A 72089-nucleotide genomic window follows, 5' to 3' on the forward strand; every position below is an offset into this window, starting at 1 on the left:
AACTGTTGGAACAACTTGTATTGATTCTGGAATTTCTTTGACTTTCTCAATTGTCTCAGTTGGAGGAAATTCAGGAGGAGAGTTATCATGACGGGAATTGCTCAGATCTTCAATGATAATATTTGCTAATTCCATCATAACATGGGTCCTGATTGTATACTCGAAAACCGCAACCGCCAGATGTGTAGCCAATAAAAATACCTTTATCGCTTTTCGAATCAAACTTCCCTTCCTGTTTACGATCCTTTAGAATGTAGCACTTACTTTCAAACACTCTGAGATAATTTAAGTTGGGCTTCTTACCGTACCACAAATCATAAGAAGTATTTAGGGTCTTTGACCGCAAATAGACACGGTTGATCAAATATCATGTTGTAAATACAGCTTCTCCCCAAAACTTTAACGATAAGTTTTTGTTATGGAGCATTACCCTTGCCATTTCCTGAATGTTCCTATTCTTTATTTCTGCAACTCCATTAGATTGTGGAGTAATAGGTGGTGAATATTGTTGAATAATCCCCAGTTTATCACAAAATTCAAACACTCTAATGTCCTTGAATTCAGTTCCACAGTCACTTCTAATTTTTTTTAGTTTGCGACCCTGTTCATTCTGGATTCTATTAACAATAATCTTAAATTCATCAAGGGTTTCATGCTTGTGAGCTAAAAATGCTACCCAAGTGAAATATATTTACCGTCATAGGAATTGTTGCATAAAGTGAGCACTTGTTTTGATAGATAGAGAGGTAGAGTAAATAAGAGAATTTAGAGTTCGTTACTAACCTTTAATGAAGTTCTCTGAGATGTTTTCATATAGTCTTCAATCTCCATTCTTTAAGGATATCTTGATTCTATATTCTACCTTCTAAACCTAGTCTAGTCCGAAACTGACTTTAGTGACTAAATCAAGAATGTGTTTTTTCATCTAAATTTGACAACTAACTTGACATACCAATGCCAGTGGGTTCAACCGAGCAATGGTCTAACACTATATCCATCTGGGTTCTCGAGCCGAGTAGGGTTTGGCGAACTCGGTTCACAAACCATAGAACTCTGACTCGTGAACTAGCCTTACAATTTGCAAACCGTTTCAACAACTGTCTTAGTAAATTTAGCCGATGCTCAAAGACTTATTTTTTTAAATATGTTTAACATTTCTATGACTCTCTTAAACACTTCTAAGAATTCATTGATCACTTAAACACTCACGTGTGTGAATCATGATTAAATTCTTAAGTGTTTTATGAACATCAAATTGTTTATTGTTCACATGGCATATTTTCCAAACCGAACAATCATTATACATTGTTATGTAACTGAACCATAGTGTATATTCTTCTATTGTATTTTCAAGACCTAAAATGTTTGCTTGAAACCCAAGTTATCTTAGCTTGAATTATAAGCAACCCTCTGTCTTGAAAATCTATAAATAGAGATGCTCTTTTAACCGGATATTTAATCCCCGACAATGCGTGTTCTAGTTGATATAGAGTCGTCCTCTATGAACCTAGATTACCTTTGAGAAACATAATTAGGTTTACGAATAAAAGAATTCGCTTTGGATTCGTGAAGTCAAGTCCGACTATCTTTACCTTGATAGTTCATGTATCCTGATATTGCTTTTATGTTATCGAGATTTTCATATTCTCTTTCAGGTAAGAAAGATAAAAATCACAAAGTTATCTTTGTCTCAGAATTTGTGATCCTCAAGATAGATATCTGAAAATTGATCTAAGTGATTTATTGAAGATTTTTCTTGAGAGGTGGTAAAAGATCCAGGCTTCTCATCTAAGTGAATATAAGTGTTCCGGATTTGTGAGGTTTGCTAGCTTGTCTATTGCAAACATATCACACCTTGATCTATCGATCTAAACATAATCAAATATGTTTATATGTTAGAGGCATATTGGTATCAAAAATATTCACCGAGGTTGAAGCAACTCTTAAGATGTAAATGACGTTAGCTAAGGGGGGGATAAAGTGCGTAGAACCTTGCGAGGATCAATAGGTGTTAGGAGCACGGTTGTAACTGAATTGCTCGGAGGTTTGATTTGGTCTCATCTACATTCCATTCCAAAATATGCAGTAGGCTAGTGTCTGTAGTTGGTTAATACATATCGGTGTTCAAATATGGACGAGGTCCCTGGGTTTTTCTACAGTTGCGGTTTCCTCGTTAACAAAATTCTTGTGCGTTTTTTTTTTTACTTTTCTGCATCTTTGATTGTTAAAATTACTACACATGTTAATATTCCTATCGTACAAATGAAATTTGGTGATGTACTTGGTACCCCACGTTTTCACAAACTGTGCTAAACAAGATGAACCAATCTATGAAAGGCTTGATAGGGTTGTAGTCAGCTGCTCATGGAGATCGCTTTTTCAAGATGCAACAGTTCACCACCTTCCAAAAATCTCAAGTAATCATGCTCAGATACTTATGAGAACTATGAGAACAAGTAAGAAAAAATATGGGCAGTTTTAGGTGGAATATTTTTGGACTAACCACCTACAATTTCTAAAGGAAACTCAAGCCAGTTGGGATATAAATGATGGCAGCACTGTTAACAAATTGATCTCTCTGGGGAAGGATCTGCACAAAAGGGGAAAAAGATCTTTTGGTCACACAACTAGAGAACTTGATATGGAAGGACAAAATCTTGTAGATTTGCAAAACAAAGAACATCTGAGAGATATAAGAGAAGAATAAAATGAGATACTGAAAAAGAGTGAAGTTTTGTCAAAGAGAGAAAGGATAATCCGGGAGCATAGAAATCACTCCAATTGGATACCCAATTCTGACAAAAATACCAAGTCTGTTCACTTGTTTGTGGTTCATATAAGGAGCAAGAATCTCTTTTGTCACTCAAAACTAAAGACGACAATTGGTCTTCTGATGCTACTATCAAGAAATACTCCTCAACCATTTTCATCAGATCTTCACCAAGGATACTAGTATGTGTCCTCCTTGTTTCTCTTCTTTGAATTCTAATATGATCTTACCCATATAAAATAACTTTATTGTTGTTATCCCATCTGAAAATAAGATTTTGCAAAACCTGAAGAAAAGCCTTAAGTGCCCTTTGGCCTGATGGTCCCTGTCCTCTTTTATAAAAAAATATTGGCACATTGTTGGGGTTTTGAAATTACAAGTCTTTGTCAATACTGTTTTAGATATGGTTCAGTTTCCCCTGGTCTCAACCACATCATCCTAACTCTAATACGTAATGTTAAAGGTCAGGCTTATCATACAGACTTTCGACCTATAGTCTTATGTAATGTATTTTGTAAGGTTATCACTAAAATTATAACATGTAGATCGAGTCCACTTCTTGATAAGCTTATTGCTAAGAATCAGTCTGCCTTTATCCCATGCAGACATATCCTTGTTAATATAGTGGCTTCCAAAGAATTTGTGCATTTTATGAATCATTTGAACTCCATTATAGGCTCATTTTCTATCAAACTCCCATGCAGACATATCCTTGTTTCTCTAATAATTTTTGAGACGAATAACTTCGTCGGAATTTTTTTTTTGGAGACATCTGTATTTGCAGGTAAAGTTGTTTTGGACACGATGATATTCGTTATTGGAATGACCATATATACTTTTAGAGATGACTAAAATTTGTTATTGATTTTTTATTTTGAGATAAAAGTTAGTTCGCTGCTAAACAATTATTTTTCCTGAGATGGAAAAATTTCGTGACTAAAATTATTTAGGTGACAAATTTATTTCTTCACCATAAGTATATTTTGAGATGAACAAATTTCGCGGCTAAAACTATTTTATGTGACGAATTTATTTCTTCACTAACTAAGTTATAAATCTTGTGTCATTCTTTTTATAGTTATGACTGTGCAACTTGTTCACATATCTCGTTTATTTGTTTCCGGATTATATGAGATAAACTTCGATCTTGTTTACCTTCTTTTGGTCGGTCAGAGAGACCGGACCTACAAATCCAGTCTCTACGAATAGAGCGCCTCCTTCCAGAGGGTTTTCATTAACTAAGTTTCACCCTCATATTTGGCTTATCTTTTTTTTTAAATGATTTTATGACTTTTTCATTTAGCAGATTTCTTATCTAAACTTTTGGGTTGCTTTATCAAAGAATCATACGAAGATGATGGTGATTTGACATCTTTACAGTTCTTCCACAACACCTAATATCACATCACAGCCATGAACTCTCACTATTTATCTGCTTCCCTCTCTGAGATCAACCTTATTTAGGGAGGGAAGCAGAGAAAGAGTGAGAGATCAACCATATACATTTCCGATACACATTGGACTATAATATTTTTTTTCCCCCTTGGCTAATCTGAAAAGTAAGGAATGGTGTGGTGTTTCATAACATCTATTTCCAACCTAACATAATTTTGGCAAAAACTATCCGTTATACCAGGGAATATATTGAGTGTTGTTGGACTTCATGTTAATAACTAAAGGGTTTTTTAAACTAGAATCTATGTTGTATGGGAACGTCCTGATACATGTTATTATAAACTTTGTTAGAACACTTCTCGGTTGAACCCACCAAGCGTTGGTATGTCAAGATTGGTTGTCATATTTAGTTCCAAAACTCGAGTCACTATTATGTAAACTACAGTCAACTTCGATAGGTTAGACTAGAAATGATAGAAGTATTGTGCTCTAGTTACTCACAAAGATCTGAAGATGGATTGAAGACAACAAAGACATCTCCCTTCAGCTTGAGGTTAGTAACTATGACTTGACTTGTTCCATATCTATCTTGTGTCTTTCAAATCTTTTAGATCGAAAATATAACATGCAAAATTATATTCTTATGAGAAAATTGTCAAGGAATTTATCAACATAATCCATTGAATGCTATTGTGATTATGTATGGGTATGAGGTGAGGATTTCATCCTAGGGAACAATGTTTACATGTGTTCTAAGGAAGTAAGTTCATAAACTTGTTTGTGAACCGAAAAGGAAATTGCCAGGTGTTATTGGTTTTGTTATTCATTGCATATCTTATGAACAACCAATATGTGTGATTGAGTATAACCGCTCACAACTTGTTTGTGTTATTTGTAGAACTATTCACAAAGGCCTGACTTATGTATTGGTATGACTTTTATTAGTGAAACCGATCTTAAGTAATCCGATCTTAAGTAATCACTTGAGATGGTATGATCGAGTTTGTGTTGTGTCTGATCAAATCCGGGTAAAGGGGAACCGATCCTAGTAAGAGGTGTAGCACATCACAAAGGGTAATTGATCCTTGTAAGAGGTGCAAAAGGGGAACCGATCCTATGAACATGTGCAACAAGTTTTCTTATTGGGGGAACGGATCCTATGCACATGTGCAACATGTTTTCTTATCGAGGGGAACAGATCCTATGCACATGTGCAACAAGTTTTGTTATTGGGGGAAGAGATCCCATGCACATGTGCAACACAGTTTTAACTATAGGGAACCGATCCTCTAGACATGTGCACCAAATTACAAGTTAGATACCATATACATATATATAAACCTATTTTGGAAATATGTTGCATATCTTGAGAATATTTTTTGTTTTGGAAATTCTTTGGTGTCCAAACTTCCTTGACTATAAATACTTGAAGTTTGCATTTCTAGCAAACTAATCCTTCGTGACAGCAAACTTCCTCGGTTGTGTTGTTACTGGTGTAGTCGCCTATTCGGAGAGGAGAGTGACCTAATTAGGTGAAATCTCTTACGACCGCTCAGTTTAAAGTCTTCTTTGGGATTGAGAAACCCTAGCGTGTACCGTTGGTGGGAAACTAGAAAGATTGCATTGTTAATTCCGTTTTTCGATTATTGATTTGTTTGACTAACGGTTGTTGAATATTTGATTGCACCTAGTTTATTTATTCTTGAGAACCTTCTCTTCTGATATAAGGCTTACTCAAACTAGATCAAAGATCAACATTTCTACGGACCTAAGTCTTTCTAGATCCGTAAGATATATTCATTGATTTGCCATTGTTAACAGATTCCGTTCTGTGCGACAAATCAATAAGGAATCAAGTTTTTTTTTGCAGGTTGTTACTTTGAAGATTAAACCGAAGATTGAAGACTTTGAAGATTTGAAGACTTCTGTTCTTGTGTTTTGATTTTTAGTGTAACTTTCTGTGACTTGATTTTTGGGGATTAAAGAGGTTGTTTATTTTCAATAAACATAACCCTTTTTAAGATCAACAAGTAGTTTGTGATTCTATCATAAACCTTGTAATCAAGACTTATTATTTCGGTGATCATTGTCTTGTTTGATCTTGTAATAGAGGAACTTCGGATCTGGTAACAGGTCTTCAAAATTGGAGAATCCTTAACTACGCTTATATCATATATTTCGGTATTGTGATTAAAAAGTGACTTTTGTTACCAAACAGTTTATCCTTTACTGTTTGGAATACGATCCAAAGGAATCCTGTCTTGAGAGATTGAACCATTAAGAAGATAGATTAGATTTAAGTCCTAAAGAGAACGCCTGTTCTGCTAGGATATCTAACATCAAATTCTATTGAGAACTTCGGTTCTGCTAGATATTATCAAAACAAATATCTATAGAGAACTTCGGTTCTGCTAGATATTGTCAAAACAAGAATACTGCTGAAGCTGAGCAAATAGGATTTAAGTTTACTTAGTAGTGTCTACACGAAGTTGCAGGTTTACTTTTTTAGCGTCTTAATTCATTGAGTATTCAAATCTGGACTCGGTCCCGGAGTTTTTCTACAAGCTTGTAGTTTTCCTCGTTAACAAAATTCTGGTGTGTGTGCTTTACTTTATTTCCACATTATAATTATTTTTATATTATAATTAAAGTAATTACACTTGTACGTTAACTAGGCACTTGATATTTATCTTATAAGGTTTCGGTTATCAAGTGAACACTTTGTTGTAGTATTGTCTCGATTTCATATCCATAGACGATCACACAAAGTGTATTGGATTTCTCCACTTGTCTGATATAATTATTCACATGTTAGGCCAGTCCGGACTAACCCTATTTCAAGTGGACACTGTGTTGAAATATTCCTTGAGTGATTATTGCTCCAAGAGGTTTATACACGGTAGAGATTGAATAGATTGTGATCAAACGAAAAGATTGTGGTGTATTTGGGTACCCTCGCCTTTTCAAACTTGTTTGTAACGGAGCATATAACCATCTTAACATTGTAGGAGTTGGTGGAGTCATTCGTGAAGATGGTAAACAGTTTAAAGCATGTTTTGCCGAACACATATTCAAGAATGAAAGTAACACAACTGAAATCTGGGCTATCTGAGATGGACTTATTTTGAGTGCAAATTCAGGTATTAGAAAACTGGTGGTTGAAAGTGATTCTTCTCTCGCAATCCAACTGTGCGAAGAAGAAATTTCGTCCCCTTGGAACCTATATGCCTTAGTTACTGATATTAAAAGAATAACCGATGAGTTTGAAGATGTGAAGTTTCAACAAAGGTTTAGAGAAAGAAATGACATGTCTGATGTTTTGGCCAAAGGAGCTGTTGCAAATACTATTAATGGGGTGTGGATTTTCAGTGCGTCTCCATACATTTTATGTTCTTTCAGTGATGATAATCTAGGTAGAACTGAGACCCGAATAATTAATACTATTAATGCAGTGTAGTTTGTTTTCCCAAGGGCACCTTATCAAATAAATAAAAAAAGAAAAAGAAAATTGCTTCTTGATCAAAGCAGCTCTAAAACAACTATCCCCTTTCTGGATTGATATTCACTAAACCAGATAAAATGTCAAATTAATACTCCTGGAAAAAAAAATATAGGCACAAAAACCCGATCATGTACGAAGACTACAATGACTGGTGATTCTGGGAAAGTTACTGGACTTGGAATTATTGGGTTTAGTGAAGAAAGTGGTACTTAGCAATTAGCTACAACAGGCCAACGACCAATACCAACAAGCATTTATAAAGACCTGTGAAACTTAACAGGTAAAAAATCATTGTCCCCTAGTATTAGAAAATGAAAACTATATGGCCAGGAAAGCAAAAACCTTGTAAGGGAAAGCAAAACATTATAAGGGAACGTAAGAACGCAAAAATAGGCTTGAAAGCATCAAAAAGTTAAAATTTTAGGTTTGGGAGCTGGTTGAAGGTGAAACACTGCCCTCGTCTTGGTTCACCCCAGGCACGCCAAAACAACTTAACATAAGCAGGCATCACGCACAAGATATTGATGGGAAAAATAGAATACAGTAAAGATATGGCACTACCAACATCATGGAGTAGATATGTCCTCACCATATGAATGTAGACATACTAAACACACACGCATCAAGTTAGTGGGAATCAAATACACAACGTGGCAGAATGTGAGCAAGTATAAAGTCGGTGTCACAGATTTAAATTCTAAATCCAGCGTAGATATTAAGCACTTATTTTATTATTAATAAATTAAAAAGCCACCATATTTGGAGATTAGCCTATAAAGGAGAACCGATTCATTGCTTTGTAACTTCTCTTTCTCCTCTCGTGGCAACGAAAGCAAAGGGAAAGGAACAAATCTTTTCATTGTGCGTCTTCGGTTCGGGTCGTGGTGGTGAATCTGCTTCTTCTTCTTCCATATCTTCCTAGCCCACTTGTTCCTCCACACCATCAATCAATAATTCATTTTGCAGATTCATAAGCCACTCCTTGAATTGAATTCCAACCCTAATTTCCCTAACTGGTATGATCTCTCTCTCTCTTTTATTATCTTGATAAATTTAAGGCATCGATTAGGGCTAGGAATTTGATTAGGGTATGAGGAAATTATTGTTTTTTTGTTGTTGTTTAAGTTTTATGAGATTTTGCACTCTTCCAATTGGGATCTGGTGTCAGAATTTGTGTTTTATTGTATTCTTTTCTTAGTGTATTATGTTGAGCTGGAGTTCATTTTTTTTTTAGCTTTGTTTGATTACAATTTAAGTTTTGTTGTTGTTGTTGAAGCAGTTGCTTACCATGGCATCCAAGAGAATCTTGAAGGAACTTAAGGACCTGCAAAAGGATCCACCAACATCATGCAGTGCAGGTATGTGAATCATATAATTGATTTTCTGGGGTTTGTTCTTTTCCTCATGCATATTGGAGTATGAACTTAGTGTAGTTGGATCGAGTTTAATCAATCCCTAATCGGAATCGTGTAGTTGATACGAATTTGCTTCAGTAGTGATTGTAAGGCATCTGTTAACTTATGCTAAGGCTCTTGGTGTAATCGAAGTCTAAATTTTTGTTTTTTTTTGCTCTATTATCAATTGCTTGTGGTGAGATCCTCTTACTTGTATGGATCTTGTGTGATCACACACACCGGTAGTTTGTGACTTGCTTTGATATCATCTTATATGATGTTCTGCTTGATAAATAGTAACATAAAAAATTAGCTTATTGGATGGTTTACCGAAGCTAACAAATTTAAGATTGAAAACATAGAAAACAACATACCCTGAGCTGCACATATGCCAAGTTGTTTTGAGCTTTCTTGAATTGTCACTATCACATAACCTTTTGAGGGGTTTGTAGTGGTAAACCAGCGGGGGTGGTCATTTTTTCTTTCTTTCTTTTATTAGTAACTAAACTGTTAAGAATGCGTAATTTTTAGTGTGATCTTTCTTCATATGGTTACTGATCGCTTACGATTAATAGGTCCTGTGGCTGAAGACATGTTCCACTGGCAAGCAACAATAATGGGACCTCCTGATAGCCCGTATGCAGGAGGCGTGTTCCTAGTGACGATACATTTCCCTCCAGATTATCCTTTCAAGCCACCTAAGGTATTTGCGGCTTCTCTCATCTCTCTTCATTTACTATTGGGGAATTGTGTTTCGTCTCTGAAGGGTTACCATGGGAAACTCCAGATGACATAAACTTGCCTTGCAAATATCTAATAGCTGGCTCGCAATATTGCTTTATTTTTTGTGTATATCCTTTTTTCTTTAGCTACTGTAGGTTGTCCTTTTTCGTGGCGAGTGTGTCAGGTTTGCCCTAGAGCAAGGCTGATGCTGACAAATTTGTTATGGTATTTCCATGAACCAATGCTGCATTCGTATAATGTGTATCAGATTAGCTGATGAGATTTACAAGAACAAAACCCCAACATCCTGTCGGGAAATCCCTTGTAATTTGGATTATTATCTATTTAAACTTTGTCTTTTTTGTTTATGTAATTGATCTTTGTTATGTTAGATACTGTTATGCATCAACCATGTATCTTTGTAATTGCTTACGTGGGTAAAGATCAGCATGAAGAACCATAAGCAATTAAAATATGTTTACCCAACACTTCCCATTATGCGTCAGTTCTGAAAGGTCAAACTCTGTGGTACATAGTGAGCCAATGCCCCGGTCGGACATACTTCTTGTCCCTCTTCAATCCTAGCACCCAGCGTTCACTTTTTTTTTTCTTTGCGCGCTTGGTAACTTCACTTCATGTGTGGGTTTATAATTCTCTTGATTTGATTGTATGGTTATTGTTATATTACTTAGTTGTAATAATTTCTATATGCTGTGGTCTTATATCTTGGAGTCATGTTCCTTTATTGGTATTTCAGGTTGCATTTAGGACGAAAGTCTTTCACCCGAATATCAACAGCAATGGAAGTATCTGCCTAGACATCCTTAAAGAACAATGGAGTCCTGCTCTTACCATCTCTAAGGTTTGTTTCAGATTTCATTTCCTGCCTTTTTCTTCTGCCTCTCCCCCCATAATTTTCCTTGCCTACTTTTATACTGTCATGGGGACATATTGTCTGATTTGCATTCTTCCATGAATCTTCCCTATTATCACTGCTTACCAAAGACATCTTACTTGCTATTATTAGCTGCTTCGTGTTAGCTTACACTGTTTTCGCTTTTGCTTTCCCCACCTCTACTGGGTAATACTGATTGATGGCCTCAATGTTGTCTCCCTGCCCTATCCCAAAAGAAATACATATGTGACATGCCTATTGAGTTCAAGTCGCCAGGCAACCCTTTCTCGATTATTTTGCCACTATATACTTTTAGAAACTCGAGTCAGGTTTAGTGGAGCCGGCACCGAGGTCTTTTGACTGTCAGTTCCATTGTCATTTAATCATCTCTTAGCTGAACTAATCTTGTTGCTATCTGAAAATCCAGGTACTGCTTTCAATCTGCTCCCTGCTGACAGACCCAAACCCTGATGATCCCCTTGTGCCTGAGATTGCACACATGTACAAATCAGACAGGAGCAAGTACGAGACAACTGCTCGTAGCTGGACGCAGAAGTACGCAATGGGTTGATGAGTGATATTAAATAAGATTTGGAAAGAGTTAGATAATCTACACTATTTTAAATTTGGCTGTGTTTGTGGCTCTTATACGGCTAAATATTAGTCGTGATGTGCTTGTTAATGTTACTCTTCCCTTATTAATCCTCAGCAATAACTAAATGAAATTTCCTTCATTCTGTTCCTCTACATTAACCATCATATGCTCCTCCCTTGAATCCCCTTTTCATTCTTCTCTTCTTTTATTTCTCGACTGAACTGTTATGTTGCTTTAGTTCTCTATTACATCCTGAAAGAGGGAACACTTGAAGACATAGCTCATGATGAAGGTATGAAGGAAACAAGAAGATAAACTGTCGGTAGTCTTTTACCTCTGTGTGATTCCTTTATTATGGTTATCCAAAGTTTTGATTTCATGATTATGTTGGGAAATAGTTGGAGGAAAGAAATACTAGAGTTGAGAAGCTCAACTAGATGCGGAAAAATTGAATTTGAACGTGTACTTTGGGTCTTGGTTGCTCAGAGTGCATGTGCTAAAAACGCACATAAATACAGAGATGTACTCCATATCTGGGAAACTTTGACATGTGGAGGACCTGGAGGTCCCATCATTGAGTAGAAAAATCAAAAGAAGATCAATGCTGCTGCTTTGATTCGTGGAAGTGGGAACGTAGCAAGTTGTGGTCTTTGACACTTTGCGCTCTACTATATGAATTTGGATTTTCTTAGTTGGTGGGTATCAGTCGGAAGGAAGATAGACCCCAAAAGAGTGGTGCAACACCATCACATATAAATGTAGATTTTGCGATATCTTGCCTTTTGGGGTCTTTAACAACTGTCTCTTATGACCCTACATGCCTCTTATGGTGGTGCCAAATTGGCAATTACAAAATGGTTGTGATAGTGGGTGATTGGTTCTTTGTTCCTACTTGTAAGTTGTAACTTTCTTCCTTCACTGCTAGTTGGGAGGAATTCAATTTCCAACGGATGGCGCAAGGTACGATCTAGTCCGTCAATCTAAATAAGACTAATATCGAACAGGCTGGACCACGCCTTTGTTCAGAGTTCCAGATGAGCATCGTACCTGTGGACAGATTGGTAGCCTTAAAACCTTTCACAGTCGCACTTTAAATTCTTATTGACCGCTGGACCTCTCAAATATTGTGCCTGTTTAAGTTGCTTCTACTTAGCAGGACAGTTTATCTGTTGATTTTACGTGCATATTGAGCTAAAGCCACAGTGAGTTAAGAACCCTCACCTATAGGCCACAGCATATACCCATAACTTCGTTGCTTCCAATATTGATACTGATACATGAGCATCTCCTCCAGGTATTTTAGCAGCGAATTAACATGGGCATTGCAGAGTATGCCATGGGGTTACAGCTAAATCTTAAAAGACCAAACAACAATCATGGAACGTGGTAAATGGGTCCAATATTTCTAGATCAATTTTGATTTTCTCATTGGTGGTTTGGAAATCCATTAAGGTGAATAACTAAAAAGAGAAAATTTGTTAATGTGGAAAAAGTGATTTTAACATGGGGTTTTTATGTTTTCTATTTACAATATTAAAATTAGGTCCAACATGATAGAGGTGGTGGTGGTAGTAGCAGGGACATAAAATCTGAGTTAGGTTCAGGTAACAAAGTTTAATAAAAATGTGACTTACTCCTTGCGTTATTTTTTAAAAGGCCAGCTTTTATAAATAAATATTTCAAAAAATAGGCAAGTTTTCTAATTGGGAAAGTCAAATGTTACTTTAATTTTTTGGGACTATTTTTTTTTTAACTTCTTTTGATGACAAGTGTTATGTGGACCATTTCACTTATTTCTTTGGCTGACAAGTGTCATGGGACCATTTCACTTCACTTCTTTTATTGACAAATGTCTAGAGAACCACTTTCAATAATTAGTTCTCCTAATTTCTTTAATTTTCTCAAAAAAAGAAACTGAACCTATTAAAAAGTAACGTAAGGAGTATTTTACAAGCAAAATTCACACAACACACTTGGTCAATTACTTGGAGATTGATTGATTGCGTGGGTGGGTGGCACTGCATAGTACTGTTGCTCTCCCGCACTCTATAGTTTGTTTGGTTTCTTCACCTTGTTGCCATATTCTTCTTGTCCTTGAGACTTTCGGATTAATTAATAATTCAATAATTAATGATAATAATAATTATTATTGATTTACTAATAACTACTCGATTAGGAAGTCTTCCACCAATTAGGAAGGCAAAGAAAATCGGATTTGACAGACAACAAAACATTAGTCCTTTTGACCCTATCTCTGGTCTACACGTCAAATCCTTTTCACTGTTGTGGCGGCTGACTTTTGATAATTAGGATCTTCATCCAAGAGCATCGTGAAGTCATCATCACTCCTATACACTTCACTAATCTTCTGGCTGATAACAACTGCACAAGCCACCTTAATCTTCATCAGTTAACTAAAAATACCGCAACAATTTCTTTCTTTTTTTGATAATTGATCCAAAGTTTATTAATCAAAATACATTCTAGAACACAAAATGATCGGAAGTCACAATGGCAGATCAAACCCGTCGTCAACACCTTAAAAGTGGCTCGTCTTTCTATAATGCTGCTTAAAAGTGGCTGAAGTTCCGACCACTAAGAGCCGAAGCTGAATATTCTCACCACGACCAGCCGAAAGAGTTATAAACCAAATCTAATAATGATGTTTAGAAATTTCCTTAATCATACTTCGTTATATAAAAATATATTCCCCATTATCGAATTCTTGTTCTTTCTAAATAAGTAACTACAAATAGCTTAAATCAAAGCATGCGTTAAAGTATAACCTCATAAACTAATCAACTAGGAGTATTATAATGATATAAATTATAGATAACCTATACAAATAATAATCTGGATTAGATAATAGAAACAGTGGCATGTTACAAATCATATATCATGCCTGGACAAGGAGGCATATTACTATTAAGGTTGACCCCATTACAAATAATTCCAACACAAAATTGGTTAAAAAGATTAAAATCAACAATTCCTGGATGAAATGGACAGTTAGATTTTGATACTATTTAAATGGACAAAAATGTAAAAATAGTCAGGATGTAATCAGTTTCATCCTGCCCATTTTCAAATATTTTTTCTTATTTTTAATTTACAGAGGATTTATCCAGTTTCATCCTTGCTATTTTTTAAATTTAAGCTAGGATGAATTCAGTTTCATCCTTGCTATTTTTTTTTTTTGCCATTTCACCCAAACTATTACTAGTCCATTTGAACCGTGATTTAAAAATATTTGGATAAATGACCCATTTTACGTAATTCCTACAAGTGTATAAGAGAATACACAAACATGTTAAGTAAAATTTGATTCCAGTTTAGTTAACTGAGCAAGGATAAATTTAGCAACGGGACAAATTGGCACAAACTTATTCAATTCAATGATTTTTTTTTTTCAAATTTATTTAATTGATCATAAAAAATCCCTCCTGTTCTGAACAAAATTCCAAACGAATAATAACAGAGCCAATTTGCTAATTTTGTTTCTTGTTTTGTACGCACTCTCATTACTCCCACTAGACCACGAACGCAAGAACACACCTAGCATGGTAAAAACGTAACACATCCCGGAATATAGTAAAATTGTATTGTCGGCATACGCACGTCATTTAAAAGTAGTTAGGTAGTGTTTATCTCTACTAATTTGGCAATATTAATCTCTATTTCGGTCCAATCCAATTGATCTCCAAACGGTTTTGTTTTTGTGTTTTCCGGTGTCCGTGGCTTTGATCAGGATTACTAAAGTCAAACGGCATCAAATTATTGGTGATTATCCGAAGCCTAAAAGTCTATCACCGGTAGTGCATGCATATTCTATTTCTGTTTGCATTTAGTAGCGTGATCCAATATTTATGATGATTTATCTCCCCCAATTGGTACGAAGAAAACAATCACTAGGTTCACACAATCACACAATACACTGTAAAAAAACAAAAACTTACATGTAAAAAACAAAAACTCACATGTAAATTTCAGAATAGACTTCTGGAAGTAAAAAAATCGATTTTTGTCAAATAAAATATATTTGTTTCTAATTTGGATTTCCGATATCCAAACATGCTATTCATGGGCAAAGTTTCTTCTAGGGGTGTAAATTCGGACAGGCCGGGCCGCCCAACCCAAAAACTAAGACAGGCCGGGCAGGCCAAGCTTAATATTTGTGAGTCCGTAAATAAACTCAGGCCGGACAGGCCGGGTACAAGTAGATAATTTGCTACCCAAAGACCGCCCAAAACCCGCTTTTTTATACGGGCAGGCCAGATCGGGCCGGACAGGCCACTATTTTGATTTTTTTTTTAAGTTTAAATTTTCAAATGAACGGTATTAAATACAATATCCTTTCCTTTCCAACATCACATATCGTAAGTGATAGTATTATTTTATATTTAAATTACACTGACAAATTTTTAATTTTAACCTATAATAAATAATTAATTAGAGTACAATAAATTTTCTAATAAGAAAATATATTACCATTAATGTTTTGAAAAGGTTAATTATAAGTAAAAACAATTATATATTTTATTTTTTTTGACACAAAATTGACAATTATAAAATTGTAACTTTTAAGTCTTTTTAAGAGGATATTAATTGATTAATGGCACATATAAGCCTTTCAGGCCGGGCACCAGGCCGGACATCAGGCCGGGCATCATAATTAATCGCAAAACCCGAGACCGCCCAATAAATTAATCCAGGCCAGGCCGGGTAGCCCGCAACGGGCCATAACAGATTTTGGACAATTTCAGGTACAGACGGGCTTGGACGGGTACGGGCAGACTGAGTTTTTTCGGGTAATATTTACACCCCTAGTTTCTTCTCTATTACATGCAGCATTACATACTGTTGTTACAAGAAACAAGTAAGATTAGTGGTGTTATGCGAGTATAAAGTCCAAACGACAATGAATGCGAACGTATTTGCCGATGCTTAATCTTAATTAGAGTTTGATGTTTAGTACTGTCTCTTGTTGTTGAAGTATTGTTAATGTTGTACCATGCTAGAAAACTAGGCTGGGATGTTGTCCGAGCAAACTGTTGGGTAATTGTCTCCCGATTTCGTACCAAATTTAAGATGGGGATGGATATATACGGATTGATTGATTCTCACGAGGATTAACACCTCGGCATTGAATACAGGGGCATAACGTAAGACCTTTGAAATCCAATGGTTAAAATACATCAACTTCGAAAGAATCAAAATCAATCCACTAAAGAAAAATCATTTATTACTTTCTTCAGAAAATAGGTCCAAATCCATCAATAATAAACAGTGGGTCCAATACATTATATGCACGTGTCAGCTAACTAATACTAGACAACTAAGCACACTCCACATGAAAGCCTTTACTTTATTTTGAAAAAACAATTGAAAAATAATCCTCAGAAGTACGACGCGCAATAAATCACGCGCGAGAAAACAAATCACACTCAGAAAGTGAAGTCTACTTAACTTAATCAAAAAAATTCCATTTTCATGGACTATAAATCATTTCTCCTCTCCCGTTTATTGATTTGTTTTCCAGTTTTTCTCACTCTCTGATGAAAATCTCTCTTCAGAGATAAACCCCTCAAGTTTAGAGAAGAAAGTAGATTAATCCATTTCTTTGATTTGGGATTTTTTTCCTGGAATCGTTAGTTGGGAATATAATACTTTTACACCTAAAACCCCCTTTTTCTAAACCCCTCCTCTTATATTTATTCGTCATCTCTTTTGATTCTTCTTCCTTTGGGTCTCGTTATTTCGGAGTTGTAGATCACTCTCTGCTTCCAGAGATCTACAACTTTGAACTCTTCTTCATACCATACCAAATCTCTTGTTCTTTTCTCCAGATTTTTCCTCAACAAATCCCCCCCGAAAACCTCTCTAAAACCCTCCTAGATAATCTCATTTTCACTTCCAGTTTCATACAAATCTTTGTTCTACATCACTAGATATTACCGGTTTGGGTGTTTTTTTCGTCTGTAAATGAAACTGAAGCTCATAATCTTCAATCTGTTCTTTCATCTTTGAAGATGAATCAGAAATTTCGTAAACTTCGAGACTGTTTCTCTGAGAGATTCAAAACCATGGAAAAGCATCATTCAGCTGTAAAACTCACAGATCATGTTCTTAAAACAAAAAAAGTTGTTCAAAACCAGAAATCAAGAACCCATTCTTCTGAAAATCGAACAGTCATTAACCCGAAATTGGTAAGATTCATTTCTACAGATGCTGAAGCAACTGATTCATCAGGTGATGAAAGAGAAGAAGAAGAAGGAAGATTTGTGAAAAGAGTGAAAAGACATATCAGAGAAATCAACATAGTTACTCCACCTTCTCCTTTACCTCCTCCTACTCCTGCTAAGAAATTACCTTCTCCTACAAAGAGATCACAACGGCGTCGGAGAAAGTCAGTGAACAGTCAAAGATCATACCGGTTAACAGAAGCTGACAAAGCCTCTGCTAGTCGGAAAAAATACAGAGGAGTACGGCAAAGACCATGGGGAAAGTGGGCTGCTGAAATACGAGATTCACATACTAAAAAACGGCTTTGGCTCGGTACATTTAGTTCAGCTGAAGAAGCTGCCATGGTTTACGATGAAGCAGCCGTAAGAATTAAAGGTGCTGATGCTATACTTAATTTTCCTTCTCCTGTTCGCCGTCAACTCAAGTCCACTGTTAGTCAAGAACCAGAAGCAGTTTGTTCTTTGCCTTCTACAAGTTCTGCCGTCCGAACAAGTGATCACCATATTCCGTATTCACTTAGACATAGAACCTGCAGTACTGTCAGCTCCGGCGGTGGCGGCGGTGGTTCTCTGTCGTCTCCAACTTCTGTTCTCCGTTATGGTGAGTTAACACCGTTAGACAATTTCAGTTCAGTGGGTGATGATGACTTACTCGGATATGGTGGTGAATTTGATTTCAACATACCTATGCTAGACTTACCGGATTTGCCATATAGTGATCTCGCCGGAGAAATTGATTTCGGCGAGCTTGATATGAACGAGTTTTCACAGATGATCTATTAGTCTTACAATTACCAAAATACCCTATAGTCTCTAAGTACATTTCCATGCCTTTTATTTAATTAATTTAAATTATATTATAGTATATAGGAGAAAAAAAAGAAGAAAGCAAGTAAATATTTTGGAGTGGTGGTAACCGAGTTGATACGGCGAATTTTGTCCTGTGTGTAGAAAGATTGTGAAGATGGTTTGGGGTTTGTCTTAGATTTCGGTTAATTATAATTAATTAATTAATTAAATTATTATGTTTATAATTATACTTTTTTGTCACAGAAATGCAACTGAAATTCTATGTTGTTTAGTGGGTAAAAAGCCAGGAAAAATAGGGGGTCCTTTTAAAGACTGGGCCAATGTAAATTTTACACGTAAGCGGATATAGTTTTGGTGTATAAGTAGCATTTTCGGGGTAAAAAGGGTGTGAGCTGCTTCTGTGGTACTGTTACTGAATACTGTCCTGTACTCTCACTGTAGGACTGTGAAATGCAGACTGGTGTGTGACATGGGGGTTTTACTTGGACTCCACGTCTTGGCGTTGGAAACAAGAAGAGATGAGATATTTTCATTTTGAATATCATATAATATTTTATTTTATTATTCGAATTTGATTTTTGAATTTTTTGATGTTGATTATCCTCTTCGTCTTCTATTGCTTTCTTCTGCTTAACCGTTGAAAGTTTGATAGTACCGGTAACGAGTCAAATATGCTATATTTATATTTAAAGTTCAACTAGTGTTTTGTGTCCTTGGATAGCCAAAATCAACCAAATATTATCGAATGTGGTTGAAAAGCCTTGGGACTGTAGCGTCTAGGAACCGCACCATTATTTATTATTCTCACTTCCCTTTTAGTACTTTTTGTACCCCCAACTTGGTCCTTGTTTATTTGGGGCACTCCCCTGAATCTTCTATGCTTTTGGCCCCCAATAAAAAATGTTTTAGCCATGCCACAGCTAAGAGGTTGTTTTAGGAGTTGAGAACTTGAGATATCCAGTCTCCAATGCTGTAGTATCTTATCTTATTTTCATCACCTTATTATAATGACCATCAAGAAGTTATTTACCTAGTACATATGCTAATAATTCCTTTGGGGGCTGTGCAAGTTTTAGCCAGGACACTAAGCTCTCAAGTAGGGTGGCTGCTAAACTAATTGAAAACAAGACCCAGTCATAGGCATAGGGGAGGCGGTGCACCACCATCCGACAGCCACTGATCGTACCAATTGCAACCGGGTAATACCAGTTTGAAACCAACAGGCGGCTGTGGTAGTTGAAATCGAAAAGATATATTGCTGATTTTGACACGTGTCGCGTTTTAGACCGCATTGTCATTCTTCACGTTTTAAAGTAACAAATCCAAGTGTTTTTGGCGGGGAAAATCGTGGGTCCCATGGAGAACATATTGGTGGGCAGTAGTTAAGGGTGTAAATAATACCCGAAAATACTCGGCCTGCCTGTATCCGTCCGAGCACGCCTGTACCCGAAGTAGCCCAAAATCTGTTATGGCCCGTCATGGACAACCCTGCCTGGTCTGGATTAATTTATTGGGCGGTCTCGGGCTTTGCGATTAATTATGATGCCCGACCTGGTGCCCGGCCTGAAAGCCTTCTATGTGCCATTAATCATTTAATATCCTCTTAAAAGACTTAAAAGTTACAATTTTATAATTATCAATTGTGTGTCAAGAAAAATAAAATATATAATTGTTTTTTACTTATAATTAACCTTTTCAAAACATTAATGGTAATATATTTTCTTATTAGAAAGTTTATTGTACTCTAATTAATTATTTATTATAGGCTAAAATTAAATATTTGTCAGTGTAATTTAAATATAAAATAATACTATCACTTATGATATGCGATGTTGGAAAGGAAAGGATATTGTATTTAATACCGTTCATTTGAAAATTTAAACTTAAAAAAAAAAAAATCAAAATAGTGGCCTGTCCGGCCCGAACTGGCCTGCCCGTATAAAATGCGGGCTTTGGGCGGTCTTTGGGTAGCAAATTATCTACTTGTGCCCTGCCTGTCCGGCCTGAATTTGTTTACGGGCTCACAAATATTAAGCCTGGCCTGCCCGGCCTGTCTTAGTTTTTGGGTCGGGCGGCCCGGCCTGCCGAATTTACACCCCTAGCAGTAGTAGGACTAGACCTTGTTTGTTTGCAGCGGACTCGACATCTGGGTCTGAGTCAATCCCTGACTCGCGCTGAGTCAGCTGCCAGATTGTTTGTTTTGCACTTTTTACAACCTCTGACTCGGCATCTGAGTCAAGGCTAACCCTTGACTCGGGCCTTATAGAGTCAGGCACTTCCATGTCCCTGAGTCACTCACTAGTACCTCTGAGTCGCTGGAATTGGAAAAAATTCCCTCGACAGCTTATAACAATTTTTTTTCATTTCTCATTTTCTTCTCATTTTCTTTGTCGAGAGAAGAGATGGGTGATACAGAACCAAACCCTAGTTGATATCTCTTGCATCTTTCTCATCAAATCCACTGATTTCTATCCATCATCACCCTCGTTTCATCTCTTTCAAATCTGCTTCATCCATATTCATCTTTCAAATCACCCTCGTTTCATCTCTTTCATCTTTAAATCACCTTCGTTTAGAATCGTTATCATATTCAGGTATAATTCTTCATCCATATTCATTTTCGTATGGGTTTTATGTGATTTGGAACATGGGTTTTATCCTTCAGACAGATCTGAAGAATATCTCACATCCACTCGTCCTCTCTCTCTTTCTTCAGACAGATCTGATTACAAGTTGTGGATGATGATTAGGGTTTGGTTTTTCTTTGTTTAAATCGATTGATGATGCTATTATTGTTAGGGTTTGGTAGATTGAAAGTTAGGGTTTTGTGTATTTTGTTTAAATCGATTAATGATGTCTTTTTTTTTTTGTGTTTTGGCAGATTGATAGTTACGGTTGTGTGTATTATTGATTAAATCGATTAGTCATGTATTTTTTTTGTGTATTTTGGTAGATTGATAGTTAGGGTTTTCTGTATTTTGTTAAAATCAGTTAAACAAGTTTTTTTTTTGTAGATTTTGGTAGATTTATAGTTGGGGTTTCATTTTTATGTTTTTTGATGGTTTTTTATGTTGTTTCACCCAGTTAGTGTAGAACAGAGCTAAGATGCTAGTTCAGGTTGATATTGACGAGTCCACTTATGCTGTTGTTTCACCCAGTTAGTGTAGAACAGAGCTAAGATGCTAGTTGAATTGATATAGACATGTATGCTGTTGTTTCACCCAGTTAAAATGCAAGCACCATACCAGGAGTTGAATTGCTACTGAATGTGTAATCACTTATGCTACTTTTTCTATGTGTTGCTCACCGTGAGTTGAATTGCTACTGAATGTGTAATCACTTATGCTACTTTTTTTTCTTATGCAGCGGATACAAGAGGAGATAAAAGAAAACCCAGGATCTCATCCTTTTAATGAGGTAATCATCTCTTACCCAATCATGTTTATTATTTTTATATATGGACATTTAGAGGAGGTTGAGCACTTTATATTCGTGTGAATCATGTTCCTTAGGTACAAATTTGTTTAGAGTTTTTTTTTTACTCGGTCAAAAAATTTGTTTAGAGCTTTCTATTGTTTCATGGGGCAAACTTATTTTATCCGCTTTCAATTACTGTAACTAATAGCATCAGATTGTCCACTTGTTACACAGATACTTTACTGTAATACTGGAAATCCTCAACCTGAACTAGCATCAATTTCAGAAAAAATTAAAAACAAAATTAGAACGATCGTAGTTACTGTGTGATCTTAAAATTAACTTCTCTTGTTTGTTTTTCTTTCTTTTGTGTAGTTGTTCTGGTATGTGACTCATATTCTACATACACTAGAATTCATTTATATATAGCATGACTAGAAGATACCGTAGACATAATGTACATCTAAAACAAGATAAATGATGCCAACTAAGGTTTGAGCTTAGTTTGGGTCTGATGTTAATTTATGAAATTGATTGATTGGTTGTTTTCTCGTTTACAAATCAGTTCATTCTGTATCTAAAGATGCTATTACAATCTAGTGATAGATTGAGAGCTAAGAATCAAAGTCTTTATACATTTATGAAATAAATGTTGTTTGGCTGCATTGCAGGGATAGTTCGCATACAACCTTATACATTAGCTCAGTACGCAGACATTTGTTGCCATCAATGGATCCTAAAGCAGGTATTTTCTGCTCGGCCTTTCTCCCGTTACATATAAAATAACAATGTACATACTCTGTTTACTTTCTCAGTAGCTAGCACACTCTCTTATGTTTCAAATTACCCACGTCTTGTATTGTTTTACTTTATGCTAGTTCTCTATGGAGAAAAAAGAAGATGAAAAAGAAAATAAGATAACTTTTAGGAGCGTTCCAGAATTTAGAGGGTTATTTATTGACCAATGTTTGGCACAAGCTACTGAGCATGGGTTTTCTGGAACTTCTTTGAAGCAAACTTCGTGGGGAAATTTGTGCAAATTCTTTTCTGAGAAGTATGACTTCACTATCACCCAAAAAAAATTGAGAAACCACTGGGATTACTTGCGCACCCAATATGTCACTTGGTCTCGTCTCTTAGCAAGAACCGGGCATGGGTACAACGCGGAGACGAACACTTTTGATTGGAGTGAAGAACAATGATCTGAATTAGACAAGGTAAGAGACTGTTTCAGTTTTGTAAGTCCATCTACTTAGATATCTTCTGTATTCAGAAAATTTTATTTAAGCTCAATAAGGTTCAGGCACAATGTTCCTTGATAATATCATTCTTTGAAGCTCAATAAGGTTCATGCCAATCTTGTTTGATCACCAATAATGAACCAATAATGATTTTACTTTCTAGTTGATGCAGACAATCAAAAGCGCCAGTCAATTCAAGAATAAGGGACTGGAAGATGCAGAGAAGTTGCAGAATTTATTTGATGGGAAGTTCTCTACCGGAGTTAATAGGGATACGCCTGGAAGAATGGAACCTCCTTGTTCAGCTGGAACTTCTACAACTAATGGATTTGATTCCCGAACAAGTCTTGGAAAAGAACAAAATCATGAGGATGATAACGAGGTTGATTCTAGTCTCAATGCAAAGGGGAGTGGAAGGAAAAGAAAAAAGGAAATGGACGAAGCCTCAAGTGATTTATTAACTGAAAAAGTTTGTTCTATTGTCACATCAATGGAGGCTCATCTTCAACATAAAAAACTTGCTCTAGAAAAGGATAACGCAGCAGAATTCATGAAATCTCTGGATAATCTACTTGAGACTGATTGCATCACAATGGATGAGTATTTGAGCATTAGTCTAAAAGCTTCAGAGATGCCTGGTTGGCACAAATTGTTTGTCAGTTTGAAAAGCGATGAGCGTCGTGTTGCCTTTGCACGCAAAATTTTAGAAGAACGTTGAACTTCATGAATTAGGAAATAGTCAGAGATGTTATGAGTTGCTAAACAGTAGAATTTGTGTTGAATGTTGAATGACTGAATTACTTAATCGGGTTTTAATTTGTGTTGAATGTTGAATGACTGAATTAGTATTTGTTGAAGTTAATGAATGAATCAGTATTGAAGTTATGTTTCCATTTCTTTAAGAATATTTGCTTGCTGTTTATATTTAATTGCTTGCTGATTATGTTTAATATGTCAGTGTGCTGTAACAATTTTCTTTCATTACGTTGCAGATTGAGAAGGCCACAAGGAAGTGGGTTTTATGTAGAGAAGGGAAGCACCTAAATACAGGCAAGTACTTATATATGATGTCTCCATTCATCTGACAGTAGTTTCTTATGATGTCTCCGTTCATCTTGATTTGTAAGCTGTAATTGTGTGAAGTTTGAACTACGAGTTTGGTCACGATTTATACATAATTGGAGAAGGTTTTTTGTACTGCGAGGTTGAGGCAAGGTTGTTAGTTCTCTTAGTTTCGGATAGATGTAAAAGTGGAAATTAAATATCTCTTAGTTTGTTCGTTCATTCAGGTGAAACAGTTAGTAAGTATTTTCATGAAGTGTTGACTGCTATGAAGAAATGGTCTGCTGAAGTCCTAGTTCCTCCACCAAATGTATTTGATAATCCAGCTATAACTAAAAGGAATAAACGTCTTAGAGAAGGTGCTTTCAAAGGTGTTGTTGGTGCATTGGATGACACTCTAATTAGTGCCAGCATTCCAGTCGAGAAGCAAACACCGTATAGAGGAAGGGGAAGAGGAGAATGTAGCCAAAACGTGCTTGCGATATGTGATTGGGATATGTACTTTTTGTATGTGGTGGTTGGATGGGAAGGCACTGCTCATGACTCGAGAGTGTTGACCGAGGCAGTGCGTGATCCATCTTTCAAGTTTCCTCTACCTCCACCAGGTAATATCTCTATTTTAAGTCCAATTTTTCTGCATTGGGTTTGTTTTCTTTACTCAATTTTATTTAGATTCTTGTGCACTGCGTTCTTATATATTTGAATTGTAGGAAAAATAAACTGTGCTGCCATTATAACATTCAGTCCAAGTATTTTCCATCTTAGGCTGTGTGCAGTGTTCATCAATTGATCACAATATCGAACTCTACTTAGATTATTTCAGGCCACCCCTGCGCCTGTTGGGATGGGGAATCTGTTCTTTGAACCACCTGTTAAACTACCCACCAAACTTACCAGTGTTAGAATATATGATGTTGTAGTTAAAGTGTAAGCTTTCTCAGATCTGCATTTCTGCAAGGGATAGAGTAGAGATGGCTGATGTGGATTTCTTTGTTTTTCTTCCGCTTTTTTTATTTTAGCTATCTTCTTTGTAGTCTTTTGGCTATCAATTAATAAAGTTTGTGAATTAGCAAAAACAAAAGAACCCTCATTTCATAGAAAGGTGAATAAGGCTTTTGTCAAAATTGTCTACAAAGAGGGCAACTAGGATTTATTGTTGGTAATATCCCCTAAGCACAGTTTCATCTGAATGTTTGTATTCTTGGTTATAAAGAAATAAGAGATACATACCCAGTCTCTCATCATTCATCATTCATTGTGCCCTTTGCTAATCATTTTGGTTTCATTCTCTGTTAGGCTCCATTGAGCTGTGTAATTTATTTTGATTATATTGGCTTGTCAGTTAGTAACCAGTACTACTTCATAATGTTTTTGTTCAACTTCATAATGTTTTTGTTGAAAATTTGCAGAAAAATACTATCTATGTGATGCTGCGTACTCTCATACACAGGGGTTTATGTGTCCGTATCGCAACATAAGGTATTGGATAAGTGATTATCGAAGAGTACCTCCAACAACAAAAGAGGAGAAGTTTAATCAATCCCATGCTCGATTGAGGAATGTGATTGAGAGAGCATTCGGGGTATTGAAAGTAAGATTTCCCGTCTTAAGTAAAATGCCTTCTTACTCATTTGAGACTCAAAGAGATATCGTCATTGCTTGCATGTCAATACATAACTTTCTACGTCGTAATGCATTGGATGATTGGATATTTAAAGAATATGAGAATGAGACATTTGATATGAATGAGACATAGGTGGAAGTCGAAGTGGAAGCGGAAACGGAAGAAAATGCACCTCGTCTGTTTGGACGACAAGAACAGATATATATGAACAACTTACGTGATGAGATAGCTAGCCTCCTTTAGATTTTGTTGCTTCTGCTTCTTTTATGTTTGTAGGAATGAAGTCTTTAGATTTTATTGTTTGGTAATGTTTAATTCCATCAAAAAGAGAAGTTGTTTAGACTGGTAGTGAACAATTTGTGATGTTACATAAAACTTCTGTTACATAAAAAATCCGAGCAATTAACTTCTGTGTAATTTATTTTGAGAAGTTTAAGCCAATGTAATTTATTAAATTGAAATCTAATATAATTAACTTCTGTTTAGAGAAGTTGTTTTATGGAATTAAAAATCTCATAGCTAAAGTTTGCTCATGGGTTGAAGTTTTAGGTTGTTAGACTAGTAGTGAACAAGTTGTTTGAAATGTGCACAAGGACATTTTCTGTCCAAAAAAATCCACTCAGCTGAGTCTAGGGCTGAACATGGTTTCGGTTTTTCGCTGGAACCAGACCGAACCAGACCAATTAGGAAGAAACCAAACCGAACCATTTACTAATGGATTGGTTATGGTGTAGAAAATGGAAAACCGATAGTGTTGGTTTTGGTTTGGTTTGACCTTTAAAACCGAACCAAAAACCATTGGAAAACCGATTAATTTTTAAACTTAGTTTCTATAGTTGATTTACAAGTATTAGATTCTACCCATTGATTTAGAGGATAAATAGAAACCATAAATCTAATCTTTCATTATGATACGCTCCCTCTTTCTCTTTCTCCTTCTCCACCCCCAACTACAGTAGCCACTGCTGCTACTCGACTTTCTTCTTTCCGTTTTCCTTCATTTTTATTTGTCATTAACTAAATTAAGATATATTATATATTTTCTTTTGATCTCTAGATTTAGAGTAAGCTTTAACTATTCTTGATATTCTTTTTATTTATTTTTTGTCTGTAAATTTTTGTAAACCAATACTATCTGCAGCTACGATTTTTTTTTCTGTAAATTTGTGTAATTTTTTTTTGGTTTGACATAATTATTGGTTAACCAAAAACCACTGGGACAAACCAAAACCGGCTGGAACCATTTGAAAACCGAACCAATGGTTAATGGATTGGTTTGGTTTAGATTTTTAGAAACCGATAGTATTGGTTTCGGTTTTGGTTTGGCTAGAAACCGAACCAAAACCGACCATGAACAGCCCTAGCTGAGTCAGATCTGACTCACAAAACAAACATATTTTCTGACTCAGACCTTATTGAGTCAGATCCAGATGAGTCAGGTGATTTCACTCAAATCCAGACGACTCAGATGAGTCAGCTGCAAACAAACACCACCTAGGACTGTACTACTCTGTGAATCTCCTTTTCTAATTCTTTTTCTTAAATTTACTAATTAGCACTAATAATAGTTTAGTAATCTTCTTTTATTCTCCAGTGGAATGAACGTAAATTAGATTATAGATACTAGTTGACTTGTCTTATTTAATCCCTGTGTAAAGAATCTGAGATTGGAATTTTTCTAAAACATATTTCGATAAAATTCATCTTTGCTGAACACGAGAGTCTGAGATGGACATAAATGTTTTTAATACCAAAACTTCAATACATTTTGAGAACTTTGTCTAAAGGTCCTTTCATAGAATCCCAGTTGTAAGATTTTGTTGATATTTTTCTGCTTTTAAAAGGAGAAAAAACAAAATTCGTGATACCTAATCCTCTACAACATACCGTGGCATTCCAATAACTCATTGGTGTATTAAAGTTGAAATTAGAATTGACTTCTTTCGATACTGTTAAAAACTTCACAACTGTTCTGCTTTCAAGACTTCAATTGTTGCACATATTTTTGAATGAGCTTTTCGACTTAAGTTAAAAGAATCTGAGATTGGAACAAGATGAAAAGCCGTGATAAAAATACACAGCAAGCCTTTTTACTAGTAAGCTGTAATATACACAAACCGACATCAATCGTACCAAAAGTTAGACTTGTTTAACATTCGACTGGCACGAATTCACCAAGCAAAAACAGATAGCAGTCTCAAAAGATGAGGTTTTTGATACTAGAAAGTGGTTGAAACGTTGCATTTTTGTGATATCAACGAGGTACAAGACATCTACTACATGTTTCCACGAAACCACAAGCAATACCAAACTAGTCCCCAACAAAGGGAGCAAGGAAGATAATGAGCACGTGCATGACTGCAAATCCACATTCAAGAAAATAATGGACAACCTTATCAAGATACTATGTGGGGGAGGGAACTTCCAGAGAGTAATTCTTAAGCTAAACCCACCACCTAAATGAATCCAAACCATGATTGGATTTCATTGGGTCCACTTTTTTTTTTATATAACTACTAATTTCATCATCATAATTCTAAAACAACATTCCTAACCTAGCTAGATGGCTAGATAGGTCTTCTCTTCACCAGTCACTACCACACTAATACAACTCTTTTCCTATGTCTTTCTTTGAATTGAAAAGTAATAGAACTAGACAATTTCAGTTTCAATCAAAGAAAAGTATTCTTCCATTATACTCATTACATTATTCTCACACTCGGATTACACTTTTCTTCCTCAAATCAGCGTACTGAAAAATGATTAACATCCTTGTCGGTCTCTTGATTGTAAAACATGCTGCAAAAGCCGCTGGAAAAAGATTTGTACCGAAGACTATAATTGACTGAAAGTAGTCGAAGATACAGTCCGATAAATTCCAAAGAGTTGATATACTAGTTGAATTCAAATGAAAATGAATGGTAGAACAAACACAAAAGTAGAATTTACCGAAGGTGCTTTCACTATCATAGTATTAGAGCATCCACAGTGGGCGAGTATAACCAAAAATTTGGGATGAGATCGTAACACAGTGGGACGGAGTAAAGATCAAATCCCAACCAAAGATCAAATTCCAGACCAAATATGATCGCGACCAAATCCCAAATTCTAATATAGTCGGGCGTAAATTTAAAGTACGCTTGTTGCTGGGCGTAAATTTAAAGTACGCTTGTTAACGGGCGGAGATTTAAATTACGCCCGATGAAATTTTAATTAAATAAAAAAAAAAAAGAATGAGGCGGACTTTTAAAGTCCGCCTGATGAAAGTTATAAAGAATGGGGCGGACTTTTAAAGTCCGCCTGATGAAATTTTAATGGGGCGGACTTTTAAAGTCCGCCTGATGAAATTTACAAAAAATGGGGCGGACTTTTAAAGTCCGCCTGATGAAATTTTACAAAAAAATATTGGGGCGGACTTTTAAAGTCCGCCTGACGAAATTTTAATCATGTACCGTTGCGTCACAACACGGACTAAACCCAAATTTTGGTCTTTTTTTTGATCTTTGATCTTTGGTTTTGATCGCACCACTGCAGTTGCTCTTAGGGGACTATAATTGTTTTACAGCATAAAACCCAACAAGCTTCTAAAAAGAACAGTATAAAAGTATAGAAGTGTTTCTACTTCGGTCAGAGACTCTGTTTCTACTTCGGTCAGAGGCTCTGTTGCAACTTGCAAGGGCCTACTGGCTATTGAGCCCCAAGACTATAACGATGTGTAGCCAAAGGGAAATTTCGTTTCAAAATGATATTCCTCAATTGTAACTTTGCTATACATAGGAAGTAATATCCCAAATTTTATTGTTTGCTTTGTTTCCATTTAAAATATAGTTCTTTTTGTGGTCTGATATCAGAGTAATATTCCAAAGTGTAAAGGGAAAGGTATAACTCAGTGATACAGCTTTATGTGTGGGACTGACAATGCATAATGTCCCTCTGAAAAAGGAAAAATGTTCAAGACACAACAATATGAAGGGGCATGCAGCAGAAAAACAAGATGCTATTATTGTACTATTATGTAGTGTAAATTAATAAATGTTTAAACACAAGACACCTAGCAAAACTACAAAATCAAACAAGTAGGTATGGAAAAGAACATGGGGAGGAAAGTAACCTTTTTACTCGAGTGAAGAGAAAAAACCAACAGTGTCTTTCAATGCCTCTATGAAGGTATCAACATCTTCTTTGGTGTTGTAGAAGTATAGACTAGCACGTGCACTTGAATTTACATCTAGATCGCGATGTAGAGGTTGAGCACAATGATGACCTGATCTGATCGCTACACCATGCTACAACACAAAAAGAATAACCCAGATCATTAAGCGATTAAGATGTAAGACTGGGACTGCATTACGGTAGTGTGGTCCTTCAATGGAACAAAAAAAACTCCCACTCTCTAAAAACAGACAATTAATGAAGATATGTCAGTTAGCATGCTTAATGAAAATAATGAGGATTTATTAATCATACTATTGTATTAAGGTAAGCGGCAATATCTGTTGGCTGGATAGTGCCAACATTGAATGCACAAAGAGCAGCTCGATGAACAGTTCGGGAAGGAGCAGGGCCATATATGCGCATTTTGGGAATGGAACACATGCTTTCGTGGAGATAACCAGCCAACCCTATCTGAAAAAAGTGAAATTGACAAAGGTATGCAAGAAGTAAGTTTTTAACAACATAGTTAAGCAACCTCCACATATAAGCAAACCTTAAACCAAATTGTTTGCACCAAATTATTTACAAATATATGCACACATCCAATTCACGATGAGAGAACAAGAAGCAACTGTTATAACCTTGAAGGCATATATAGCAAACTATTATCTATTCATCATATTCCTCACAAGAGTCAGACAAGTACGACATGGTGTCGGCAAAGTAGCAATTTCCACTATGGACTTCAGCTAAAAACTGTCAAAATAGATATCAAAGTCTGAACATTTAAGGAATCGTATATAAGAAAGAAAATAGCAGGAGAAACTGTCACCTCATAATCCTGGATTTTTTGCATGCCAATTTCCGATAAATAATCCACTGCTGCTCCAAGACCTATGGCTTCTCCAATTGCAGGTGTTCCAGCCTCAAACCTGATTGAGCCAACCAGTTGATATAGGCTTAAGCAGGTGAGTTAAAAGTGATCACACTAAAATAAAACTAACTCTCCTCTATAAACTTCACCTGTAGTGTATAAATCCCAATCCTCACAACAGAGAGAGACACTCCCAAATTCCCTAAGGCCTAAGAGTAATTACTAATAACACACCCCAGTATGATATTTTCCAACTTTCACAATCACCGAACAGCTGCCATATTACTCATTCCAAAGGATGTAGGCATCCTTAAAGTCAGATTCAAGTTCAAACTTCGTTCGAAATTCTAAGCTTGTGCTTCGGCCAGCTATGAGCTAAAATAATCGAAAAACATATGGAGATGGATGAAAAAGAGAAATCTCAAACTTGTGATGTATATTTTTGGCTGCATCCAGGTTCCATTACCAAGTGGAATTCAAAACATTTAGATATTGTTCAACACAGGAACATATTAGATACTAGTCATTATGTGTCTCTCATGTTATCTCCTATCCTCATGTCAGTATCCTCTTATCATGCAGTAGTTTATTAGTCAGAAATTCTATACAAGTTTATTAACCTGGATGGAGGTTCTGCGTAAGTAGAATGGTCCAGAAATACATCGGCAATCATTTCACCACCACCTGGAACATGAAATCAACATCAGGCGTGTATAATAAGTCACCATATTAGGAAAAAAAAATGCAAGCACACAGAATAAACATAAGAAACTACGAGCTAAGACGCATTTCTTATGGAAGATTTGGTGCGCCACTTCAAGAATCAAGACCAGTATTAATTATTGATTTTTGGCAGTTCCTGAAGGAACTCAATCACAGAGTTTGGGAGCGTAGAAAAGGGTGTTTGGAGTCACTCCGGCTGAAACTACGAGCATCAGCTATATTCAGTTTCACGACTCTGCCCCAAACCCTTATTTAGAGGAATCACGTTTGATCACTTTCTATACCGTCATCAGCATTACTAGTGCTGTTGAGGTGTAGACTGCTTTGTCTATTTTCCATTTCTTGTATTTTTATTTCATGATTCTCTATTTTCCCTTTCTCTATTATTATTTCTTGCTATTCTGAAACCTAACTTTTCCAAGAAACAACAAAAAAAATTTTTGAAAGATAAAACCAACAGAAGAAAAAGGAATTTACATCACTTTCACATACACAATAAAATTTACCTAGGAAAGGAGGCATGACGGACAAGAGCTCGCTTTTCCCATACAAAAATCCAATGCCTGTAGGCCCACACATCTGAGACACATTTATTACTTAACTACGAGATGAGAATCTTTAAGCAAAAGTTCACAGAAGTGTACAGTAAATATCAGAAGCAGCAACCTTTATACCTCATACCTTATGTGAAGATGCAACTAGAAAATCAACATCCAGACTCTGCACATCAACCACCATGTGAGGAACACTTTGACAGGCGTCTACTAGCATCTTCGCTCCAACACTATGTGACCATGCTGTGATATCTCCAATAGGAAGAGAAGAGCCTACGAAAAGAGGAGAGGATAAAAATGTGATTGTAGTATCCTTTTACTTAATGACAACAACTATAAGAAAGTAAGAAATCATTGATTTTGAAGCTATATGTTTCCTTGGATCACGATCGACAACAGTACCACACCAACCAAGAGTTGTGAAAATCACGAGTATGTTGTCTTGTGAAGTACAACAAGGTGAACCCCAGCTTGGTTGTATTTGTAATGAACTAATTAAAATGCCAGAGCAGATAGCAGAATTCTTTTATTAGTCTGCTGATGACAACAAAAAGATAATGTCTACCAGATACATTATACTAGACACAGGAGGTATGGAAGCAGCGTACAATCAACTAACCACTAACTGCTCTGTCCAAGCTTAGATGGTTGTTGAGGAGAACTCAGTCCACTGCTGGATAATTATTTTTATGGAAAGTAGTTTACAACCTAGCTTTAGAGTCAAAATGAAGTCTACTCTTTGTTTCTTGAAAATTCTGCTATTTAGATCAGTACCCAAAGACCCTTCAGCTAGTACAATACTTTCAGTAAAGCAGCTTTACCTTGCTCAAACTACAGACTTCAAATCCTAGAGTTGCAATTTGGTGACTACTAACATACATATGAAACATAACCTGGATGACAGCCTTTAAAACTTGGACAAATAAAACCTTAACCAAGAAATACAAGTTAAGAAAAAGAAAAAGAAGAGCCTCTACAATTAATACAGCACTTACCAAGAACGTTAGATACGTGGTGGACTACCACAAGCTTTGTGTTCTTTGAAATCATTTCTTTCAATTGCAAGACATCTGGAACTTGCTCTTCTGTTAAAGTAACAAATTTCAGAGTAGCGCCAGTTTTTTGAGCAACAATTTGCCAAGGAACTATAGCACTATGATGTTCAGCTACCGTAAGGATGATCTGCAAGGAACACAAAGCAAACAAGAGAGAAGAATGAGTCACAAGACCTTGAATGGTGACAGCCAAATTTGATCCTTTTGATGCATGGGATAGACTATGCTGAAGATTCCTGGAATGTGCACACATTTGGTAATACAAGTGTAACATCTTCTTCATAACTTCAAAAACAAATCTTAGACAGGAAATGCATGTCACAAGTCCATAAGAGAATACAAACCTCATCTCCCAGTTTTAAATTTGCAAGTCCCCAAGAGTATGCCACTAGATTAATAGCTTCTGTTGCATTTCTGGTAAACACAATATCTTGAGATTGTGGTGCATTAACAAAATTCGCCACCTTCGTCCTCGCCGACTCATATGCATTCGTGGCCATGTCACTCAAAGTGTGTACGCCTCTATGCACATTGGAATTATATCTTGAATAATAATCATTCAAAGCCTCCAAAACAACAGTCGGTTTTTGAGAAGTCGCTGCGTTATCCAGATACACTAATTTCTTTCCATTTTCAAGCTCCTAACAAATTCAACAAAAACATCTTGTAAATTATCAAATTACTAAAAAAAACAAAAAAAACCCTTTGAAGTAAACATATACTCCACTCACCTGATGAAGAATTGGGAAATCAGGTTTGGTAATATCTCCAAGTGAAATTGATTGAACTGGCTTCACAGCTACTGAAGAAGAAAATCTTTTGAATCCTTTCCGGATTGGTATAGAGGTCAAATTAGGGTTTAGGGTTTTGAGAGGAGAAGGATGATTGGGAAGTAGAGTTCCCATTGGAGAACGATAACAGATTGGATTCGAACTCATCTTCTCCAGATACCGAATCATTATGAGATAACCAACTAAATTTGTTTTGCTTTATGTAATCTTTAGGAAATACTTTCTAGGCAAATATTTACAGGATTTTGTATACGTGGCTCTTTTATAAGGCGGTGGGGAATTATTTTCACGCTGTGGGAAATATTTACTTAGTGAAAATATTTTCCTTGAAATAAACTACCTGGCGTTTTTAGGGGCCACTCAAAAGGATTTAGGGGCCAACAATAAAACAAAAAAGGTCATCCAAAGGGAAAATGTAGCCAGCCCTTATCTCGCGTAATTCGTAATGTCGAAATTACCCTTATATATTCGGAGGATATGATAACATTGTTACCCTCCGAATGCAATCGGAAGCCAAAATATTTCCCAGACTTCCGATTGTAATCGGTGCAGTATTTCTTGGTTCGTGTTTTGGATTCAGCGTTAATCGGGAGTTAAATATATTACAAAACCTACCGATTATAAGTTGCCGCAAATTCAAATTTTGAAAGCTACCATAATCGGTAGATATGCTAAATCCAATACCTACCGATTATTGGTTTCTCCACGTTCAACTTTCGTCAAATTAGCCGTTGGAGTTTTTGGGAAAAACAAAAAGAGCCGTTGGACCCTAAACCTATATGAAGAAACTCATATCTATCACCCCAATTGCACCCAACTCTTTCCTCTCTTCAGTTTTAATTTTCATAACAAAAAACATGGATATTGCTTTTGCCGAAGAAGAAGATTGTGCTATATATAGAGCGTGGGTTGTGGTAACTACTCATGATCGTGTTCACAAGCTCCACAAATCGGAATCCGAAGAGCAGATATGGAACCATATCTTAATGGTATTTGAGGCCTTAGATGGTAATCGAATTCGAAGATCATCCAATGACATTAAGATGAGAAAGAATGCGCTCGATAAGGAGATTGACAAACTTGAAGATGAGGAACGGTTTGTTAGGAACGCTTTTCCTTGGTGGACGTATGAAAAACGAGTAAGTATCTCTGTAACTCCAACTCACATTAACAAAAGTTAGTACTAACTTGTTACTCATTCGTAATTTCAGAGAAATCTTGCAGATGGCCGGTATGTGGACCTCTACGGGAAACGATTTGAACATGAAGGATGCTACAAAATCAAGAGGGACAATTTCTATGGTCACTGGAAGTTATGATCTGTTTTAATACTTTTATGGTCAATTAGGAGTATGGATTTAGGTGCTTTTGACGAAATTGTAAGGTTAAGGCCGTTAGAATTTTATGTAATGGATGTAATCGGAGTATTATTAATATAAAAACTAGCCGATTATACGAAATCGGTAGATTATTTTGTTAAACAAACTACCGATTGTAACATTCGGTTATGTTATGAGTCAACTTTCTTTCCGATTATGGTGTTGTTTGGTTCCGATTGTAATATTCGGTTAGAATAATCGAAAGGGTAATAAAAACTAAACTTCCGATTATGGTTTGTTTTGAACTTGTAATATTCGGAGGATAGGTTTTTTGTAAAGTTCCGAATGTACGATGGCCCAAAAATCAGAATTTGGGAAAAACTGATACTTTTCAAATTTTGAAATTGAAATAATCGGAAGTTAAGTTACCCAAACTTCCGAATATGGGCTGTCTAACCTTCATATTGGCCCTTGGAACCACCTAGCCATGGCGTGGTTTGTTTTGAACTTGTAATTCGGAGGATAATTTTTTTGTAAAGTTCCGAATGTACGATGGCCCAAAAATCAGAATTTGGGAAAAACTGATACTTTTCAAATTTTGAAATTGAATAATCGGAAGTTAAACAGTTACCCAAACTTCCGAATATGGGCTGTCTAACCTTCATATTGGCCCTTGGAACCACCTAGAGCCATGGCGTGGTTTGTTTTGAACTTGTAATTCGGAGGATAATTTTTTTTAAAGTTCCGAATGTACGATGGCCCAAAAATCAGAATTTGGAAAAACTGATACTTTTCAAATTTTGAAATTGAATAATCGGAAGTTAAACAGTTACCCAAACTTCCGAATATGGGGTCTAACCTTCTAATTGGCCCTTGGAACCACCTAGAGCCATGGCGTGGTTTGTTTTGAACTTGTAATAGGAGGATAATTTTTTGTAAAGTTCCGAATGTACGATGGCCCAAAAATCAGAATTTGGAAAAACTGATACTTTTCAAATTTTGAAATAATACGGAAGTTAAACAGTTACCAAACTTCCGAATATGGGCTCTAACCTTCTATATTGGCCCTTGGAACCACCTGAGCCATGGCGTGGTTTGTTTTGAACTGTAATATTCGGAGGATAATTTTTTTGTAAAGTTCCGATGTACGATGGCCCAAAAATCAGAATTTGGAAAAACACAAATTTTGAAATTGAAATAATCGGAAGTTAAATTAGTTACCAAACTTCCGAATATACACACAAATCATTGTCATTTGAACTTGTCTAACTTAGTTACCCAAACAAATTTCCGAATGTACAACAAAAATCATTGTCATTTATCTGCTCTTCTTTACTTTACGACCGTGACTACCTCCCAGTCCTGCACGACCACGGGTTTGAGCACCTTCAGTTGGAGCACTTCAGCTTCAGCGCTCGATGAAGCTCGAGTTCTTTTACCCGTCTTTGATACTGCCACCTTGGGCGGATGCCTCTTCGTGACTTTCTCCCCAAACTGGGCAGCATAATCTTCGTTATCCATATTATCAACTAGATCTCTAGCCTCTTTGATCTTCTCAGCTGGCATGGGATCTCCGCTCTTCAGGCATGCAGTTAACATTTTGGAAACACGCTTGAACCTATTCACCTGTTTTTTATACGTAATGACATAACATCAAACGGTAATTACCTAAGATTTATAGGAATCATATAAAATGAACAAAAATATAAGAACACGCACCAGTCTATCATAACCAGCTGGTTTGTCTTTGATGATACAATTATAACTTGAACCCGCCGCAGTAGTGTTGGATTTGATTTCACGGATAACCAAAGGATGTGATACCTTGTTATACCAACTCATATAGTCTGGAGAATTTCATCACCTCGGTTGGTTCGTCTACCAGTGTCGATAATGAAGTCATTCCTCTTATCCCAGTTATCAAGAACAGTAGGTGGGCCTGTGTGAACAATTGTAAGATTATCACCACTAGAAGAGCACAACTCCAACTCCAATTTGTAGTAATCCCCCATTTTCTCCAGAGGTTGTTGTTGTATATACCCGTGTTGTCGCATCACCCTAGAGGGGTTATACATCACATATCCTGTGGGGTGCCACAATGGTCCAAAATAAATGGACAAGTCCGACCGAAATTTATATGCCCACTGGCTCGATCTTCCTTGTATGGATCAAAGCATACGTCCGAGGCCTTCAATTGGTCCAAAATCTCCCTCATGCGAATCAACTGCTGCTCTTTTGTCCTAGAACGGTTGTCTTCAAATATATACTTTGTTCCTCTAGGAGTACCTTTGCACCACCCCGGGTTCTCTCCGGCCAACTTCAGGATAGGGAAGTGGTCATAGATCCATGCCTATATACATAAGAAATCAAGTTTTAGTAAATAGATTGTGTATATTCGGTAGTAATTTCCAAACATAATTTCCGATTATATATAATCGGAAACAAAACTGAGTACCTATCTACCGAATACCCAACATTCGGAAATAAATGGATCATTTCCTACCGAATATGCGTCATTTGGAGTTCAGTAACCTATAGTTTTTCTGGCCTGTATATTCGGTAGTAATATCAAAAAATATTTCCGATTATATATAATCGGAAATAAAACTAAGTACCTAGCCACCGAATAATCTCGAAAACAACATTCGGAAAATAATGGATCAATTCCTACCGAATATGCGTCCTTTGGAGTTCAGTAACCTCTAGTTTTTTGGCCTGTATATTCGGTGGTAATATCAAAAACATATTTCCGATTATATAATCGGAAATAAAACTAAGTACCTAGCCACCGAATAACAACATTCGGAAAATAAGATGGATCAATTCCTACCGAATATGCGTCCTTTGGAGTTATGAATATGCGTCCTTTGGAGTTATGAATATGCATCATATGTATTGTCTACCGAATAACTATAGAGTGAGTTATAGAGTTAAAGAAAAAACCTGCAATAGAGCCACGTTCCGGCAACTTGGCAGGTTCCTAGCCTCGACGCCTTTCTCAACTCTTCCATCAAGAATGCTAGGCATGCCGTGCCCCAAGAATAGTCACCGACTTCATGGAGAGGATCCAAAAGTTGTATAAGGTTGGCGTCGATCCGGTTGCCAGAAGTATTGGGGAATATGACACATCCCAATACACAGAGGAGATATGCAGTGGCAGCGTGGTTCACTTGCTCATCAGTTAACGTTCCATTCTTTTCCTTCTCCAAGGTGCCTCGGAACATATTCATCAAAGCTGTAATGTTGATCTGTCTTGTTCTATAACTGGCATGCCTCCTAAACTCTGCTGTTGTTGTCTCTTCATCCCAACCTAAGCACTTGTTAGTTAGAGAATAAAGTTGTGCCCAACTTAACTGCTTTGTGTAGTTAAACTTCACAGCTGTGCCTTGGTCGGGAAGGTTAAGAATCTGCACAACATCATCCGGGGTGATCGTCATCTCCCCAAACGGCATATGGAAAGTATCGGTCTCAGGATACATTCTCTCCACGAACGCCGATATGGCCACACGATCATGTTCCAACAATGAATTCTCGGCGGCATTAGCTAACCCCGAGTTGGCAACAATTGTCTTGAACCTTTCACATTCACCGGATAAAGGCCACGCAAGCATTTTTGTTGGTGCGGCGGTAGGTTTGAGTAGACGGACCGCATCTTGATGATCCTATTAAAGTACATAAAAAAATCCTTAATACAAGTATTACGATATAACACATAGACAATACATTAATAAAAAATAGTAATTTATTACCTCGGTTTCATATATTTCTCTGGCCCATGAGTCTTTGTATCCAAATAGCAATTTTCCTCCATCCGCTGGTAGTCCAAGGATTGTGCCTGCTGGAATACCCTTCTTCTTCAAGTGCTGAGGGACAAGATGTGATGCTTTCTTAGCAATATCCTTCCTTACAACATCTTTTCCTTTTTTGGCTTTTTGGGTACCACTTGGTTGTCCTTCTTCTTCTACTCTTGCCACTGGATCAACTGGTTCAACACTTGGTCCTGCACTTTGTTGAGCGGCTTGTTCAACACTTGGTCGCACCCCTTGTTCACTGCCTTGTTGTTCAACAGTTGGTTGCACTCCTTGTTGACTGCTTTGTTCTTGTTCGCTTTGTTGAGCACCTGAATTATCTTTGGCACTCCTTTCCCTCCTAGCACTAGCTGTCACTTTCTCCTCCCTTCTCGACTTTGTCTAAACAACAAAGAAAGGAACAATATTTACAAACTATACAATCGGAAGACAAAGTATGGAAATATAACCCGAATGTACACATTCGGACGTAAGAAGACACATATTGTTCCCGAATACAAAACAATCGGAAGCTAACTAAACATATTTGCAACCGAATATACATCAATTGGAGTTCAGAAGCTGTAAATTTTTCATCCTACACAATCGGAAGACAGCAACATCTATAACCCGAATGTACAAATTCGGAAGTAAGAAGACACATATTTTTTCCGAATGAAAAACAATCGGAATATAACTAAACATGTTTACAACCGAATATTCATCAACTGGAGTTCAGAAACTCTAAAATTTTATCCTACACAATCGGAGGTATAAAACATTATATTGTCTTCCGAATAAATACTGGCCCCAAAATGGGATTTTTCCTATATCAGAAATTTTGAGATTTTTTCAATATATACATTCAGTAGTGAGTGTTCTTCCGAATACTTTGTGTCTACTTAAATATATTCGGTAGCCAAAAAATTCATTAAACTACCGATTATTAGCAGTTTGTATCCAGGAAGATATGGCCACCAATATTCGGCAGATAATCATCAAATCTTTCTTCCGAATACTGTCGATGTGCTTGAAAAATGAAGAACACGACTACATTCGGAAGTAAATGAGCATGCATATCGTCCGAATCTGGATAAATAACCGAAAACCCTAGAAATTTTTTTTCTCGATTCGACGAATTAAAGCGAAATAAACCCCAAAAATGATAGATTCTTACCTAATTGGGGCCATTTGAAGTTGACGAAGTGTTTGAATCTCGGACTCGCCACCACCGACTACATTGCCGGGTACTTCTTCTTCGCGTTCTTCGCGTTCTTCTTCATTTGCAGCAAGAATTTCTTTATTTCTTGCTAAAATTCCAATGTTTGGATCGATACCCCGAGTAACATTTTTGGTTCTAGGTCTGTGGGTTTCATTTCTATTATCCATTGTTTTATAATCGAATCGACGATGTTTTGATTTTACGATTCGCGGCGATGTTTCGGTTGAACGAGGAAATTTTTTTTTTCTTCCACAATCGGAAGATAATATGAAACTGGAAGAAGAAGAGTTGGAAATGAGTAGAATTGTTTTTGATTTGGTTTTTATACAGTTTTACCAGAAGGGCATTTATGTAACTTCAATATCATATCGGGTACCCCTTAACTAGAGTCTTTGGCTGGGTATAAATTGATGGCCCCTAAATCCTTTGGGTGGCCCCTAAAAACGCCACGATAAACTAGAGTTGGAAAATAAAGTTCTCTCCTTTTCTAGGGCAGGGCAGAGGAGGACTTCCACCTAAAATCTGTCTAATATCTTCGGAGATTAAAGCTCAGATCGTCTTGTGCAGACCCGGTCACATCAGAGAATACGCAGGTACACCGGAATCGATAAACTTTTTTGTTTTTGTTTTCTGAATCTTTAGTTTGTTTTAGTTTGGGAAAAACTGAATCTTGAGATTGTCTGAAGCACCTAGTTTTCTAGTTGAGCAAGAAAAAGATCGAATTTTAGTGATTTTGAGGCAGAAATTTACAAAAGATGTTGAATGAGGGATGGAGGGAATGCTTCACAAATTTTTGATTGTCTTCATTCGGATTCCGAGATTTTAGGGTTTCTACAAAGGAGAGAACTTAGTTGTGGTATGGAAGAAATTTTGGGTTTAGTTATTGGATTTAGGAAAAGAAAAAATAGGTTTAGATTGAGATTTCTTACATATTTATATCATTATGATTACACCAAGTATTGTAAGATTGTGGGGGGAGTCTTAGGATTATTAGAGAATGAATTGGCTCAGCCACCGATATGCATTTTGTTTAGAGCCTTGCAATGTCTAATTTTTATTTGGAGAATATGCTTACAACAGACTTAGGGATCAGGTTTATCTGGTTTTCTTACCTTGGTAAACCTGTATAGATCTTCTGACTGTTCGCGATAATTATACTTAGATGAGGTTTTAGAATATTTGACCAACCATACCCATCATCTCCATTTTGAATTAGGTCAAGGCCAGTGAACAGCTGTGAGCTAGGTGCAAATTAAGATGCAAATTGCGAATTTATAGTTTTATTAACTCGATAATTGATAGTTAATACCATGAAGTTAATCTTCCGATTCACGGTCCAGTTGCTAGATTTCTATTTGAACATTGACAATGTTAACATCCAACCAGAGGATATTTGTTTCAGCAGTTGAGTATTAGCGAACATGCTAGTGTTGCAAAAGATAAGCATGTCAAAAAGTGGGTGCCCTTTTCTTTTCCTTTTGGTGATTTCTCATCCAAAGTAGTGGAGTTCATGTTCTTTTGGACTGTCAAAAAGAAAAAATATGCAAGAACTCAATCACTTGTCAATTTGGGTTTGTGCTATTTGTTGCTTTGAGCATTGTATTTACATTATATAACATGTTATGGTTCTCTTTTAGTGTTCGGTTGGAATGCTTTTTAGTTTGCGATCCATACTTACATTATCACAGTGATGTACTCATACGAATATATTTAAACTGCAGAGAGGCATACTTCATAGCTAGCCAAATGGATCTGGAGACAGAGAATAGGATAGCTTCAATACTTATGAGAGAGGCAGCAGAACTGCGCCGCCAAGCTGATAAAGAAGGTGTACATGCTTATCTTCTCCAACCCAAAGTAAGAGGTCGACCAAATTCACGGTTTCTTACGGCAACTGTACGTGGGGTGCGACAAGGTTAGTTTAATTTGCTTTAAGAAAACATGTTACTTAAATAGATACCTGTATGTTGTGTTTTAATGTTATCGGTTAGCATAGTGTTGGCAGTGCATCAGCTTTGCACCTGCAAGTTTTAAGTCACCATGAGTTTCCTTTTTGTAGTTAGAGGAAAAGCATGCTTCGCTAAGTAAAAGCACATTAATTAGATTAACCAGCACTTTTTAACATTATAGGGCAGCTAAGTTTACATCCATCCACACCCTTCCAAAGCTTTTGCATCAAAACTCTAGTGAGGTTGGATCCCATCGGTGGGGACAACACAAGGCATGAAATTCCTCCTATCCCGCTTCAGTTCTCAGCAGTGTTTCATAAATTCTTGGTAGTTGCTTATTTTTGAAATTTGAAATTGTGCAGCAAATCGAGTTGTGGAAATGGGTGAAATGTGGCGAGTCCGGCAGAAAGAGATAGAGCTAGAGAATAGACTGCGAGGAAAATCAAGAGATGGGAGCAGTCATAGGCACCATATCAATCATAACCCCTCCACCAGGGAAAGTGAGACAACTGATGCTGAAGTAGGCACGCCAAGAAAAAGAAAAATGGAAGATTGCAACACTGGTGAAAATGGTAGTAGTGGTCTTAGGGATGAAGAGGTTGAAGAATTTTTGCACTCAAGGTATGTAACCTAGCCTGTTCTTTTTTGTATGTCAGTTTTTGTTCTTGGGTTACTGTTTTTCATGCTTACGTCTATAGAGAAAAATTTAGTTTGTAGTTCTATTTCATTGACCTTCTTGTACAAGGAATTAAGGGTTAGACATTTGTAATCACATTCATAGGTTTTGGTTTTATGTTAAATGGCTCCTCTTCCACTTAAGTTTAGTATCTGAACGCTGCGAAAGATTCGAAAAAGGGGGATAAACGGATTAGTTGGGCATGGAAACGTAGATAAAGTGTAAGCTTGCTTTTAAATGATAGGAAGTCTTAATTGTTGGCAGGGTAAAACGTGGTAGAGGTGCAGTAGGATCCAGAATGGATGAAACAGGTCCTTATCTTCCTTCACGTTCAGATTTGGATCCGAAAGGAAAGTTTTTAGCACGTCCCGATGATGCAAGGGTGAGAGAAGATTTGGAACATCGTGCTCTTCTTGGGCCAGACAGACCGTCTTTTCTGAAGAAAACATCTAGGAAGTCGTCCTCATCTGAAAGCGATTCAGACCATGAAGGGAGTCGGAGGAAGGAAAAAAAGGACAAGTCACGGAGCAGCTCAAAGAAACATTATTCTGAGAAGAAGCATAAATCAAAAGACAAATATCGAGATAAGAAGAAAACAAAGAAATCTAAACGTCACCGCAGGAGTAGAAGTGAATAAACAAGCAGAATTCCTCGACCAAGGAAAAAAATGACAAATGTATGCTGGGTGATATATGAAAGATTGACTGACTGATCGGTGTCGAAACTTTTACAAATTTGAATGAACATATTGTAATTGTTTTAACCCAAAACCAGTTCTTCTGTTGTAGTCAGATCTCTAGCAATGTAAGTCGCTTTGTTTCTTCTGTAGTGGATTGTACGAGTACTAAGCCTGATTTTTCGTCATAACAGAACTGGCACAATGTTAATGCAAGTACATAATGAGATGGAATGGAACCATTAATATTGATCTAACATCCGCACAATGATCCACAATATGCCCAGTAACCCAAATTTTATGAGCCAGCGTCCCTTGTTATGATAACTTGTGGTCTGCAATTGTGGCCCTAGTTTAGCCAAGTTACCCTAAATCTCTCCCATGACTACCATAATGACCTCATCTGTCCGGTGAAGAAAACCTACTCTTATGACCTGGGCTCCGACGTGACTATCATCAGTCAGGATTACATATGGTCGGTGGTGATGATCAAAATCACCTGATCAACCATATTTCCCGCCAATTCAGGAATACATTTAACGGTTTGAAGTTGTTATCCTGATTTAAGGTTGGTTTCTGTTGTTACGGTTAAAGAAAAGTTTTATTACCTCATATATCCTAAAAAAGAGATTATGGACCAGAATTCCTCGAACCTCTTCTAATTTTGAAACCATTGTACTTCCATTACCACCGCATTGTACCAAATTACTTGTTTTCCTTTTGGGAAAAAAAGGTGTTATCCTCATCTGGAGTTTTACTTTTTTTGCCTTGTTGTTATGATTCCTAGATCGATATCTTGTTTCAGGGTTCTTACATTGATAATTTCAATTCATTTCTCAAGTAAAAGCATAAATCGACAGACTTATTTATTTGCAAGCTTGGTCTGAGGTAAATTCTAACTTGATATCCTGTGTGTTCCGAATTCGATTGTGTTTTTATTCCGGTTTGGTTACTAATTCATGGTGATTTTGGGTTGTAGATCAAAGTGGGGTTTCTTCAAATTTCTGTAATTTGGAGGTAATTATTTTCTTTCTGAAATTTATTTCCGTTTGTTCAAATGATTTAGCTTGTACTTTGGCAACCCTGCTCGCCATATGATGCATATTCTGATAGATTGATTTATTATGAATTCGGCAGAACCCCACTTGGTTTCGCATCACAAGAGCTTGTATACTTAACTATTAATGGGCAATTGCAATATTAGTGTAAGCTTCACACAACTTAAATATACATTTTTTCAATCTTCTTAGTAGTTTTTTCCGGGGCACAAATTTTTCACTTGCCGTCTTGATTGTGTTCATCTTTTTTTTTTCTATCGATTTTTGATAGTTCCAGCGTGGTGATGATGGCGATTCGATAGAGGAACAACAGGTAAACTTTGCGGGTGGAAAAGTTCATGTTGTATCAACAAAAGCTGATTGGGACAGACAACTAGCAGATGCAAACAAGCAACGAAAAACAGTATGGTTTCGCTTGCGCCTTGCCGCGTAGCTTATATATTTGGCTTTGGTTTTACAGTGCTTGTTGATTTTCAAAGTCTGCTCAAAGCTTTTTCCCTGTGGCACAGGTTTTAGTGAACTTCAGCGTGAGTTGGTGTAAGCCTTGCAGAACTATTGCTCCACATTTCTGCGAGTTGTCTGTAAAATACCCTTCTCTTGTATTCCTTACAGTCGATGTTGATGAACTCCCGGTAAGTAATGACTGCCATAATTTGTATTCTACATTTTCGTTCGGTGAAAATAAAGCTACCAGCAGGCATTTTCTATTAATATTGGAAACCATTCAGTACGTGTAGTCAACATATAAGATATGGTTATGTTGCAGGAATTCAGTTCTTCGTTGGAAATCAAAGCTACACCGACGTTCTTCTTCTTCAAAGATGGAGAGCAATTGGATAAACTTGTTGGAGCAAATAGATCAGATCTCGGGAAGAAAATTATTGAAATACTTAACCAATTATCTAAGAATTAATGAGTTACTACTTGGCAGAGAGATCCCATTGTCATATTTTTGTGTCTAGTTAGCTTTATATGTATATGCCACTAATTGATGAATCCATTCAATTCTTTACATGAAATGAGTCCTCACACAAACTCAAAACAAACAAGACTAGAACTGTTTTCGTCTGACGCCTTCGATGTGTCCTTTGAGCTTTTAATTGGCAACTACAACACCTTCTAGACCGGCTTCATGTCAAGAGGCCCAAGGTTCATCATCAATAATGTTGGATGGATTAAAAACAATCTCCAAAGGAGATATATACGGTTTGTTTACAAGAGAAAAGGAAAACACGATTACAAACCGTGTTGTCAGGGAAAAGAAGAAAATGAGAGTCAAGTTTAGACTACTATTAGACTAAGTCTTATGGGGTGCTAGTCTAGCAGCTAGATTAGCAGTCATGACTACCTCCTAAGTCTTATGGGAGCGCTAATCTAGCAGCTAGATTAGCAGTCCACGTCAGCCCAGCGCTAAAACATTCAGCGCTCAGCGCTGAATGGTTCAACGCTTTAAATCTCAGCCGTCAGATCAAAAATAAATCTCTCAGCGCTGAACCATTCCGCGAAAAGGTGGTTTTTCAAGCGCTGAATCATTCAGCGTAACTATCTAGCACGCTAGTTCACATTCTAACAACTGGTAGGAGAGAGAACTAGTGTTAACTTTTTTGCCACGTTTTTTTTTTTGAATTGCAACACTTAAGTGCTAATCTAGCACCTCCAATCTAACCCATAAGACTAAGTCTTACAACCACTAACAACTAGACTACTATTGCAACTACTTACACTATACACAAGTGAATATTCAACACTCTCCCTCAAGCAAATGCCCAACCTTTTTTTTTTTGATGGAAAGACGATATATATTCACTAGCAAATATAGTACATAAGGTTTACAATTTCGTTTCTATCTAAAACATTAGAAACAATGCTAGTAATCTTAATTTTTTGTTGTAACTTTATTGATCAGTGTTGAAGACACTTTATCCTTGCTTCCTTGGCAATTATGTCTACTGCTGAATTGTATTTTTGATTAATGAACTTTACCTTCGCCTATGGAAGATCTTTTAAGATTGTCTTTACTTCTTTCACGGTGTTTTCTGCTGCCCAGAACGGACTTGTGTTATCCTTGTTGATATTGTTTAGACAAGGATTTGCAATATGTTACAATAGTGACGCTAGATAACACGTTTTCTTTTAGCCAGGTAACCGCTTTGTGTAAAGCTTTTGCTTCCGCATGGAAAGCTGAAGTGACCGTCTCCGATCCTGATGAAATGTGCATGAAAGAGTGTTTATCAACCGAATACACTATGTGTGCATATCCCATTGATAGGTTGTCTTCCTTGAAAGAGGCATCTATAAAAATTATCCAATCAGTATTTATATTTGACCACTTGGCATTGGTCAACAGTGTTTGGTTATTCTCCAGTCCTTTTGTGGTAATCTTTTTAGGAATGGACTGCAGGAAACTGTTGATCTGCATTATTAGTTGCCTTGGATTTGAGATTATCCTTCTCAAAAGTCACCGAGCATCTGTATTTCCAGATGAACCATAATATGGTCGCAATTTTCCCGGTTAAACTATCTGGGTCTGGATTTTGAATCCACCTTTTAATCCAGTCTGAGATAGAAACCGTATTATCTGAAGGAATTAAGTGACCTAAAGAGAAACTGAACCAAATGGCTCTGGCAAAAGGACAGGTTCCAAACATGTGTTTCTCTGTTTCTTGAACTTGCATATTACACATTTGGCAGTTTGTATCAATTTCCGAATTATGTGCCCCCAGTCTCGAAGATGTGGGTAAACCTTTCCCAGCTAGTTTCCACATAAAAAGTTTTATTCTTGGAATTGCTTGTATTCTCCAAATATTTTTCTATGGGAAGCCTAATAATGAATCGTCTTCTTCTTGAGTTTGGCTTGCTAGGAAATTATAAATGTTTTTGGCTGAGAATAGTCCTGATTGATAATGTAACCATTTTATGTTGTCTTCTTCCTCTTTTATTTGAGAGATGGCTTGAATTTTAATCCTCACTTTCAGGCTAAAATAAATGTTTAATTTTTCTTGGTCCCACCTATTCTCTTCTGTAATAAGCTCTTGAACCTTTGTCGTAATTGTGCCCTGTGAGTCTTGGGGTTGCGGAATTATTTCCTCATTTGGAATCCATTTATCTTCCCAAGCATTTATCGATTTTCCATTTTTCACTTGCCAGATAAAGTTTCCTCTAATTAATTCCAGACCTTTTCGAATGCTTGTCCAGATCCACAACAAATCGGAAATTTTGGATTCTTCTAGAGGGTTTGAATATGAGAAATATTTTTCCTTGATGATTTTTGCCCAAAGTTGCTCTTTTTCTATTAATAATCTACTGGCTAGTTTAGTGAGAAGAGCAATGTTGAAATGATGTGGGTTTTTTATACCTAAGCCTCCTTGAGCAATGGGTTTGTAGATATATTTCCAAGCTCTAATGAAACCTCCTTGACGTGTTTGCCCGTCTTTATTCCACCAGAAATTTCTTTGAATCCTGTCCAACTTGTTCAAAGTTTCTTTGGGCAGAGCAAGTACTTGCATCTGGTACGTTGGAAAAGCTTGAAGGATAGATTTTATCAGAACTGTCCTCCCTGCTTGAGAGAGGAGTTTCGGTTTCCAGCCTTGTAGAGTTGAGTAATATTTCTGGAGAAGAGGCTCGAAATTCGCTTTTCTATTTAGGGGGTTTCGAGGTATCTATCATTTTTCGTCATCAGTGGAACTTTTAGAATTCTGGCTAAAATTTTTCCGAGTTTAGGATGAATTTTTTGACTGAAATAAACACTTGATTTTTGTAGGTTTATCATTTGGCCTGTTATATCTCCGAAAAGAGAAATGATTTCCAGAAGATTTTTTGCTTCCCCCATATCGGCTTTTGTGAAAAGAAAGCAATCGCCGGCGAGAAATAGATGGGATATGTTTGGAGCTTCTTTATTGATTTGAAAGCCATATATTTTTTTTCTCGAAAGTCGCATTTTCTAGGAGTCTGGATAGAATTTCCATGCAGATCAGAAATAAGTAAGGCGAGAGTGGATCCCCTTGTCTTAATCCTCTTGAAGTTCTAAATTTTGAACCAAGAGAGCCATTGAGAAGGATTGAGAAAGATGTGGTAGATATGCATTGAAAAATGAGGTCAGTCCACCTTTCATCAAAGCCCAAACTAAGGAGCGCTTTTTCTATGAAATTCCGCTCCACTCTATCAAAGGCCTTTGACGGGTCTAATTTTAGAGCAAGATAACCTTTTTTCTTCTTAGAAGTTTTCATTGAGTGGATCAGCTCATGGGCGATTATAATGTTGTCGGTGATTTGTCTTCCGTGGAGGAAAGAGGATTGGTTGGGGTAAATAATTTTGTTGAGAATGGGCTTTAGTCTGCCAGCAAGAATTTTTGAAATGAGTTTGTATATGGTGTTGCTTAGGCTTATTGACCTAAAATCACTCGGGGTTTGAGGTGTTGAAATTTTTAGGATAAGGGTTATGAAAGAGTGATTCAAATCTTCATAAAGTATCCCTGTTTTATAAAACTCCTGAACTGTGTTGATAATGTCCGGGCCAAAAACCTCCCAGTTGGCTTTAAAGAAACCTGGTTGGAAACCATCTAGCGCTGGTGCTCCTCATTGATTCATATTGGAGAGAGTTAGCCATATTTCATTTTTGGAGGGAACTTTTAGTAGAGAAACATTTTCTTCCTCAGTGATGCACGGTTTTATGATGCTGGACAGATCAAAGTTACAATTGTTTTTTTTTGGATGTGCCAATGTGGGAGAAATGATTAATTAAAAGGGAATAAATTTGATCTCTGTCTGAGAGCCATAAGCCCGAAGGTTCTCTAAGGGTATTGATTGAGTTGATTCTTCTCCTATTAGAGGCAGTAGCATGAAAATATTCTGTATTTCTGTCATATTCTTTGAAATATTTATCTCTCGACAGCTGATGGTAGTAGTCATTTTTAATCTGGTACCATTTTCCTATTTCTTCTTGGAGATGCTTAAGCTTATCTATATCTTTGGCTATATTTCCGGATTTATGAATATTCTCAATTTTATTGTTTAAATTCCTGATATTTTTGTGTATATTGCCAAAGATATCCGAGTTCCACCGGGTAAGATCAGATGACAGAAGTTGGAGTTTTAGGGAAAAGTTTTCATTTATGGAGAAAGTGGAATGTTATTCCCAAGATGCTTTGACTACTTAGGGTAAGCTAGAGTGAGAAAGCCAGGATCTGATACATCTAAAAGGTTTTTGAAGTTTTAATTTTTCTGGCTTGGTATCTAATAAAATGGGCATATAATCATAACCAACTCTAGGTAAGTGAGTTACCTTGGTATCCGGGAATACCTGTGTCCAAAGAAAAGAAGTCAACGCTCTGTCGATTCTTTCGCAAATGTTTGCATCTCCTTTTCTGTTGTTTGACCGTGTGAAAGGTGCGCTTTCAAAACCCGCATCTTGTAAACCGTTGAGTCTATTATCTGGAGAATGTTTTGTTTGTTGTTGGTGCTAGATTTATTCCCCCTTGCTTTTCATCTGGATCAAGAATAATGTTTAGGTCACTGTAGATGGTGGATTTTCGACAAAGGCTAAAATCGTAAACCCATAATTATACGAACTCCTGATCCAGCAATCAGATGTGAGTATTGAGACACGGTTCTCTCATCGAATCCTCTGACTGAGAATACTTTCTCTCAGAGTACATGCAGATATGTAGTATCTCGGCTGGACAACGGCATATCTCATGAATACTAAACACTTCAGTAATTATTTCTATATAGAATCACGAGATTGACGGCTCCTAGACAGCTTGCTCTGCTAGTATAGAGCGATAACGTCTTCAGGATACAAACAACGAGTTTCCCTGACTATATAAAGGATATGAATCTCCGGCAAGCTCATGTCAGAATAATTAATGCTCCTAGACATCTTGCTCTGCTAGTGTAGAGTCATAAGTTAATTATTCCTAAATTCTTGGATTCATCCACTGAATTTCCGAAAATATTCAAATATTTTCGCAGTATTTCGTTACTTCAATCTAAGGTTCTTCCCAGCAGAATTCCATGGGTTAGTAATAAATATTCAACGCACGGGCATCTGAGCTACCTCTGAGTAAGCCTCGGCTCAAAAGGTGCAAGTGTACTCAACAATGATACACTAACAATCACCGCACGAACGAGTATTTCAAAATTAGACGAAACGATGAATCTATGCAAAATAGGAAAGAAAATAATAAATAATTAAAATATTGACCAAGGCGCCAAGGGATTGGGATCATCGACCGGCCGGCCATGCCGTGGCCAATCCCACGCCAGTTTTATATTTTATCATATTTTTTGTTATTTTCCTTGATCTTATGAAAATCCTTTCATTTGAACAAATATCCTTCGTTTTGAGGAAACTCCTCAGTTTCATGGTGTTTCCTTCGCACCAAGGAAATAATATAAAATTGGGAAAACATTGTGGGCCGTGATTATTGGCCAACCGGCCATGCCTTGATCCCGGACGGCCCCACACCTCATGGTTCCTCATTATTTTATTATTATTTCTCTAATCTCATGAAAACTCCTTAATCTCATGGTATTTTCACAAAACCATGAAAATATAATATAAAATTGGGGAAACTCGTGGGACCGGGCCCCAGCCGGCCGGTCATGCCTCAGCCGGTCCCACAAGCCCCTTATTTTATTATTATTATTTTAAGGTTTCCTTGATCCCATGAAACTCCTTGATTTCATGGTATTTCTCTCAAATTAGGAAAATTCCTTCAAATCATGGAAAAATACACGGAAAATACATAAAAATTAGGGAAACTCGTGGGACCGGGCCCTAGCCGGTCCCACACACCCTTATTTTTATTATTTTAATATTATTTTCTTCCTTGATCCCATGGAACTCCTTCACTTCAAAGAAACTCCTTAATTTCAACAAATTCTTTTATTTCATAATATTTTCATAAAATCATGAAAAATAATATAAAATTAGGAAAAGGCACCATGGGACCGTGGTCACTGGCCGGCCATGCCTTGGCTTCAGCGGCCCCACACTTCATCATTCCTTCATTTTATAATTATTTTCCTTCATCTCATGAAGTTTCCTCAGTTTCAGCAAAACCCTGATTTTATTGTATTTTCTCAAATGGTTGCTCAAACGCACGCCAGAAAATATCAAAATTCTCAGGACTGAGACACGTACGTGTTGACGATGTGAGCATGTTACCTTGACCGGCCAAGGTTGGCTCTTTGGTTCGCAATGATCCGGTCCCACATATTTTCATGGTTTGACCTAATTTGCGCAATTGCACGTATTAGGTCCAAGACTCTTCCAAATAATTTTCGAATTTCATGAAGTGATCGTCATTCGATCCCACGACCATCCAGGGTTGGTTTCATGACCCCTTGGTCAGTATCTCACCTCTCCATAATTAATTAGGTTTTAACACCTAAGGCTCAGACGAGCATTTTTCGAATAAATTATTAAACCAGCATTTAATCATTCTTTCATCAACAAATCACCAACTCTTCAAGAGACCTTGGTATTTGCTTGCACGAGCATATGGACGCTACATAATCGACCCAAGGTCTCATGTATCCGGTCCTCCTTCATTCCATGGTTAATTCTCAAATAAACCATCATTTGGTCATCAATTGATCAAATTAGGTTTCTGAGTCCAAGGATCATAATTCCCGACTCGAACACTAATAACTTTATGACGATCTCATGATCAGTATTTTTATTTGTTATGCTCGGTTCAACTACCAGTATACTAATTAATGTTTTATTTTGGTCACGCCTACCAATAATTCATCAGACGAGCAACACTAGCTCAGATGAGCAATATTTGCTCAAACCAAGGAATATTGGTTCAACTATCAATATTCAACAATTCATCGAATGAGCAATACTTTCTCACCTCAACGTGAGAATTATACCTCTGTCTCAACAGACATGTTCAATTCATGTCTGCCCTGCAGACTCCACGTTCACGAGATATCAATCGTGTTACTTTGGGGGATATCAACTAGGGTTTTGGTCTGGTGGTCTACGACACATGTGTTCATACACACGATGGAATGTGAGCAAGTCCCGCAATCAGTTGAAGGAGTTAACAAAGTAGTAGATGGGAAATCGACCAAGTCTCCGCACGATGAGAAACTGGTTTCAAACACGATTTCCATTTCCCCACTCTTTGATTCCATCAACTGTCACACTTCATGGGATCATGGTGTCTACAATTCCAGCAATATAAGTAAGTCTCTGAAATCATGATTGAAAAAACAAGAATCCCACGTCTCACAGACAACACGAGATCAACACCTCATCAATTGAGCAATTACTCTCAACTGAGCAACTTCAATCATTCAGAACTTATCTTATTCAGAATACACTATTTGATAGACACATTTTTGTGTCTAATTTGTCCTCAATGTCCGTATTGTTGGAACTCTATTTTTGTATTAATATTGTGTTTTTATGTATTTTTAGGAAATAAACATTTTTGGAAAATTCGGCTCGAAAAGTTGATTTTGGCATCCGGAGGACAAGTGTTATTCGGACTCTCGCTTTTGGATAAGACGTAACCTAATTACTAAGGGGCACCCCCAGGTCACCCCAAGGCAGCTGTTATTCGCACTCCAGTTCAGGATAGGGGGACACCCTTTCTTCTTCATTTGAAAACTGTTTTTTGGCGGGAAAATTAAATCCTCAAACTGGCAGAAGTTTGATCACAAAAATGAAGGGGTTACGGGTCGATTCAATGGCTGAAATTTGATAGAGAGATGTGATATAGGTTAAGGAACACATTTTGGGCAGTGGGTTTGATCGGAATTGGCTGGAAAACGCGTGATGATTCACACACCCAAAACAGAGCACATGTACTATAACACGAGCAAAATTGAAGTTCTTGTGTGCATGTAGGAGTTCTACTAGCATTGGACGAGTGCTGAGGCGTGGAGAAGGCAATTGGGAGTGTGCAGGAAGTAAGAGTACGTAAGAATCTTCTATTTTTGGCAATTATTCCCTATTTTTGGACAGCGGCAATAATGAAGATTATCTCGAGTTATGGCGAGATTAAACGCACCTGTTAGGTATAAAAGGACCCCTTGGGTTTAGTAGAGAGGTTTTAGAGAGTCTGGGGGGGATGAGGAGAGCCAGAGAAGAAGAAATTCGAGTTTTCCCAAACTCGGTTTCTGCTGCTGCTGCTGCTGATGAACACGAAGAACACGAAGAACGGACTCGCAGCAGCAGTCGTTTATCAACAGTGAAAGAGACTCACATGCGTGGGTCGTAGGTGTGGGTCTTAGGGATTCAGTAACAATAGCACCTCTTCTCTGTCGTTTATTTTGGACGCTTTATGTGGGTCGCACATTCACTGTTTTATTATTTCATCTCCATTTTCATCCTTGTAAACACCCTTTGAGCAATAAATAAATATTTTGAGCGTGTTTTTATCATGATGAGCTAAACCCAACACTGGGACGACGGAGGAGGTCGAATTTCATCCATGTGGTAATTTCATTAATTCTTTTATTTACTTTTTGCACTAATTTTAATTGAATTAAGATTTTAAATTAATTACTTGTGATTTCATTTGATGGAGTATGCTTAGTCCTAGGGATTTTTGATATGCCATGCTTAAGAAATACAAGTAATATTTTATAAAATCTATCTTGGCAATAAACTAGAGTTAATATTTGTTTTGTTTTGTTTTGAACTATAATCGCCTAGAATTAAATTCTGAACCACTTGAAAATGAAAAATGGCCGAATCTTTAGTCCCAGTACTGTTGCCCATATTGTTAATATTTTTTTTATATATTTTTATTTTTAAATCTTTACAAGTCCGAGCAACGAACTTTTACTACCACTTTCAAAACTATAACAAAATGGCGCCGCCGACGCGGACTTGTATATAGATTGATTTTTTCTTTTAAGTTTATTATTTTTTTTAGAATTGTTTGTTCCTTTTTACGTTTCTTTTTGTCTTTATTTTGCAGGTTCAAAGTGAAAACTAAGGACTTGGAGAGGAAAAATCTTAAAGCGAAAAGAGAAGAAAAAAAGGACAATTTTAGGATTTAATTTTTAATTTTTAATTTTTTTTGAGTGTGTGAGGAAAATTGTAATTTTTTTTTTTTGGACTTTGGACTTTAAACAATTGGACTTTATTTTTTTAACCCTACGGAAGGGTATTATTATTAAAAAAAAAAAATATTATATAAACTGTGTGCAGGGAAGGACGACGATTACTATATCGTCTCGGCCCCTCGGGTTCGCACACGGCATAGGAGTCGTGGCCCGAGTCGACGACAACGGTTCATCGCCCGTCTGGTACGGGAGGTAAGTCCAATCGAAACACCCGCGAATCTCCTGCAAGCGGGTTACTGTCTGCCTTAAGGTGATAATTGTTTGAGGACGAACCAGACTGTCTTTATTTTCCTAGTAAAGGGCAAGGCCTGGCCTAAATAAGATAAGGGTTTGGATTTCATCACCGTTCTCTTCTTGCCCGCCTTAGGAAAACGAAAACGAACGCGAACCTAAGCTTTAAAATTTGGAATAGAACGAGACCGATAGGGTAACGAGCTTAATAGGAAACTCGTTCGAAAAATATTGGTTGCTCTTTAAGCACACTCCAAAGTTCATGATGGTTTCTGTGAGTTGAATGCGTGACTGCGCCTCCTTGTGATAGCGGTGAGGCATTGGGTATCAAAGCTCCACTGAGCTTCCCTCGCCTCAATTCAACTTACTTTGACTCGGATTGATTCCAGAGGGGTTTGCTCAAATTGCAACGAATTCCCTTTCGAAAGATAGAAGCTGGTCTAGAAACAATCTAAGTGGAGCCATCATGCTTTTTGTTTGCTAGAAATCTTTAGGTTTGTTTTGGTGGAGTCGAGTCGGCCTTGTTTGTGATTGTTTAGAATTCCCTTGCAATTAAGAATGTCGAGCTGGTATGATAGAAGCCAATACAATGAATATCGACCCGAATTTGAATATGGACATCATCAGTTTTATTACCATGGTGGGAATAGTGGTTGGGAACGCCAAACTCTTCAAGGTTATGGTTCATACCATGGTGAGCCCAATCACTATCCTCACAACCATCAGTCATACGAGAAAAATTCTGCTAATTCCTCTTTACTTGAGTCGACACGTAAGTTAGCTGAGACAACACATAAGTTCGCTGAAATGAATAACTTAGTTATGGACGAAAATAATGCAATGAGTGAACTTTCGTTACCTGATTTCCTAGATTACGTCAGGAATTCGTGTGAGTCGGCCCAAAAGCTTTTGTTAGAGACCCAGAATAGAACTTCTCTAAAAGATCTAAATTTCCAAAATAGTGCTTCCAATTTTACCCTTGATGTAAATAGTGAATATTTGCCTAATTTAGAGGACGAGGTTAGAATAAAAGACACTACTTATTTAGATAAGGTTCAATCATTTTCGTACTATGATGATGAGTATAGCAGTAATGAAGAATCCGAAATATGTAGGCATAGTGATCAGGAGTCTAATAATCCAATTGAGTTGTATAGTGATTATATTATTTCTAGTTCAAATCCAAATAATTTTTATGATTATTCACCTATTCAAAAGGACGAGGATTTGATTAGGGATACCACCGTTTTAGACGATGTAGTTTTTCCTTTTGATTACGAAGACGATAGTGGTTTAGAGGAACGGGTTCATTTCGAAAATACTGTTTTAGAGTCTAGCGACTTAGAAACAATAGTCTTGGAAGAAGAAGATAGACCCGTAGAGATGAGTAAATATGCACTACCTGATAATAAATTAGAAGAATCAATTGACCATTTTCAAGAATCTAATGATCCAGAAATTAGGGAGATTATAACTAGTCTATCTAGAGACACTAAAAACTATAAGTTTGGGGGTGATTATCACCTTCATAGTTCCTTACCTTTAACTCTTAGAAAGTCCCCACACTTAGGACTTGATATCTGTGCCTCGACAATTTTACAAGATTACCTTCATACTCGTTTTCCCGAACCTAATGATGTCCACGAAGGAGTTCAAATATTAGAAACCCATCCTCTGGTTGATGTGGTTTTCCCAGGCTATGATACCCAGATTGACTTTGTTTTCCCACCAAATAGTTTTCTTCCAACTGTGGGAACGTTTCAAATGAGTCGAATATTAAGTTCTGAGACTAAGCCTAAGTACTTTAGGTTAATAGAATCGACACATTTTCCTAAGAATGACCACTACTCTCATTGTGGTCAATTATGTAAGTCATATCTGATTGACTTAGAGGATCCGCAATTATTTAAGTTATTACTTCGTGATTCTTAGTTCGTATTTGAGTTTTTCCAGACTCTAGGACCTAGTAATTTAGATCCAATCTACGAGGAAATGCATCCAAGAAAAATATTTTATTTAGACCCTTTCATAGATACTGAACCTGAACCACAATTAGATATAAATATCTTAATCAGGAAACTAAGTAAGGGCATGCTAGTCTTGTTCATTTCGTTGGTTCAATGCAGTTTCCTTTTGTCAGCTCTTTTTGGTTTTAAAGACCCACAGTTATTTCGACTGTTACTTTATGGTTCGAGTTGACTAATCCTTTCCTAAGTCTGGCTGAAGACTTTAAACTTAACACTTCTTGGGAGGTAACCTAATATTCTTGCGACACGGTAATATCCTTCCTTATCTCTTTTGCTTCAAGTGGTAACAGTTTCTCCTTGTTCATGCTTTTAGTTTCATCTTTAGAACATTGAGGACAATGTTAGATTTAAGTTTGGGGGTATGGGAGAAACTTTTTAGTTGCAATAAATAAACTCTAGAGCCTAGAAATTTACGCCTATTAAGGATAGCACTAACCAATCTAAGTGGATGTAAACATTTTTGTTTTAGGAGCTGAGGAACCAATCTGACTAGATGGAAACATCTATAGAGTCTATTCATAAAAGCACAGAGCTCAGGTGTTAGAATTAACATGATAGTTTCGCCATATCTCGTCGAGTCCTTTTCACTTTCACTTTCTATTTTTAGTTTTCTTTTATTTCAAGTGATTTGGTGGGGCACACGATTCAAGTTGTTACCTTTGCTAGGGTGAAATACAGTGACTGAGTTACCTTTTCAAAAAAAAAAAAAAAAAATTAGACCGGGCCAGTTAGACCAATCGGAATAAGTATTAACACTTGGATAGCAATATGCGTGTGTTCTCCCTGTTTCCGTCGCCTAAGCAAGCGTGGAATGCAGGACCCGTGGGAACTATCGTGTAATCTGCTGACAAGAAGCATGCGCTTGGATCAAAAAGATCTATTCATGCCGTTAAGTTAAAAAAAAATAAAAAAAAATAAAAAAAAATGGTTATTGTTATGTGTAGTCAACTGCTGGTTCCCTTGTATTTGCCAGTTTGTTGATCTAGATTTAAGTTATTGACCACTGGTTCCCTTGTATATGCCAATGTGTTAATATTAGTCAGATCGACATCTCAGTCATTTAGGTTAGGTTCATCTTGACAGATATGGGAAACACCGTTCACTTTTCAACCATCTACATTTTTCTTTTTCCATCTTCTTAATCTTTTCATGTGATTAGCCTGACTCCGAGTATGATGTCCATCGTGAAACTATCTTAGTAGAGTTCTGTCACTTATATGAATTTTAGTATGCTTGAGTGCAAACTCGTATACAACAATTGGAATTTCGCGTCAGGGTACTTCCTCCTGTAATTAATAAGTATGCCAACCAAGGAGGTTCTTTAGTGCTTTCCAAGATTTTTCGTAGATAGCTAGGGTCTGGAGTATTGGTTTTTGTGGGTACACCTCTGATAAACCCACCCGAGATTAACTCGGTCACTTTTCAAGAATAAATTTTGCTTGAGGACTAGCAAATAATAAGTTTGGGGGTATTTGATAGACACATTTTTGTGTCTAATTTTTCCTCAATGTCCGTATTGTTGGAACTCTATTTTTGTACTAATATTGTGTTTTTATGTATTTTTAGGAAATAAACATTTTTGGAAAATTCGGCTCGAAAAGTTGATTTTGGCATCCGGAGGACAAGTGTTATTCGGACTCTCGCTTTTGGATAAGGGGTAACCTAATTACTAAGGGGCACCCCCAGGTCACCCCAAGGCAGCTGCTATTCGCACCCCAGTTCAGGATAGGGGGACACCCTTTCTTCTTCGTTTGAAAACTGTTTTTTGGCGGGAAAATTAAATTCTCAAACTGGCAGAAGTTTGATCACAAAAATGAAGGGGTTACCGGTCGATTCAGTGGCTGAAATTTGATAGAGAGATGTGATATAGGTTAAGGAATACATTTTGGGCAGTGGGTTTGATCGGAATTGGCTGGAAAACGCGTGATGATTCACACACCCAAAACAGAGCACGTGTACTGTAACACGAGCAAAATTGAAGTTCTTGTGTGCATGGAGGAGTTCTACTAGCATTGGACGAGTGCTGAGGCGTGGAGAAGGCAATTGGGAGTGTGCAGGAAGTAAGAGTACGTAAGAATCTTCTATTTTTGGCAATTATTCCCTATTTTTGGACAGCGGCAATAATGAATATTATCTCGAGTTATGGCGAGATTAAACGCACATGTTGGGTATAAAAGGACCCCTTGGGTTTAGTAGAGAGGTTGTCGAGAGTCTGGGGGGGCTGAGGAGAGCCAGAGAAGAAGAAATTCGAGTTTTCCTAAACTCGGTTTCTGCTGCTGCTGCTGCTGATGATGAACACGAAGAACACGAAGAACGGACTCACAGCAGCAGTCGTTTATCAACAGTGAAAGAGACTCACATGCGTGGGTCGTAGGTGTGGGTCTTAGGGATTCAGTAACAATAACACCTCTTCTCTGTCGTTTATTTTGGACGCTTTATGTGGGTCGCACATTCACTGTTTTATTATTTCATCTCCATTTTCATCCTTGTAAACACCCTTTGAGCAATAAATAAATATTTTGAGCGTGTTTTTATCATGATGAGCTAAACCCAACACTGGGACGACGGAGGAGGTCGAATTTCATCCATGTGGTAATTTCATTAATTCTTTTATTTACTTTTTGCACTAATTTTAATTGAATTAAGATTTTAAATTAATTACTTGTGATTTCATTTGATGGAGTATGCTTAGTCCTAGGGATTTTTGATATGCCATGCTTAAGAAATACAAGTAATATTTTATAAAATCTATCTTGGCAATAAACTAGAGTTAATATTTGTTTTGTTTTGTTTTGAACTATAATCGCCTAGAATTAAATTCTGAACCACTTGAAAATGAAAAATGGCCGAATCTTTAGTCCCAGTACTGTTGCCCATATTGTTAATATTTTTTTTATATATTTTTATTTTTAAATCTTTACAAGTCCGAGCAACAAACTTTTACTACCACTTTCAAAACTATAACAAACACACCCACAATCTTTGATTACCTTTGATTCCACACATTTCTCAGCTTCCCTCCTACAGATCAACCCATCCTCTCTTGTGATCGAATTTACTCTGGAACGGCCATTGTCTTGGTTTAGGCCGGAGTACTACAGATTGATCTCTCGAATTCAAAGCACTCCCTTCTTGTAGTGCATCTGTGTGAGGTTGAACATTTTGCTCGGTTCAAGGAGTCTCCTCCGTACGGTCGTCTCCTCAATCCCGTGAAAACCAGCAAATCGTTTTTCCCCATCTACAGATTGGCGACCACAGTGGGAGATCATTCTCTCGGTTGCAATCTCACAATTTCACAAGATGGCCGGTCTTAGGTCTGGGTTAGTCACAGGTTCCAACAAAAACGACACTAGCACTAGCAACAACAACGACAACGAGGATATCCCGGAAATGATTCCGTCCTCTAACACTGACGGTGGTGATGTTACTCCTCCTCACGTCAACGCGGAGGGTCATCCTTTGTTCGGTCGACACCCTGAGGAAGTCAGAGGAAATTCACCACCTACCATTACTGATCTCATCAAAATGCAAGAGAATCTTGCAAAGAACCAAACTGATATGGCTACAGCACAGAAGGAGCTATTTAATCAACTGAAGGTTGTCACTGATACAATGTCAGGGAAGACCCAAGGAAAAGGAAAAGAGAAGGAAAAATGCTCAGACGCTGATCTTGAGGTAATTCCGATTCATACAGTAGATGATGATGAAGTCCGAAAAGCTGCAGACGATCCATCGGCGAAGGAGTCATCAAACTTCATCACTCGGGAGGATTTGGAACGCCTTCTGGAGAACCGTGGAAAATACCAAACCCCACATGTCCATCGTCACCAGTCTCCGTACCCTGCTGCTACGCAAAGGATTCCTCTTCCAAAAGGTTATACCTCTCCAACATTCATTTTGTATGACGGAACATGCAATTCTCGGGAACATGTTTCTCGGTTCCTGGAAGCCTTGGGTGAACATGAACATAACCATGTTGTTCGCCTCAAACAATTTTCAAAATCCTTGAAAGGCAGGGCATACACCTGGTACAACAACATTGCACCAGGAACTATCAATAATTGGGGAGAAATGATTAATGCCATCTACAGAAAGTACTTCTTAGTGTCAGAGATAATTACTCTCTCCGATCTTGGAAGAATGTTTCAGAGGAACGATGAACATCCCAATGACTACGTGAAAAGATTCAAAGTCCAGGCACTGGACTGTCATGATCCAAACGCCACGGAGCAGCAACTGGTAGACTTGTGTATCAACGACATGATCCCGGTCTACAGAGCTTTATTGGAAAATCTTCGTTTCCAGACCTTCTCAGAGCTTCATGAAGCGGCGAAGAGATCGACAACTACTGCGCCCGCTTTACTGGAAAGAAAAAAAGCTACAAAGGCTGAAGAACCGCAAGACACTCGAGGTAGCAGACGTATGATCAAGAAGCAGTAAAACCTCCAGCCTTCCACAAACACTGTTGCATAAGTAAGAAAACGGAAAGCCAAACCTCCGTGCAAGCATACCTCAGCTCCTTCAAAATCACAAAGGAAGGATAAGAAAGATGCACAAGCCTCTGACCAACGCACAAGAGTTACTTATCAAGAAGCACCTGACTTTCCTTTTTCCATTGAAGAGGTGATCGAAATCCTGGATTCCTGGGTCCAAGATGGTGCAATCAAGTTGCCATATGTCAAGAAAGAACCAACTGAAGAAGACATGGAAAGTCCTCGTTACTGCTGCTTCCACAAGTTCGTCAATCATCCCACAAGCGACTGCAGAGTTTTGAAGCACATTTTCAAAGAGAAGGTTGATACACAATAGCTTCAACTGGGGACTGAAGGAGTACACAAGAATCCTCTCCCAGTCAGAACCTTTACACTCTATGAACAACCTATCAAAGAGGCAGTTTAATCCTTGGTCGAACATGAATTGCGTTATCTGTCGAAGGCATAAAGGAGAGACATGTTCACAGTACTGAACCACATCGTGTCAAGAAGTCCATTCCAAAAATACTTCTTGAGCCTCCAGCCACAGACCAAGATATATACGACTGGGGACTGCTTACCACAGTCAATCTCAGAAGAAACGAATTTAAAAGAACGTTGATCGATGCTGACACCTATGTCAACAACATTCCACTGAAAACCATCGGATCCACATGCATCACTCGACAAGAAGATACTCATGCTCCATCTCAATCAGAGACCTTGAAGGAGCGCTCGGAAATACTTATGGCTACATCATTCTCAAAGTGAACATAAGTTCAACCTGGACAAAAACCAAGTTTCACATAATCAATCAAGAAGATCCAGGATATGACATGTCCTTCAGACGAGCGTGGATCCATGCTGAAAAGATGAGTACTTACAAAGCGCCTTTGGTTACATATCTCTCCAACGAAGAAAGTTCTAATCCAGAAGATTTGACGGACATTCCATCATCATAGTACTTTGAGTAATTTCGGCGAGGTTGAAGCAAGAACCTGCAAAATATGCATAGACATTCATCAAGAGGTTTCGCGCTCAGGCAAGTCTCATTCCATATCTATGTCATTTATTTCCCCACATGCTATCCTAGCATGGGGACTTAATTATGCTAGCAAATCTACAAGACGTTATGAATGGTAGCTTCACCGCATTAGTATTTTACCAAGTGGTTGAATCTGACGTTTCTCCGAATCAAGCACTGAAATATTCATTACTGACGTCCAAACATGTCAAAGAACACTTTGGGCGTTTCTCCTGCAAGTCCATGTGTTCCACAAAATCAGAAAGCTCTGATGTCTGCACAAGTGTTAAATCCCACTACTGCAACGAAAGGGATGCTGAATCAACAGAAGATACTCCAGAGCCGAGACTATCAAATCCCTAAGACACTCGATGCTTAAGGAATATACGCTTCAACGCTCAAGCATCTAAAAAAGCCATCAAATTGTACTCCCAATCAAAGAGTACAACTTCAGCACAAATATCTCGACGATGACACATTGATTCAACACCAGCACGATCAAAGTGTAACTAAACGATAAGTCTTCATTATCCCATGATAAGACTTCTGAAGCATATGCAACATCATTCATACATGGATGGAACTAACTCCTTCAATATACACTGGGCAACCTGAGGTGATTCCGTGAAACTTCATCAACGGGTTTTCGCTACTTCACAAGCCTCTGCATGATTGAGGAACTTTCTCTCTTCACCAATCACATCCAGTATGAAAACTCTTGATGCCATCTACCGCAACAAATGTCGACTCACTGACAAATCCAGTTCGTGGTAAAGTTATGCTTTCAGGAGCATTCAGGTTGAACTCTCAGTACACCTTCATCTTACGGACGCTCAACTCATCAACTAGTTCATGAATGTAAAAGGCTCACTGGATGAAGTAGCAAAGATTATATCTATAATCTGGTTCTAGCCTTTTCGGTCTTTGGATCAACTTCAACCATGGTATCAACATCAACAATAATCTCTAGAGGAACACCAACCATGATCTCAGCATCGACAAGGATCTCTGGAGCGTAATCATGGTCTCAGCACCAACAACGGTCTCAGGAGCAATATCATTAGGGCTTCATCAACTAATCATTCTCTGAAGTGTTACACATGAAGCGGACTCCTCTTAGAACCATTGATTCATATCAAGATGTGTAGACCTGATAACATGCTCACATGAAAGTCTTCCAAAAGCTGGCACGACTGGTGGGCATAATCCAAATTCTTCTACAAGATGTTCTCATCACCTCTACAAATGAGATACAACACACTTCAGGCCATGGGTTTGCAAAAACGTACCAATGGGTGAGGAATGGGACAATGCTTCCTCAACGAAAGATGTTCATCTATGTCTCTTCTACAACATACCAAAAGGGCGCATTGATAGAACATAAGAGCTGAAAGATATGGCCTTTACAATCAGGTTTATGAAATATGAAAAATCTGTACGGGATTACAAATCACAAATGTGCACGCTTCGTTGGCTGACCACTACAACTACGAATTGAGTGACTCTTTTCTCATGTGACGACTCTGTCTCTTAGCTTCAAAAGTTGGGGTCAAGCATCAGATTCCGACGTCGTATGAGGTTCATACAGCTTCCTGAGCATACAACATGCAAGCAGCAATTCTTAGACGTGATTCATAACTTCCACAGTCGATCGGTGTCCACCAGGTCTTTTTGATAAGTCCTTCATCAAGGTACCTCAAACTTCGACTAACTGGGTCTTTACATCAATTTTTCTACCCGGATCCTCTATTTAGGTCCTGCCAGAAGAAGGGAAAACGAAAGAGAGAGATTCAACAAAATACTGGGGATTGACGGTCCACTGGTCAAGACGATCGATTTCACAATCCAAAACCAACCAAGAAATCAAGACCAGAATAAAACCTCACATCTCTCAGAAGTCCAAGGTTCAAGATATCATGGAAAGAAAACTAAAGAAAGTCAGCAAAATAAGATTTCTGCTTTTCTGCATCCTCCAAGACTTGCAAAGCAGCTTTCTCCGCCTCCAGCTTCTTGGTCAGCTCAGCAACTTCATCCATCTCTTCAACACGGCATCACTGGTGGTGAAAGGAGTGTCACCTTCCACTGCTTTCCTGATAGCATCAATCTTTTGACGAAGCCATTTCAGATTGAAGCCAAGTTCTTCAGCTTTCTTCAAGTTGTACTCCCAATCAAAGAGTACATCCCGGGTGACAGTATTTCCAGCTGTGATGCGGATATCATTTATAACACGCAAGATGGCTTCTACTTGCCTCGTCAAGAAATAACTATGCTCCGGATCCTTGGTAACGACGATGTGCCCATACGTCTTCCACGGTTTCTTGTACATAGCAGCATATCTAATGGGAACGCTAAATCCACCAACAAACCTGCGATATGGGAGTATCTCACCAAATGGAGGAGTAAAAGCAGTCCCTGCGTTGGGATACTCATGCACTATTATCCGGTTCTCAGTCGCTGGAGCAGCGTCAGCAATCATAGGAACAACTTCGGTTGAAGCAGCTTCTTCCATTCTCGATTCGGGTTCCACCATCTCACGCAAAATTGGAGTTTCAGTCACCTCCACGGCAACAAAAAATTTCCATGACCTTGAGGTACAGGGATGGAGGTCTCATTATCAACGGCTCCATAGTTGCTCAAGTCATCATTGTTGGATCCATTATTCCCAACTTCAGCATTTGGCACCTAATGTGAAGATTACATGGGATTAGAATGATTCAAGCGTGGAAACCCAACACAACCATAAAATTCAGAATGTAAGTGAACTAACATCATCTAAGTTCCTTATTATGCACCCAAGACATGCGCAAATAGTGTAGAAGTCATGAAACACGTTTTCAAACAAGCTCAGCTGAAGAGATTTTACACTGCCCTGTATTCAACAGAGAACTGGGAGAAATTGATAAGGAATTTAAGGTTGGGTCATATACCATTCTCTTCGTATGGATGTTGACTACAACATATCAAAAATTCATAGCAATCTGATGAACGAGCTAACAGATGTGGCCAAAACATCGGACAACATGCAATCTGGAAAAGTTCTGAATGTCTCCTGGAAGTTCACTATTTCGCATTTTTCAGGCCCTAAACATTCTCAAACATCAAAGAGCTTCATTACTAAAGCTTGGAAATTTCCTGGTCTTGAAGATACATATGCAAACCGAGAAAATCTGATTTCGGACGAGGATTCTACAGCGTTTCTAGTAAAATCTGAAGTCTGAAATTTTCTGGTGGCGTATTTCGGCAAAGTTATCCATAAATTCACATGGATTTTCATTCATTCATTCACGAATCAGCACTATCATACTTCTTTGAAGAAATTACAGGAGATATACTTACTAATGGAGTCTCTAAATCATTTGAAGCCTCGACAATGCCAGAATCTCCGTTGACAACACCGCTATCTCCATTCGGTTCGAGAATTTTCCATATTCCCATGTCCCAAAGAAGAGTACGCTTCATAAACATGCTTCTTATCTACAATTGTTTCTTCCTGGATTCATCAACAAAAATTATTATTATTTCATTCAAGGAGATGCCGCGATCACCTGCACGAAAGAGATATTTACATCGACTTCTTCATCAGTACTGGATTCCTGAATTGTTCGCCTGGGAACAAGTTGAAGACCGTCAATCGATGGAGAAAAGGTCTGAAAAGAAATAACAAACCTTGGTCTCATGATCCTAATTGCACGGGCAAAGTCATGATACAAGAAGCGCTAACAACTCACCAAAGAAACGGCTGGGGACTACACGTCATTTGCTAACATCCTGTAGTCCATACTTCTGGGTTCTCCGTTCCTGTAAATTTCTTCCATTTCCGTGGAGTCTACATTGATCCAGGATCTCACTACACGATCATCCTATGGTAAAGCTAATGAAATAACCACGGGTACAACTCAGTATGAAGGATCTCTCACCATCACCCAGAGGTTCCAGAAGTACCATTTCTTAAACTTTCGTCCGTAGAGATGTTATCTCTGGAAACACCATCTTTGGAAGAATCATCATGGGAGTCAGTCATTCTCTCAAAATGGCTACTTCAACACATCGTTCATACAAAGCGCAGGCTTCGACAGAACAATGAATCATGGAATAAATGTGCTCACAACAGAGTCTACAAAAATGGTAACCTTCTAACTCTTACCTATTTACAATTTCACTAGCTATAGTGATTACAATCTCGAGAGTTCGTTCGCTCCTTAAAACCTGCAAACACGAACAAAATTCATTATTCAAAATCATGACTTGATTTTCATAAAACCGTGAACAACCCACGTAAATTTTTTACTATGTGAACATTCACTGGTTTTCAAAAATTGGACAGACGTTCATTCTACAATTGTCAAAACTCACATACAGACATTATTTCACCATGTATGATTGTCTACTTTCAACAGTTGTTCAAAATCAAAACATTGATTTTACAAAATATATATATTTAACGTGAAACTCACGTAAATTTGAAAAATATATCTATATATTTTTTTGCTCTCTCGCACGAGCATCTGTCTTTGAAGCGAGAGTATATTTTCAAAGATTTCTGAAAGCTCGAAGATAAAAATTTTCATGAAAGCTCATAAACAAAATTTTATTACTAACAGACGCACGTCTGTTCAAAAAAAAAAATTCTCTCGTACGAGCATCCACCTTTGAAACGAGAGTTTATTCTACTTTGTGAAATCTCACGTATTTAAAAAATAAAATTTTGTTTTTCGTGAAAGCTCATAGACAAAATTTTTATCATTAGACTCAGGTATATTTTGTTTGTTCTTTAAATTAACGAATGGACGAGCGTCTATTCCTAAAATAAGGATTTCTTTTCGGGCTCGGCCCGTGAATCCTAGACCGACCAAGGTCTCGTCATCAAAATCAGCGGTTCAACACCAATTTATGCTCATTAGACAATGCTTTATCATGCCACTGGGATCTCCATTCAAGTCGTGGTTTGCTCGTACTATCAAAAATCTGGTAACGTCTTAACTTACGCCTTAAGTTCAATTGCTTATATTGTTTATGACCGGAAAATCACCATTCAATGCTGACTGAGGAACACGACTTTCCTCACTAAGCAGGGGACTTAATGTAGATGGTGTATTTTCGATAAATGCTAAAATCGTAAACCCATAATTATACGAACTTCTGATCCAGCAATCAGATGTGAGTATTGAGACACGGGTCTCTCATCGAATCCTCTGACTGAGAATACTTTCTCTCAGAGTACATGCAGATATGTAGTCTCTCGGCTGGACAACGGCATATCCCATGAATACTGAACACTTCAGTAATTATTTCTATATAGAATCACGAGATTGACGGCTCCTAGACATCTTGCTCTGCTAGTATAATGCGATAACGTCTTCAGGATACAAACAACAAGTTTCCATGACTATATAAAGGATATGAATCTCCAGCAATCTCATGTCAGAATAATTAATGCTCCTAAACAGCTTGCTCTGCTAGTGTAGAGCCATAAGTTAATTATTCCTAAATTCTTGGATTCATCCACTGAATTTCCGAAAATATTCAAATATTTTCGCAGTATTTCGTTACTTCAATCTATGGTTCTTCCCAGCAGAATTCCATGGGTTAATAATAAATATTCAACGCACGGGCATCTGAGCTACCTCTGAGTAAGCCCCGACTCAAAAGGTGCAAGTGTACTCAACGATGATACACTAACAATCACCGCACGAACGAGTATTTCAAAATACGACGAAACGATGAATCTATGCAAAATAGGAAAGAAAATAATAAATAATTAAAATATTGACCAAGGCGCCAAGGGATTGGGATCATCGACCGGCCGGCCGTGCCGTGGCCAATCCCACGCGAGTTTTATATTTTATCATATTTTTTGTTATTTTCCTTGATCTTATGAAAATCCTTTCATTTGAACAAATATCCTTCGTTTTGAGGAAACTCCTCAGTTTCATGGTGTTTCCTTCGCACCAAGGAAATAATATAAAATTGGGAAAAACATTGTAGGGCCGTGATTATTGGCCAACCGGCCATGCCTTGATCCCGGCCGGCCCCACACCTCATGGTTCCTCATTATTTTATTATTATTTCTCTAATCTCATGAAAACTCCTTAATCTCATGGTATTTTCACAAAACCATGAAAATATAATATAAAATTAGGGAAACTCGTGGGACCGGGCCCCAGCCGGCCGGCCATGCTTCAGCCGGTCCCGCACGCCCCTTATTTTATTATTATTATTTTAAGGTTTCCTTGATCCCATGAAACTCCTTGATTTCATGGTATTTCTCTCAAATTAGGAAAATTCCTTCAAATCATGGAAAAATACACGAAAAATACATAAAAATTAGGGAAACTCGTGGGACCAGGCCCTAGCCGGTCCCACACGCCCTTATTTTTATTATTTTAATATTATTTGCTTCCTTGATCCCATGGAACTCTTTCACTTCAAGGAAACTCCTTAATTTCAACAAATTCTTTTATTTCATAATATTTTCATAAAATCATGAAAAGTAATATAAAATTAGGAAAAGGCACCATGGGACCGTGGTCACTGGCCGGCTGGCCATGCCTTGGCTTCAGCGGTCCCACGCTTCATCATTCCTTCATTTTATAATTATTTTCCTTCATCTCATGAAGTTTCCCCAGTTTCAGCAAAACCCTGATTTTATTGTATTTTCTCAAATGGTTGCTCAAACGCACGCCAGAAAATATCAAAATTCTCAGGACTGAGACGCGGACGTGTTGACGACGTGAGCATGTTACCTTGACTGACCAAGGTTGGCTCTTTGGTTCGCAATGAGCCGGTCCCACGTATTTTCATGGTTTGACCTAATTTGCGCAATTGCACGTATTAGGTCCAAGACTCTTCCAAATAATTTTGGAATTTCATGAAGTGATCGTCATTCGATCCCAAGACCATCCAGGGTTGGTTTCATGACCCCTTGGTCGGTCTCTCACCTCTCCATAATTAATTAGCTTTTATCACCTAAGGTTCAAACGAGCATTTTTCAAATAAATTATTAAACCAGCATTTAATCATTCTTTCATCAACAAATCACCAACTCTTAAAGAGACCTTGGTATTTGCTCACACGAGCATATGGACGCTACATAATCGACCCACAGTCTCATGTTTCCGGTCCTCCATCATTTCATGGTTAATTCTCAAATAAACCATCAATTGGTCTTCAATTGATCAAATTAGGGTTTCTGAGTCCAAGGATCATAATTCCCGACTCGAACACTAATAACTTTATGACGATCTCATGATCAGTATTCTTATTTGTTATGCTCGGTTCAACTACCAGTATACTAATTAATGTTTTATTTTGGTAACGCCTACCAATAATTCATCAGACGAGCAACACTTGCTCAGATGAGCAATATTTGCTCAAACCAAGGAATATTGGTTCAACTATCAATATTCAACAATTCATCGAATGAGCAATACTTGCTCACCTCAACGTGAGAATTATACCTCTGTCTCAACAGACATGTTCAATTCATGAGTTTCATAACATTTTGCAGAATCATGTTCAACTCAGCAAATACATGGACTCATCGTCCCATGAAGTCAACAACTGACTAAATACACGTCTGCCCTGTAGACTCTACGTTCACGAGACATCAATCGTGTCACTTGGGGGGATATCAACTAGGGTTTGGGTATGGCGGTCTACGACACGTGTGTTCATACACACGATGGAATGTGAGCAAGTCGTGAAATCAGTTGAAGAAGTTAACAAAGTAGTGGATGGGAAATCGACCAAGTCTCCGCACGATGAGCAACTGGTTTCAAACATGATTTCCATTTCCCCACTCCTTGATTCCATCAACTGTCATACTTCATGGGATCATGGTGTCTACAATTCCAGCAATATAAATAAGTCTCTGAAATCATGATTGAAAGAACAAGAATCCCACGTCTCACAGACAACACGAGATCAACACCTCATCAATTGAGCAATTACTCTCAACTGAGCAACTTCAATCATTCAGAACTTATCTTGTTCAGAATACACAACACACCCACAATCTTTGATTACCATTGATTCCACACATTTCTCAGCTTCCCTCCTACAGATCAACTCACCCTCTCTTATGACCGAATTTACTCTGGAATGGCCATTGTCTTGGTTTAGGCCGGAGTACTACAGATTGATCTCTCGAATTCAAAGCACTCCCTTCTTGCAGTGCACCTGTGTGAGGTTGGACATTTCTCTCGGTTCAAGGAGTCTCCTCCGTACGGTCGTCTCCTCAATCCCGTGAAAACCAGCAAATCGTTTTGCCCCATCTACAGTCACCAATCAGGGACCAAGGTTTATTCACTTGTTGGGCCAAGTTCGAAATATAATTCCATTGTTCACTTTTTCCTTCAGAGTCCACTGCACCATAAACAAAAGTGATGAAAGATTTTTTGTCATCTATAATTGCTTCAAAATGGCACACGTTAAATTATGCAGATATTAGTTTTATTTCTATATTTTTGTGCCAAGCTATTGCTAACCCTTTCGCTAATCCCACAGATGGAATAATGAACCAGTCATGAAAAGGGGATTTTTAAAAAAATAAGTCCATACGAGACAGGGGCGCTTTTGTCTCGACTAAAAATACAATGTCAGGATTGTAGGTTTGGCAAAGGTAGGAAAATGGTCCTTAGTGATTGGGGTACCTATGCCCTAGACATTCTCGGACAAAAGTTTCATAATGTCAAGATGGTGACCACAAGAAATAAACAAAGAGAGACTAATGGAATAGGAGAAGTTGTAGGTTAAAACAGAAATAAAGAGGGCACTAAGCAAAGAAAACAAACAACCAAATAACAGGGAGAAGGGTATAAGGAGTACAGGATGCAGAAAGATGGATAGTAAAAGAGATTCAGAAAAGAAGATTAAAAGTTTACACCAAAAGAAACTAAGAGTAAAAAAAAGAGGAGGCCACAGGGTAAACAAATAGTAAACCCAAAATGTCAGAGAGTACACTAAAAAGGCTAAGATAAATAACATGAAATATAACAGATTTATAGGACACCAACTTACAGACAGACACAGTGAGAAAAGCATGTAAATACAGACAAGCACAAGAAAGATTACAGCATAAACACAATAAGGAACAACAGAAAGAAAATTACAAACAAGATAACAGACTTCACAAAAAAAAACAAGAAAGAAGAGACATAGGCTCTAACCTAGTTCTGCACTTTTAATCATATAAGTTTCTGTTGTTGCTATAGGGGTTAATTTGGCTCAGCCAAATTTGGCAATTCCTTTTCCCTTTGCCTTAGGGTCCAGAGTTTCTTGAGAAGCACCAGAACCTTCACCACTGAACCACATATGTGGAAGAGAATTTGAAGCAGTGCACTTGTCTTGCTCTTCAATAACATGAATATCTCTAGGAATTTCAGGCACAAGTTATGGTGGCTGGTTATTCAAATCAATCTCATTTATCTTTAGTTTTTTTGAAGCTGGTAGAGGGGTATCCCAGTTAAAGAAGGATTGCATTAGTTGCCAATTTCTGTTGTAATCTGAACCCAGGATTTGTGGCAACTGAGAAGAGTTAGAGCCACTCCAGAAACCAGCCTCAATATTCAGGGAATCCCCAGGCATATCTCTTTTGTGAACCACTTTCCACATGTAAGCATCTCTGTTAACACAACCAGCATGGAGGAATGGAGGTGCATCTGCATTAAGTTTACCCACAGTCTTATTTCCATGACCCTCACTGTGTGGAATTTCCTTAGCACTGCCTTGACTTG

The 72089-nt window shown here is 37.5% G+C and overlaps 5 protein-coding genes across 6 annotated transcripts; 4 read left to right on the forward strand and 1 right to left on the reverse strand.

Moving 5' to 3' along the window:
• The first annotated feature begins 8428 nt into the window (after positions 1 to 8428).
• Positions 8429 to 11426, forward strand: LOC113309698 (ubiquitin-conjugating enzyme E2-17 kDa-like). The gene is made up of 5 exons (XM_026558189.1): positions 8429 to 8683; positions 8947 to 9025; positions 9637 to 9764; positions 10542 to 10646; positions 11107 to 11426. Exons 2-5 carry the CDS (start codon positions 8956 to 8958, stop codon positions 11248 to 11250), a joined length of 447 nt encoding a protein of 148 aa, XP_026413974.1. The 5' UTR covers positions 8429 to 8683; positions 8947 to 8955; the 3' UTR covers positions 11251 to 11426.
• Positions 11427 to 16728: 5302 nt separating this feature from the next.
• Positions 16729 to 18909, forward strand: LOC113312176 (ethylene-responsive transcription factor ERF070-like). Its single transcript, XM_026560928.1, has 2 exons — positions 16729 to 18117; positions 18768 to 18909. The coding sequence occupies exons 1-2, from the start codon at positions 17304 to 17306 to the stop codon at positions 18773 to 18775; spliced, it is 822 nt and encodes a 273-aa protein (XP_026416713.1). The 5' UTR covers positions 16729 to 17303; the 3' UTR covers positions 18776 to 18909.
• Positions 18910 to 29637: 10728 nt separating this feature from the next.
• On the reverse strand, positions 29638 to 33990 carry LOC113313999 (cysteine desulfurase 1, chloroplastic-like). The gene is made up of 9 exons (XM_026562767.1): positions 33763 to 33990; positions 33376 to 33672; positions 32972 to 33158; positions 32104 to 32249; positions 31929 to 32001; positions 31320 to 31383; positions 30658 to 30757; positions 30138 to 30296; positions 29638 to 29956 (listed from the first exon to the last, which is right to left on the reverse strand). The coding sequence occupies exons 1-9, from the start codon at positions 33988 to 33990 to the stop codon at positions 29786 to 29788; spliced, it is 1425 nt and encodes a 474-aa protein (XP_026418552.1). The 3' UTR covers positions 29638 to 29785.
• A 6611-nt stretch (positions 33991 to 40601) lies between these two features.
• Positions 40602 to 43624, forward strand: LOC113308412 (protein FAM133-like). The gene is made up of 4 exons (XM_026556875.1): positions 40602 to 40744; positions 41873 to 42066; positions 42463 to 42721; positions 43041 to 43624. The coding sequence occupies exons 2-4, from the start codon at positions 41898 to 41900 to the stop codon at positions 43411 to 43413; spliced, it is 801 nt and encodes a 266-aa protein (XP_026412660.1). The 5' UTR covers positions 40602 to 40744; positions 41873 to 41897; the 3' UTR covers positions 43414 to 43624.
• A 497-nt stretch (positions 43625 to 44121) lies between these two features.
• On the forward strand, positions 44122 to 45529 carry LOC113314462 (thioredoxin H4-1-like). 2 transcript variants are annotated; one of them, XM_026563256.1, is made up of 6 exons: positions 44122 to 44340; positions 44432 to 44469; positions 44590 to 44657; positions 44788 to 44913; positions 45020 to 45142; positions 45277 to 45529. In XM_026563256.1, exons 3-6 carry the CDS (start codon positions 44637 to 44639, stop codon positions 45421 to 45423), a joined length of 417 nt encoding a protein of 138 aa, XP_026419041.1. In that variant the 5' UTR covers positions 44122 to 44340; positions 44432 to 44469; positions 44590 to 44636; the 3' UTR covers positions 45424 to 45529. The 2 variants fall into 2 exon arrangements, with proteins under 2 accessions (XP_026419041.1, XP_026419040.1); XM_026563255.1 differs by having other exon boundaries at positions 44124 to 44340; positions 44782 to 44913.
• The last annotated feature ends 26560 nt before the right edge of the window (positions 45530 to 72089 follow it).

Source organism: Papaver somniferum, chromosome 9 (assembly GCF_003573695.1).
Source record: "Papaver somniferum cultivar HN1 chromosome 9, ASM357369v1, whole genome shotgun sequence".
NCBI lineage: Eukaryota > Viridiplantae > Streptophyta > Magnoliopsida > Ranunculales > Papaveraceae > Papaver > Papaver somniferum.

Excerpts from the sequence above, each read along its gene's own strand:
- LOC113309698 (XM_026558189.1), top strand. The coding sequence starts at position 8,956 with ATGGCATCCAAGAGAATCTTGAAGGAACTTAAGGACCTGCAAAAGGAT. Across the intron at positions 9,765-10,541 it reads ATCCTTTCAAGCCACCTAAG|GTTGCATTTAGGACGAAAGT; the intron begins GTATTTGCGGCT and ends TTGGTATTTCAG. Across the intron at positions 10,647-11,106 it reads CTGCTCTTACCATCTCTAAG|GTACTGCTTTCAATCTGCTC; the intron begins GTTTGTTTCAGA and ends CTGAAAATCCAG.
- LOC113312176 (XM_026560928.1), top strand. The coding sequence starts at position 17,304 with ATGAATCAGAAATTTCGTAAACTTCGAGACTGTTTCTCTGAGAGATTC.
- LOC113313999 (XM_026562767.1), bottom strand. The coding sequence starts at position 33,990 with ATGATTCGGTATCTGGAGAAGATGAGTTCGAATCCAATCTGTTATCGT. Across the intron at positions 31,384-31,928 it reads CGTCATGCCTCCTTTCCTAG|GTGGTGGTGAAATGATTGCC; the intron begins GTAAATTTTATT and ends TTCATGTTCCAG. Across the intron at positions 29,957-30,137 it reads CCGCTTACCTTAATACAATA|CATGGTGTAGCGATCAGATC; the intron begins GTATGATTAATA and ends TTTGTGTTGTAG.
- LOC113308412 (XM_026556875.1), top strand. The coding sequence starts at position 41,898 with ATGGATCTGGAGACAGAGAATAGGATAGCTTCAATACTTATGAGAGAG. Across the intron at positions 42,067-42,462 it reads TGTACGTGGGGTGCGACAAG|CAAATCGAGTTGTGGAAATG; the intron begins GTTAGTTTAATT and ends GAAATTGTGCAG. Across the intron at positions 42,722-43,040 it reads GAAGAATTTTTGCACTCAAG|GGTAAAACGTGGTAGAGGTG; the intron begins GTATGTAACCTA and ends AATTGTTGGCAG.
- LOC113314462 (XM_026563255.1), top strand. The coding sequence starts at position 44,637 with ATGGGCAATTGCAATATTAGT. Across the intron at positions 44,658-44,781 it reads TGGGCAATTGCAATATTAGT|TTCCAGCGTGGTGATGATGG; the intron begins GTAAGCTTCACA and ends GATTTTTGATAG. Across the intron at positions 44,914-45,019 it reads CAAACAAGCAACGAAAAACA|GTTTTAGTGAACTTCAGCGT; the intron begins GTATGGTTTCGC and ends CCTGTGGCACAG.